Source organism: Microtus oregoni, unplaced genomic scaffold (assembly GCF_018167655.1).
Source record: "Microtus oregoni isolate MIOR12 unplaced genomic scaffold, Mior012 000017F_ref0000208, whole genome shotgun sequence".
Classification (NCBI taxonomy): Eukaryota; Metazoa; Chordata; class Mammalia; order Rodentia; family Cricetidae; genus Microtus; species Microtus oregoni.
Window position 1 is genome coordinate 27,437,439 of NW_024543076.1, and position 69,544 is coordinate 27,506,982.

The 69,544-nt window shown below is 39.0% G+C and overlaps 1 protein-coding gene across 1 annotated transcript; it reads right to left on the reverse strand.

Moving 5' to 3' along the window:
- Positions 1-16,566: 16,566 nt before the first annotated feature.
- Mybl1 (MYB proto-oncogene like 1) lies at positions 16,567-55,373 on the reverse strand. The gene is made up of 16 exons (XM_041667545.1): positions 54,935-55,373; positions 43,880-43,985; positions 43,270-43,341; positions 42,344-42,436; positions 39,316-39,536; positions 37,522-37,696; positions 35,161-35,232; positions 33,673-33,777; positions 28,486-28,719; positions 25,975-26,343; positions 23,530-23,672; positions 22,980-23,094; positions 21,790-21,906; positions 21,461-21,565; positions 20,806-20,985; positions 16,567-19,144 (listed from the first exon to the last, which is right to left on the reverse strand). The coding sequence occupies exons 1-16, from the start codon at positions 54,952-54,954 to the stop codon at positions 19,016-19,018; spliced, it is 2,256 nt and encodes a 751-aa protein (XP_041523479.1). The 5' UTR covers positions 54,955-55,373; the 3' UTR covers positions 16,567-19,015.
- Positions 55,374-69,544: the final 14,171 nt, after the last annotated feature.

The window sequence follows — 69,544 nt, forward strand, 5'->3', positions numbered from 1 at the left end:
GTTGAGAAGAGCGGGCGCGAAGCCAAAGCTTCCATTTCAGAACAGTTTGGGCTCACCTGAGCTCAGAGTCTCTCTGTGGCCCCCAGAAAACACTGGACTTGTCCGGGGCAAGGCAAAGACAGAGAAGAGTATTCATCACTGTCCTCTCACCGCCCCCCCCCCAGCTTTTTTGGGGGGGGCTGGACATTAAACAGGCAGTTTGTTTTTTTTTAATTTTTGTAGAAGGATCTATTTCACATACATAAGCTTAATTGTTCAGAAACCATATTCTTTAAAAAGAAAGAGAAAATTTGATTTAATTTATCTCAATGTATACAAAATGTGATCATCTCAATATAATATGTATGTAGGTTGTTTTACTTTTTTTCCCACCAAGTCTTGGTAATCTAAATAGTATGCTTTCTGCATGTAGAGAATATGCCAGTTAGAGCAGCCTTATTTCACCTGTGGTGAGTGGCTACTGCTGAGTCTTTCAGAGTTGGAGAAGTAAACATGAGTGGGAAAGAAAACCTGAGGATATCAGTGTAGCATGGAGGGTCTGGCCTGCTTGTTTGTTTGTTGGTGTTTTTAACATGGAGGGTCCTGTTTGTTTGTGTTTTATGTCCTCTCACCAGGTACCCCCAGCTGTTTAGTCCCAGAGAAAAATCACACAAAGATCTCTGTAAGTTATAAACTGATTGGCCCATTAGCTCTAGCCTCTCACTGGCTAACTCTCACTTCTTGATTAACCCATTTTTCTGATCTATGTTAGCCATGAAGCTCAGTGCATTTTTCAGTGAAGCAGATCACATCCTGCTGGTTCGGGTGATCTGGGAAGGAGTGGGAGGAATCCACTTCCTCCTTCCCAGAATTCTCCTGTTCTCATTATATCATTTCTACTTCCTGTTTGGTTTTCCCACCTGTATTTTCTGCCTGGCCAATCAGTGTTTATTTATAACATGATTGACAGAATACAGACAATTTTCCCGCACCATATCAGTATTCTGGGGGACTAGAAAAATGGCTGCCAATTTCAGGAAGCGAAGACAGAGGAGAGCAGCCAATCTTCTGGGAAGTCCTGAGAAGACCATGATCACCATCATCATGGTCATCTCTTTATTCCACGCTACCATGAGCTTTACAGGCCTTGTTCCAGCTTGAGTCCGACCCTGTGTTGGGGGTGACCCCTTTCTGATTGCCAATAAAGAGACAGACGTACCTCAAATGGAGGATGGGAACGAAGAGGAGGAGCAAGCGCCGACAGACTAAGGACTGACCCACGGTCAAAGCACGTAGCAATGGTGCAGCAATGAATGGGGGATCCAGTGTGCGCAGAAGACAGCTCCCCAAACTCCCAACGCACCTCTGTGACATTGTTGTGTCTCATCCCACACAGAATTTACTTGTTAGTTTGTCTGTTTTTGAAGTAGTCTTACTCTGAGGTCCAGGTGGCCTCAAGATCACAGCAACCTCCCGTACCTGAACCTTCCAAGTGCTGGAAGCCACCATGCCCAGATTTTACCATTTTAAAAGGCCAGTGATGCCGCCCAAACACCCAGAGACACCTGAGCGTGTTATCTGAGATAGTATCTCAGAAGCACAGTCAGTAGAGCAGGCAGGAGCCAGGCAGGAGCCAAGCAGGCTCACTGGGGTCTAATACACCAGAAGTGGCTTTTCAGGTCCCCTGGTAGGCAGTCTCTCTGAGCTAGCTTCAAAGTAGGAACTCACTGTTGGACACTCATCTGGTTTCCTAGTCCTCTCTCTCATAGCCACTGCAGCTCTCTCTCTGGTCTCATGCACCGGGAGTGATTTGGCACCGAGTACCAAAACCTGTATCCCTTGAACTCTCCAGGAACAATAAACACATCACCAGCATGGAGGAAGAGGAGAGGAAAGAAGCAGAGGGGGGAAGATGAGGCATGCTATAGTGACCAGATCGTCTTTGCATATGTAGTTTTCCTTCTAGAGGAAACGCCCACCTGATGAGGACAAATCAGTGGGATGGAGTTCATAAAAGAAAAGGAGTTTCTTCTGCCCCAAGGAGGTGTTCCTGTTCAAATCCAAATGGTGCATTGCTCATTCTGTCTAAACTGTGGTCAGCTCCAGGCCCAGGTATATCATATTTACCAGAGTCAGAGTACATGTCCAGAGACAGCAGCCGGAATACACGGCTACAGACAGAAGCATTCTACTGGCCCCTATCCACCTCTCCAGCCATACCAGAAGTTCCCACTGGAGATGTCCGTATCTCGCTTCCTGCCAAGTCTTGTTCTGGCCCAAAACTCTGGCCCAGATGTAGTTGGGAAAAACATGCAGATCTCAGTGTCTCTCCCTTCTCGCCAGAGTCCTAGCTACTATGCACACACCCTTTTTTTGTGGGGCAGCCCGGGACTCAGCGTGAATCCGCAATCCATCATCCCTAAAACCCTTGCTGCATTCAGCGGCTTAACAATGGCCGGTGGACCAGCCGGTGCTACTGGAGTGCAAACGTCGCCCTGGTCTCTGCCCTCAAAGGCCAGATGGAAACTCCCCCCGCATTTGTTGGCCCTGATCGCACAGGCAAATGGCCTTTATCTCAGAAGGGAAGGGACCGGTCCTGAGCCACAACTCCTCCCCGCAAGCATACACAAAGTCAAAAAGACATTAGTCCAAAGGGCCTGTCACAGAGAAAATAGTTTTTACTTCTTTATTCATTTTTAATTTTCTTTTCCCGCCAAAATGCCTGTAGCAGCAGCAGCGGGTCCGCAGGGACACCTGCCATCTGACCCGCGGGTGCCATCCTTAATTCCGCTCCATCTGGTGTCTGGCAATCACAAAGGCTGGCGGCTGCTGCTCCGGGCGGGCTGCGCATTTGTGCAACACGGGCCACAGCCGCCCCGCGCCAGGCGGACGCGACACCCTTCTGGCAGGCGTGCGCCCGCTGGAAGGCCTGGGCCAACAGACAAAGACCTTGGGTCCCGCCCTGCACCTCGGCCGTACTGAAGACAGCTGGTCAGCCTCAGGCCTGAGCAAGGGACGTCCTTTGTTCGTTTGTAGGGCGATGCAGGGGACCTAGGACCCTCTCGAGCATTGGCACTCCAATGTGTGCGCAGCACTGCGCTCTCTCTCTCTCTCTCTCTCTCTCTCTCTCTCTCTCTCTCTCTGTGTGTGTGTGTGTGTGTGTGTTAGTAGCAAAACTTTGGAAACACAATAAAAAGTTAGAGTAAAGGAGCCAAGTGTGGTAGTTGCTGCCTGAAATCCAAGCTGAAGGAAGTGTTTGAGAACATCTTGGGCTGCGTAGTGAGTTCCAGGCCAGAGGAGAATCTGCTTCAGAAACCAAAAGCTTAAACAAACAAACAAATGAATGAATCAGGAAGGGCTGGGTTGGATTAGGGCCCCATCTCAGTGATAGTGCACCCATCTGGTTCTGAGCCGTGTCCTGCATTTCATCCCTAAAACGCAAAGGGGTGGGAAGAACGAGTGTGAGACAAGGGAATGAGGGGAAAATCATTCAGGTCATATAAATCACAGAGCAATTGTCACTGTGATATAGAGTCTACATGATCAAAGATGGCGCCAGAGAAGTGTTGGTACTAAAGGAGATGCACAGGGCACATCACTACAAAATAGAAGAAAAAAAAAATATATATATATATATGTGTGTGTGTGTGTGTGTGTGTGTGTGTGTGTGTAGGTATATATGTGTGTGTGTGAATGTACAAAAAGTATAAAATCAAGATGATCACAGTGATTATTTCTAGGTAGTGAACTTGGGTCTGGTTTACTCTCTCTGACTTTGGTTATCTGTATTTTATGACATTTATATATTTCTATAATTAAGTTTGTTTTGTTTGTATAACAAAAAAGGAAAACATTTAAGAAATAAACTCTAGGGACTACTGAGTTTTCACGTAGTTGTCACATAAAGCCATTTGGCATCACCTGTGGAAACAGATGATTCGCTTGTTAACAAACATGTCACTGAGTCTCTTTTCTGTGTGGAAGAGAGAAGGGAGCCCAGGAAGCAGCCTGGGGCCTCCAGGGTTTTCAAATTAGACGTGGAAGGAGAAAGAGACAAGATGAAACCAAACAAGAGTTACCAGGGGGAGAGAAAGCAGAACACAGGGATCCCAGAGGCCAGGTGGGTAAAGGCTCTGGGAACCCCTACAGGGAGGCAGTCAAAGATGGAGGGAGAGAGGCCATTACCAAAGCCAGTGATGGTGCGCGAATCTCCTGTCTCCTGAGTGCCGGGAGCTTGGTCGTGAGGAGCAGCCTAGAAGCAGCAGTTGAGGAGTAGTGAAAGTGGCCCGGTGAAGAGACGGGGGGGGGGGGGGGGGGGGGGGGGGGGGGGGGGGGGGGGCGGATGCTGGAGAGCAGGGACACTAGGGTGAGCAGGCAAGGTGGGGAGTGGTCTGGGTCACAGGTAGTGTGAACCAGGAAGTCCACCCTTGCCAGGGAGAGAAAGCAGAGCGAAGATGGGCATGGCCCAGGGGATTTGGTGGGTAAATCAAGGATAGGAATGAGGTGTTTCTGACTGTTGCATGTCTACAATGAGGATTGGAAGAATAAATGACTTGCGAACCATCCCGAGTCCGGAGAGGGAATTCCAGGTGGATAGGATTGTACAGCCACACAAGGGACTGCTTGGTTCTGTGGGCATCATGCATTTCACAAGTCAGTGGGCGCCTTTGGGAGTTTTCCTCTTGGTACCCTATGGGACCTCCTCCAAACTAGCACGTACTGGCAGGAGCAAGGCTGCCCTCCCCCTCCAGCATGATTCTCAAGGCAGAGTTCTGGGTCCTGATGCCTGCCCTTCACCTCCTTGGGAGGAGCTTCCCCAACCCTACCTGAAACTTGTTCTGACTTCAAGACTTAGTGTGTGTGTGGGGGGGGGGGGGGGGGTGACACCACATGGAAGGCTGGGCGAGGACTGCCACTGAGGACGGGAACTGTAACCAAACAAGGACATCTGTTTCTGAAATGAGATCCAGAGTTCCTTCAGGCCCCTACAATGCTCACGGTCTATAGTGTTATCCCTTTGATTTTTTTTAAAGTTTTTTTTTTCATTTTGTTTTGTTTTTATTTGTTTTGCTTTTAGTTTTTTGAGACAAGGTTTCTTTGTGTAACAACCCTAACTGTCCTGGAACTAACTCTGTACACCAGGCTGGCCTCAAACTCACAGAGACCTGCCTGCTCCTGTCTCCTGAGTGCCGGGATTAAAGTATGCACCACCACTGCCAGGCACTCCCTTGGCTTCTTAGTATGGAGTTCAATAAATCTGTGTTGCATGAAGAAGGGCTGAAAAGGGGTGGGAGGCATCTCTTTTTGAAACTGAAGAAGTCACACAGTCTGGGGTTTTGTAGTGCCAGGATCAGAACTTGAGGCCCTCATGGGTGCCAGGCCAGTGCCCTGCCATGGAGCTGCACCTTCTGGCTCCGAATCATGCTTATAAAACAGCCAAGAGTTGTAAGCAAACATTTGCTTTATTGCTAGACACCATTTGGAATTAGAGAGATTGTGCAGATGATCTGTTTATGTTTGTTGTTCCAGCATCATTATTAATAGAGCCACCATTATTTTGAACTCCAAACTGTACCCATTTTAGATGATACATTACGTGTTCACTTCTGTTATACTTATTCTCGAGTTAACCAGGACCTTCTGAGTCATTCTCCCATGAAAGCAGGGCCCCATGGGTACCTCAGCATCTAGACGGGATTGTCAGTGCACTGAGTACTGAAAGACGCTGGGGTAGTTGTATTGCTCCAAACATTCAGAACAGTCCTTGCTGCTCTTGATTTTCGCTATCTCTCCACAACTCTGCGAAATTTACACAAGTGGGAGCTGAGCTGTGTGGTCTTGTTTTTGGTTTGAATCAGGTTCTCTGTAGCCCAGACTGACCTGGAATTCAAGATGCAACCCAGTCTGGCCTTGAATTCACAGCAGTCCTCCTGCCTCTGAGCCGCAATAGCTGGAATTGGTGACGTGAGCCACCATGGCTGGCTATGAATTGTGTATCCTTTTTTTTTTCTTTTATTTTCTTCTGCTACAATTTATATGTGTGTGTGTGTGTGTGTGTGTGTGTGTGTGTACCAAACAGCACTGAGAGGAGAAGAAAGAGGAGGAGGGAAAAAGAGAAAGAGCAAGAGGAGGAGGGGCATTTGCTGCTGAGGATTTAAGCCAGGGCATAAACCCAGGTTCTTTTCGATGTTGGGCAAGAGCACTGCTACTGGGCTATTGAGCCAGCTACACAAATAATTATTTTAATAACTTTATTGAAATATGTCTGGGACCAGCCTCGACAAAAAAATACCTCTCGCCAGGGTAGAGGCATGGGGATTTAGAAATATAGTAAAAATTATGAAGACACCAACGACATAATAAAACAGAGAAACATATAGGATAGTATCAGGAGGAAATTCCAGTGAGTACTGAAAACTCGCCCACGTTTAATTTCCAACTTTTTAAAATACCCTGACCCCAAAAGGTAGGGGAAAGACAAAAGACTGCATTAACATGATACAAGGAAATGAACAGACCAATTGAAAGTCGTAGCTAAACAGTCTGTTGCTAAAACAAAACAAGTCCTGCTCATGGCCTAAACCAAAACATTCTGTAGGCAAACTACTCCCTGGTTGGAATCCTAAGTCATCTCCAGGAAGGAACTGGAACTTAGTTGGATCCTTAGACTCTTGTTTGAGGTAGGAACAGATCTACTTCTCCATTCCTGGAGCACAAGGGCTGGCTATTAGCCACACCTGTTGACAATAACCTTGGGAAAAGCAGAACTCTCTGACCAACCTCTAGGTGGGACCTTTGTTTGAGGTAGAAGCACAAAACCTCGAAGGAACTAGAGGAAAGTTCCAACTCTCCGAATGACCTTTGGTCACCGTGGAAACAGGCTCACATGTTTGGGCCTCCACAGATGTATAATTTACATTCCATACAGTTCGTTAACTTCAAGTGTTCAACAGTTTTCAGTAAATTTACAGTTGTCGCACAATACCACAGGGTTTGTTTTAACTGTGTTCCTGTAATCAAAGTCAGGCCCGTCATTAGTTTCTTTTATGCAGCGAAGTGCCTAATACCTCTCACTCCATCCCTAAGCATGGATGTCCTAACTCCGTTTCTCTTTTTTTTCAGCACTTTATTGTTGAATAACTTACATCAGCTTCAGGAAACAATTTCAACTCTCAGGAAAATAAATGGGAATTACGCAATAGCCATGTTCTTGAGAGCGATGCCCTTGGAAAGCACTTTCCTAAACATGTTCCCCTTATGTTTTAATGAAAGGAGGGAACATAATCATAAATGAGGAGCTGGCTCTCTCCTTACAAGCAGGGGAAAGTTGATAGCTGACATCTGATGATTTAATTGACGGCCCACAGTCATGCTGCCCCAGGGCCCCTCCTACCTAACAGCACCCGTACATCCCCACCACTAGTCTTGTGGTTTTTCACTTAGACATCCCACCTTGTCATTTAAAGCCATTTTATCTGGATTATAAGAAGAAAATCTGTGCAGCTGCTGGGAATGCAATAGGTCCTGTGTTCCTTTGACCTCCACCATGGCTGTGTTCTGTAGGAAAATCCCAGGTTTTAAAACACCGGCCTCCTTTTCTTTCACCAGTGAACTTAATGCAACACCATCCTGACTGTGTTGTGTCCAAATCCACAAAGTCCCCCAAAAGCCAACAAGGAGACCTAGCCCCGTATGTAAAAGCAAAAAGCCTTTATTTTATGCATGTGTGCAAACTCATTCTCTCCTCATGTCCAACGTATTGGAATAAATGAGAGCCCCAAGCTCAGTTAGAGTTGGGTTTTTATAGTAGTAAAGGTGGGAGTGAGGGGTTTCTGAAGTTCAGGACACCTGATTGGCTGACATTTATCTAGGGGTATCCTGATGAGTGTGTGCTGGCAGGTGATCCTATCCACAGAGGTTGGAACGTTAGGCATTTCCTTTGGATGATCTGTTCTTGGGTAGTGCTAGGTAATCTCAGTCTGTGGTCCTTCCGGCAACCAGGTATTGCTTCAGGGTAAACTACTGAGACTCAGGCCTCCAGTACGCTTATCCTGGCTGAGTCCTACACTGGCAGGTGATAATGGTTGGAAGTAAAGAATTTCCTTTGGGTGATCTGTTCATATTTAGCTCATCATGGCTGGCTCCTACAGACTGCAGTGCTAGTAATTTAAACTGAAATAGAGCATTGTCGTGTCCTTATATATTTAATATTGTGAAATTGACTAAGATAAGGATATGAGTTTATTTTTTCATATCAAGTGCCAAGGAAAGAATGGAAATAAGGCTAATCTCGGCATGTTTCATGACATGCCATTCAAGAACAATATAGCAATGCAAGAATGTACCCAGAAAGAAATAAAAGAGATCGTTCTAAGACCCTATAGCAAAAAGTTATACGGATACAGTCTCTTATCGAAGCTTGAGTGGTACCCAAAGTTTTGAATTTCATTTTATACTTTGAAAAACAGGTTAGGAAGATGGCTCTGAGGGTAAAAGCATTTGCCGCACAAGAATGAAATCCTGAGTCCCTGAGCGGCAGTGGGCAGCGGGTCCCGAGACCACAGCAGGCCGTGAAGGCAGCAGTGATGCTTAGCTGGACCCTCTGGGTGACTGCTGTCGGATTCCTCTTCTGCACCCCGAGACTCCCAGCACTCACAGGGACCAGTGCAAGTGATGGCCTTGACATTTTAGCAACAGTTAATAATAAATCCACTTCCAGCAATATGGTTTTGAGCAGGTGGGATGGGTTCCAGTCTTCAGTTGGTTCATTCATCAAAAGGACTGGGAAGTTACAGTTACGCATATGCAAAGCAGAAAGCTGTGCTGGAAAGCTGGGAACTCCACGGAGACCAGTTAGCGGTCTCCTGCCCCAGAGGCCAGGTGGTGAATCCGGCCTCAGAAACACCCAGTAGTGTGTTCCGCTCCTTGGAGAGACCAGTTCCTTTCCAATATATTATTGTCAGCTTTTGGCAAACAATCTCTACCTTCCTTTCTTCTCTCTCTGAGTGGATGTTTTAGAATAGCGGGTATCGTGCATTTTCACCCATGCTTCACTAGCGATGAATGGCCAGAATTGGAATTCAATAAAGCAATGCCTTATCTGGGCCTTCCCCTTGATTATTCCTTCTGAAAACAATACCTAATAAGATCTGACTCCCCCCTAGAGCATTGTACGCATCTAGAAATGAGGTTAGAGGACTCGAGAGATTCAACGGCTCCGGCCTGTGAGCAGACGGGCCTTTCATAACTTTGCGGTCTAAATCAGAGCCCTCTCCAGTGAGTTTCCTGCCCATGCTGGTCTGCATATTGAACAAAAGCCTGGAGACAGTGTTTCACGCCCCATTGGAGGTGCACACTGCCCAGGGCTGGCCTCTCTGGTGGCCTGAAGTCATCGGAGAGGCTCTGAGCTGCTTTTACAGTCGCTCCACAGAAATCCAGTTTGGGCCGTGCACTTTCTCCCTCCCGCTGCTGGGATGCCAGCCTCTGGGCTCAACCCACAAAAGTTCCTGTTCCTCACCAGAAACATACTTCCCTCTGGTGACTGCTCTAAAAACGTAGGAAAACTATGGAAGGTGTTTTTGTTTGTTTGTTTTTATTTTCTAAGGTAAATAAAAAAACAAAACAAAACCTTGGCAGTGACCAGAGGCAGGTATTACTCTACAGTCCACTAAAAGCCACTGCGGTTACAGTTACCTCCGCCACAGCCCAGCGTTAGCGTCCTTTCCGTAATAATCACAGGAGGAATGGAAGGGAGGAACTATAAGGTGGATAGAAAATATTAACCCAAACAGCTCTGGGGTGACAGGGCAGGAAAACAGCCACATACAGCCTGGGGTAACAGAGGAAGCCAGGCTGGTGGATTTGCCTATCACCCCCATGATTCTCTGTGCTGATCTTCTCTCTCTCTCTCACTCTCCCTCTCTCCCTCTCCCTCTCTCTCATATTAAACAAAGTAGGGTTAGGAATATAGCTCAGATGGCAGAGGGCTTACTCAGCATGCACAATGCTCTGGGTTTGATCCCCAACACATCATCAACTCGCTTTGGGGGCACATGCCTATAATCTCAGTACTTGGAAGGAGGAGGGAGGTGGATTAGAAGTTCAAGGTCTTTGGAGTCCAGCCTAGGCTCCAGGAGACTTTGCCTCAAAGATAGATAGATAGATAGATAGATAGATAGATAGATAGATAGATGAAGAGGGAGAAAAAGGAGGTAAGTAATATATATGTTTTAAATTCTTGGAAATGAGACAGTTGAATATATATAAACAGGTAATATTTATAGTTTATGTCTCTCAGTTACCCACCCTATAAGGCAGAAAGACCTTGTCTTAAACTTTAAATTTAGTATTTGTGAATCTTTAAATTTAAAATTAATTTAAATTTAAGATTTGTGAAAGTAGAAAAGACATCTTCTTGACTTATACCTCTGATGTGATGGTAAACCTTAGGTTTTACCTCTTGAGATGCTTGACCCAAACTGACACCCTAGGTTCTATCAAACTGAACAGTTTCTGAAGTGCATAGTCAGTGACCAGGCACTGCTTGACATGCTCTGAGTGTCGGGCTCAATCTACACGAAGGCAAATAAATAAATAAATAAATACATACATCTGGTCAGCAAAGGTAACAATTTTCAGAGTGGAGAGACAGCCTACAAATGGGAGAACATTCTGCCTAGCTACTTCTCCAACAAAGAATTAGTACCTAGATTTTGTTAAATTTTAACATCCAACGGCCTAGTAATTCACCAATAGATTAAGAAATAGACTAAGCAGCCAATTCTCATAAGAAATACAAGAGGCTAATAAATGTATGAAAAATGTTCAAAATCTTTAGTCATCAAAGAAATGAATTTCAAACGACATTACAGTTTTGTCGTGTCCCCATTAGAATGGTCATCATCAAGAAGACAAAAATATGGTGCTACAGACCCTGAGAGAAATGTTGGGAGAAAGGGGTATGAATTAGTGTGGTCACTGTAGAAACCAGAAAAATAATCTTTAAAAAAAATCACTAAGACTTGAAATATCTTATGACTCAACTAGCTATGCTACTCCTACGACTACATCCAAAGGAATCAGGATGAGATATCCAGGTATGGAGCTGTGCCTGCTGCAGCTGTGGCCTCTGGCCTGATTGCATTCTTCCAGCAGGAGTCCTAGAAGGGAAGCAGATTCCTCTACACACACACACACACACACACACACACACACACACACACACACAGTGAAAGCGACGTTAGTACAAAGGTGGGTAGTTAAGGGCTGATGGGAACTGAGAAAAAGCAGAGTGTCCCATGGTACAGAACTATCCTGCCTCACCCCCACGGTACAGAACTATCCTGCCTCACCCCCACGGTACAGAACTATCCTGCCTCACCCCCACGGTACAGAACTATCCTGCCTCACCCACGAACCATGCCTCTTGGTAATATTCCACACTATTTGCTTCTCCGTCCTTTGTGCTGTCCTTTTAGCAAGTGAGCCTTGTGTCTGCTTCCTCTGCTGCTACCAAGATCATCCTTGTCCTATAGGATGCGGCCAAGGGCAGGGCAGGCACTGTCACTCTGCGCCACAGGCCAGAAACAAGCCCTTCGTGTTCTTGGCAGCTCATTGTGTTTCCTCAGTCATATCTCAGTTCTGCACATTGTCCTTATTCCCTTCCCCTCCCATCAATCACCTTCTTCCCAAATCTTCCTTCCTTTTGTTCTTTTTTTTTTTTTTTTGATAATGTGGCCCTGTAATGGTCTGTCCTGTACCTTTAAGAGACAAGCCCCACCCACTCCCCCTTTCCTTGGGGCAAGTGGATCTTCCACTTCCAGCCTGTGGACTCTCTCTCTTTGCCCTGTCTCTCTTTGGAAGAGGTGGGTGAGGCCTTTTCTTCCCTTCCCCCTTCTCTCTGTTTCTCTCTCTCCCTTTCTCCTTCTCTCCCTCTCTCCCCTTCCTTTCTCTTCCCTTCCCTCCCCTCCCCTCCCCTCCCCTCCCTTCCCCTCCCTTCCCTTCCCTTCCCTTCCCTTCCCCTGAATAAACTATACCCAAACCCTCTCTCTGCATGGCGTGCCTATCTGTCTCTGTCTCTCACCAACGTGGCTCCTTGTGGGACTGGCTGCCCTAACAACCCACAAGGTCTCTCATGTGCTGCTTCCTATCCACCTGGGACCCACAGAGGCCTCGGAACCCAGCCACCCCTGTGGCCCGCTGCCCACTGCCACCCCTCAGGGAACTATAGCGTTTTATCTAAATCCCCAATGAGTTTACTTAGGGTTAGTGTCAGAGGCCATGGAAATATACAGCCTATGGTAATTGATGATTCTGATGTCAACCCACTAGAGAAGTGACTCTGGTGGAGGTTAATCCTGTCCAGGCAAGGCCTGCAGGAGCATTGATATCTCCCCAATACCTGTATTCTAGTGCGTAATCTCATGTGATGTGTATATGTAACCTCATGATTATATCTCAATCTTTTTTTTTTTTTTTTGGTTTTTCGAGACAGGGTTTCTCTGTGGTTTTGGAGCCTGTCCTGGAACTCAATCTGTAGACGAGGCTGGTCTTGAACTCACAGAGATCCACCTGACTCTGCCTCCCGAGTGAGTGCTGGGATTAAAGGCGTGCGCCACCACCGCCCGGCTTTATATCTCAATCTTATGGGCACATATATCTGTAGGTGGTCAGGAAGATGACTTTTCATTAAACGACATGATTTTGACATATAGAATATATACTAGGACATGTTTCATAACTAAACCTACTTGTCCCATGAAGACTGTAGACAGTAGTCAATCTAACAGGTGAGGTGTTACCTCAAAGCAGTTTTAATTTGTGTTTCCCTGATGGCGAGGGATACTGAACACTCCTTAATATAATGATTGGACATTTGTGTTACTTTCTTTTTATTTTTTAACTGTCTACTTAGTTCACTTGCCCATTTGTTGATTGGCTGTTTCATTTCCTCAGTACTTAATTTCTAGAATTATTTATAAATTCTGGATATTGGCCCTTGCTTGAAGTGTGATAAACACTGGATTTCAAAGACTTAGGAAAAGAAAAATACTCAGCTTATAACTTTGTGAACCAGTCCCATGCAAATTTTCAGAACATATTGCTTTAAATAAAATAGATTATTAAAGTGTAAAACTTAGATATCTTCTCTCTTATTAAGGCTTAGATAAAAGCAGAAGTCTGTAACAGCTGGTGAGAGGCCTGCTTTCTACTCAACCCTAAGTGAACAGAGACCTTAGGAACAAAGACTAAGGGTTAATCATATGAACGAATCACATGGTATTGGCAGAGAATGTCAACTCCAAATCAACAAGATATTAACCCATGGTGTTATAAAGAAATGCAGCTGACAAAAGTCTAAGTATTAGTGGACATGTAGTGTTCCATGTTAGGTAGATGACTACTTGGGGTGCAGAGATTTAGCGAGTATGGACATTTCTGTGGGTTTGGGAAGGAAAGCATACACTTCAAGCTGAGGGGAAAAGCTGGGAAAAGTTAACAGATGGGCATCTGCAGGAACAGCAGAGAATTTATAAGTGATGGGAGTCTCCCAAAGGTTCATGTAGTGGAACAGAATAAGCTCTTATTCATAAAAAATATGACATGTAATTACACAGGAAAAAGTCATTTATACCATGCAGAAACTTAAAATTAGTTTAGTAGGAGAAATGAGCCTGTCACCTACCGGGGAGTAATGGCATTAAGTTCTGAGTGCTGGCTTTGTTGCATGTAAGAATAGTACCATCTTGCTGTGCTAGAACATTTTATTTTCTTCTTATCCAATTCAGGATTAATTTTCACAACTTACTGAAATATAATGTACAGTAAGTACATTAGTTTCTCTATTAATACTGCAGCTTGTATTTTTACAAGCTGTGAGCATATCCATGAAATCAGCATTTAAGCAAAAAAGAGCATTGTAGTTACCTACACACCCACTCACACAGAGTGACCACCATCCTAATTCTAACAGCATACATTAGCTTTGCCTGGCTTTAGACAGTTATATAAATGGAATCACATACCATGTAATCTTTTGCACCCTATGCTGAATTTTAAAAGAATCAGTCTAAATCATGGACAACTAAAACCCAGCTTCAGCGTCGTGTTTGGACAAGTCTCTTAGCATAAGCCTACTCCAAATCCACAGAAGTGGATTATAAGAGTATTTATCTCAAAGGAGTGCTGTAAGGATTAAAATTAAATTAAGTACATAAGGATTTAGCATAGTAACTGGCATGTGGCTGCAGCTGCTACACTAACTCCAAATTATAGTCTGCCCAAGCCTCCGAGAAACCATATAACCCTACTTCTCTCTGGTGGGCAGGGCTGGGGGTTCACTCTCTGGACTGAATCCTAACATTTCACTCACATGTAATAGCAAACTTCACTGCTGGATCCAGCTCACTTTTTTGGCAAAAGGAGAAGTACTTCTGTTACATAGTTTCCCTTTCATCTAGACAATCAGCTTCTCTGTTACTGATGACCTTAAAGAAACACCATTATGACTACCACACATGCTCTTCTCAGAGTATCCCCAGAACCTAGCAGGGGAGCATGGGAAGTACTCAGTTAAGCTGAATACTAACTGTATTAGGACTTAAGAAATTGTCAGAATATTTAAACCTTTGAGCTATGGTTGGCAAAATTATAGTAGTTAAATCTGAATAGAGTTGACAGGTTGGCTCAGTAGGTAAAAGATGCTTGCCTCAATTCTATCCCTGAAACCCATGTGATTCAAACACATTCTATACTTGGCGCTTGAATAAGCACTAGTTCTAGGAATTTCAGAAAGAAGTACAGTATACACACAATGGAACTAAGTTTCCCTCAAATCCAATTATAGTGATATTTTATTTTTTAGTAAATAAAGCTTGTCTGAAGATCAGAGGGTAAAACTAAGTCACTAGAGGCCAAGCAGTAGTGTCACACAGCTTTAATCCCAGCACTAAAGGAGAATATAAGACAGGAGGAAAGAAAGAGGCTCAGGGCTCAGGCTGCAGTTGCCCAGCCTTGGTAGAGGTAAGACATTTCTAGTGGTTTGGTTGTTTTGCTTTTCTGATCTTCAGTTTCACCCCAGTATCTGTCTCTAGGTTTTTATTATTTGTGCTACATCCAATAGCTTTATAAAAAGTACTTGCACCAAGACACTAAGTTTTCAAAGTCTTCTATCACACTGGCCACTTAATTTCTTTTCCAAGTGTACTTTCTTCTCTATCTCGTGTGTTCTCCTTGAACATATCTGTACCCATTTCAAAAACCTAACAGTAGAAAGTTAATATCCCAAAGTATCTCTCTTGATTCAACATATCCTCCACTACCTAATACGTTTTCACTTCTCAGAGAATAAGTATCTCTTCTTATATTAGATATTAAAGACCTGACCGCCTAACAGTCTATAACACTCTATAACTGATAGAGCAAGCAGCAAATTACATAGTTATAAAAAAAATGGGCTAAAAGATTCTCAAAAGTTTCTTAGATGTAAGGCAAAACTTGTCTTATGTAAATAACTAAGAAATTAAAGCTATTTATAAACCTGTTATGGGAGTATAGCTAGTATTTCCTGTTAAAAACTAATTATTAAGATTCAACATGTACCAAGATTTTCTAAGCCCCACTGATAGACTCAGAAATAAAAGAGTCGTAAACAGCAACTTCTACTCTTTAGATACATGAAGGACAGTGCTAGCATTTTATGGAGCACTCAGGAAATGCTTTCACAGCTGACAAAGAAGGTAACATTGCAAACACAGAATGAAAAAAAGTAGCGCAAAAAAAAAATGTAGACCCAAATCACAATAGGGCTGAAAATGAAGTGAGGAAACTAGCCAACTAGGAAGTGAATAAGAATAACCATTATTTAGGCAACCCCAGAGATATGATTGCATCTGCATATGGTTATCATTTCCTTCTGTTTACATCTGTGGTGAGAATGTACCTAGTCCTCTGGAGCTTTATGCTACATACAAACTAATAGAATTCTGGTTTCACATATCCATCTTAAAAAAGTTATGTAAGCCTTTTACTGAGAGGTAAACTCATTTTCAGTGAGTTAATTCCAACAGATTGCTAGGCCTAGAAAACTAAGTAATGGTGATGAACTCACTAAGATTACGCAATATTGCCAATACCTTTCCCAGGTGACACTCTAATGCCAGGCCAGTCTGTTATTATTTTTATAGAATGAGCTCAGAGCAATGTGCAATAATTCAAATAGATAAAGTGGCTTACGTACAGAGTCTTTATGGCGGACTTCAATATGAAGGCAGTGGATGAACAAAAGAAAAGCAATTCCACTTAGAAACCTGACAAAGGGTGGGCAGGTCCAGGTGGGGAAAGAGAAATCTGTTTTGAACATTCTATTTCCAGTGTCAATAAAAGTTACACAAAAGAATGTAAAAGGAACTTGAAGTGTTTCTGACTGAAGTCTGTTGGAGGGGCCACATTTGTTAAGAGGGGAAATCACCTGCAAAGGGAGCTCTAAGAGTACAAAGGGTAAGAACTCAATGATGGACTCGGGTCTTAAGGGTTCAATCAAATCCATTACACGGAAGCAAAGTGAATGAGCAACACCACGTCAGCTTGTACACAGATGCTTTATTTGGATGTTAATAGGTTTCAACATTGTCTGCAAGATTCTCTAACAATGCAAAGTTTTCTCATATATTAAAACTCAATTTAGTCAGTGTAATTGCTGTATTAATGTGAAAACCTTAATATAAAATGCAGTATGGTATGTGTGTAGTCAGTTTCCATGCATGTATGGCTACTACCTGTATGCATGGCATCTTCAGAAAACTGAAGAATCCAAACCAACAGTAAAAAAGATGACTTAAGATGCCTGGCATGTTTATGATTACAAATCTTGGAACAACAACAACAAAAAAGCAACAAAGCAGTTAACTTGAGGATTCAACCAACACCAACCCAAATATATACTACATTCCATAAGCCCAGGCTTATATACAATATATTAACATTTGTGTTAACTTAATGCTCAAGAAAAAATATGTTTTAAAATATGTAGCATATCTGAGATATTTTACTTTGGCAATTGGAGACTATTGTATCCGATGCAGCTAAAAACTACATTTTTAAAAGGAATTATGTACTATTATTACCCCAAAGTAACTGAAATGATATAGTATGATTTTTTTCCACAATCATTGGTTTTACAAAGCAACATTTCTGTGAGAAGTTCATTAATTAGAAAAAAAACATATTTAACATGCTAAGAAGATTCAAATTGTTTTACCTATTAGTTATCAAGAAGGCATAATCTTAGTACCACCACACATATTCTTTACTTCTCACTAACATATAGTATGCAAAAACTAGCAATTGGATTTAAAGCTTAAAACCTTTTTAGGTCTACTGTTGAAGAACTAGGCATTAAAATATTCAGTAGTCCCATTTCTATTAACAGATAAATAGAATTTCTTAAAATCTTAAGCTGTTTTGTTTGGTTTGGTTTTGAGGCATAGTAGTGTTTTGGTCTTTGTAAGAATCTGCTTGGTAATAGTTGAATCCATTAAGTTAACTTGAGAACTTGCCATCATTTGCTTATCTTTTCACACAGTGCAAGTGGTGGTCGCTCTTTCCATCTCTCATAGCAGCCGATTCTGCTACTTTCTATAGCAGCTTACTTCAGGAGTGGAGAGGGAGAGAGTGTGTCAATTATAAATAATTCAAACTACAGTGTACAATTCTATTTGCTTGTCAGTGTTTAGGTTGACAGCACACCATTATATGTCTCAAAAATTACATAAAATCTCTACCACATAAGCAAAGACATTCTTTCAAAAAGAAATAAAATAAGTGCAAACACCTAAACAGGCAACTGAAGCAACTGTTGTAACCTGGAAACACAAAACATTTATAAAAGGACAAAATATTTGTATAAATAAAAGATAATATTTTCTAATTCTGAAACATTGAGTAAATAGAATAAACTTTCTAAGTGCAGACTGTTTTAGGGAGCAAGGTACCATATTGTTTTTTAAACAAAATGAAAATTTCAAACACATACACGAATCACCAGATTAATTTATGACCTCCAATATAATTTAAAAAGAAAATATTAAATTATTATTTAGTACATTTTAGAACTATTTTATAACCAACATGATTTAAAGAATATAGTGCAATATTTAGGTAGATGTGACATACAGTATAGATATTGTATTCTTTGCAGCTATAACAACTAATTCATACTTGAAAGTCAAAGTTATTCTTTACTACGTTAGCTGTAATGACAAGAAACAACAATGGCTTCTAGACACCCTGTATATATATAAATATCTACATTTAAGCTTTAAAAATGAAAATAAATTATAAAAACAGACATCTTTTTAATTTACACAGTTTTCCTGCTCCTATATACTGTACAATACATTCAACAGAATTCTCAGCTCTTCTGAGACTTAAGAAATACTGACTCTTTACTAGTAAGAAAAAGCCCACTTTCAATGCTTTTTTATTACTATGCTCAAATAAATATGCTTAACACTGTAGTTAATTTCATTGTTTCTGAAAAATACCAAAAATTAGTAGTGCAACTTTCTAGCTTCCTTGCGACTCCTTCTCATTGTGTTTCTTTATAAATGGTAGTCTAAATAAATCAGCACACGTGCAAAAGTACTTCATAAAGCCCCCGGGTCCTAAATATAGACTTTCAGAGATCACACATACTTAACTTGTTTATAAACAGACTATAACCTTGAGAAAGTACTGACATATATCCTTAAAGAAATTATGTGAAAATTTGCTTTGGAATACCCATGAACATCTTTATTCTCCCATTGTGTTCTTTAAAAACAAATTTTAAAACTCTCATTTCTTAAAAAGTAAATAATGAATTTACCTACCCCTTACTTTAAGTGGCTTATTATTGTCTGTCCAATATAGAAAAAATGCGAACCATTGTAGGGATGTATTAAAACCTTTAAAAAATTAATTGAGACAAGTTCCATTTGCAACCTAATTTGGCACAAAATACAGTAGGGGTAGGGCATTGTATCAGCTTTAGTAGCAATTAGAGTATGAGAGCTCTTGAAGTGCTGCTGGCGGCTGTGTAAGTACTCAGATATCTTCTCGCTTGTTCAGTCATGATAAGTTGGTCTTCTGTCTTCCCATACACCACTGTTTCCCACTCACAATTTGACTATGAAGGAAATAGCAAAAGTGATGTAAAAATTAGTAAAATTAACTACCCAAACCACTTCATAATTAGAGTGCATGCATGTGTACAAGTGTGTGTGTGCACGTAACACGCCACATACATACGTGGAAGTCAAAGGACAAAGTTCAGGAGTCAATCCTCTCACTACCATGTGGACTGCAGAACCAAACTTAGGTCATAAGGGTTAGTAACAAGCACCTTTATTCACTGAGCCATATTGCCAGTCTTCATAACTAGACTTTTAAAAATCAATTGTTTGACTAGGAATTTTATAAGTAATTGCTATAAAATATTTTGATAACAATATTATATCTTTTAAAATGAGATGCTATATTTTTAACACATACTAAAATATTTATGACAATTTTGTGTAATTATTATGACTGTGTATATTGCTCACTGGCCTGTGGTGAATAGTATAATAGCATAGTTTTGTTCCCCACAGCTCCCCAGAAAACAAATGAATCATAACAGGAAAAAAATATAGATCTCTTTTGTCCCCAAATTTTCCAAAAGTTTTAAAAAGAGGAGCTGGAGATGTAGATCATTAGTAGAGTATTTATCTAGCCTGTAGGAGACTCACTCGGGTTTTGTCCCCAGTACCAAGAAAAAGGAAAAGACTCAGAGGGAAGATGTGATGTCAAAAAGTGAACCACAGGTGCACCCTGTTTTCTCCCTTATCAAAGAATAAAGACTTCTATATGATATGTAAGAGTTATTACATGATGAACTTCCTATATTATATACATATATATATAATATGTATATATGAAGCTCTATATTAACTGAATACTGGGAATTAAAAGCACTTTAAGTCAATTAAGGGAATGCATTATGTCACTCTCTGAAAGCCATGGCCCAAGACAGACAGGTAGTTGTCTATATCTGATTGCCAAAGATATTCTCAAGGAATGCCTCAGTGTCAGGGAAACTATTCTGCAGTCAGTGAGGCATAAAGAAGAAATCTTCCTCTCCAACAATTCATATTCTTTGGGTAAACTCCTAAGACAACAGATAAGAATTTCACCAGCCTTCATTTGCAACCATTTACTGGCCACAGAGGAATGGGGGAGTTTCTTGTTTTATAGCTTCTGATCCAGAGTTTACTGGGCACAATCATATCAACAAAAAATTATGCTGAAAATGCTTCCACCTACTTACCAATTAGGAACAACGAATGTGGCTATTCACTTTTATTTTACAGGTAAAAAATACCAGAAGTGGATTTAAATATCATTACACACACACACACACACACACACACACACACACACACACAAAGAAATCATGAAAGGGCCAGGCATGATGGCACAAATCTGTATCCCAGGATTTAAGAAGGTGAAGCTGCAGGACTATGATTTCAAGGTCAGCTACATAACGAGCTAAGATCCTGTCTCAAAACAACAGCAGCAACAACAAAACCCTAAAAATCTCTGGTTAAAATTCTAATTGTAGAGATGGTATGTGCACTGAAGAATGAGTCTCGTTTAAACCCAAATTTGCTTTCAGTGACAAAATAATAATTTTTATTGTACTTGTCAATTTAAACTTTAAAAGAAAAAGTATAATTTGTAATCAGTAAGTTAAAAGTGACCATTGACTAAACAGCAACAAAACCACTAAAGAAACTTATAAATCCATACCTGAAGATTCTTTTCCAATTTGACAACTTTAGAAGGGTTAGGGTTTGGTTTCTTTTTAGTAAGTGTATATGGTTTGTTGGCTGAATTTATATCTTGTTTTTCAGGAGTCAAGTTGCACCTATTGTCATGTATTTCCAATAATGGTATCATTAATAAAGATGTTGCAAGTATATTTTCTGACTAAGAGAAAAAAGAAAGAGGAAAATAACTAATTCAAAAGTAGAGACAAGAGACTACTGAGTAAGAGGGTAATGGAAGCCCTGTTAATTTTCCTCTTAGGAAGCATTTGGCTCTGATGAAATATCTAGTAATATCTTTGTAATTACACAAAATAATGTCTAGCATTAGAATAATATCTTGGTAATTACACAAAATAAACTTATAGTGCTATAGTAATATTTTGATAATTCAGATTTAAAGGTTTGTGAACCACTGTTTTTTTGACATCATACAAAAGATTAACTTCTCTTAAAATAAAATAAGTTTAAAAAATAATATATTTTTCATAGATAATAGGTTCTCTCTGAATTAGGCAAAACAATCCTAAATTTTCTGTGATTCTCCTTAAAATGATCTGGTCAAGCAATGAATATAAAATGAGAACCACCATGATTTAAGACAGACATTTAAAAACATGTATGAATTCTTTACAAACCTGTATATCTGAAATGTCTTCAGTTAGTAGCTGAGAGCCTGGTTCTTCTTTGTCCCAGCTTTCTAAGGCTAATGATTTTCTGACTTTCTTCACAGATGCAGAATGCTAAGAAAAATAATTTACAAGGTAACTTTATATCCAAGTCTCTTGTACATGATGAAGCCTTTCATAAGCAGTACTTCTAGAAGAGCTGCACGGAGTAACACACCCAGTCACAGCTCTCAGCAAGAGCAGGCAGGAGATTTGCAAGTTTGAGGGCAGCTGAAGTTACACAGACACCTCCTCTAACTAACTATGGAAATGAAGATATAAACAATCCTCAAGATTACCTCTTGCTTGCAGCTTTTGTAACCAGGTTCATCTTCTTCTTTGAGGAATATGTCTGTTCCAGTTTCTTCTTTTAAAACTTCTCGAATGTCTTCTTCCAAGAAGGCAAGTGGCTGGGACTAAATTATTTTTTTTAAAGGTTTTAAAAGGCAATTGCCAGAAATTTCTTTTTTTTCTCTCTCTTTGTATATAAAATTCTGCCTGTTGGCCTGGTAAGACAACAAGCCTGACAACCCAAGTTCCATCCCCGGAGTCCATGGTAGAGGAGAGAATTAATTCCCAAAAGCTGTCCTCTAACCTATTCAAGAGTATCATAGCATGTGTACACCCACAATAATAATAATAAACAGTTGGTTTTTGCTTTAACTTTTAGACTTTTACAATATTAACAAAATTATCTTCTTTCTATAGATATACAAATTAATTAATTAATCAGATCATAGTAATAGTTGCTTAAAATATTAATGAATATTAATTTTAATGAACCTACTTCCTAAAATTACTAAAAATAGAACAAAATTTAAACTATCATTGAAGAAATAAAATTTAAGTAACAGCTTTATTTCTAATAAACAAAATATCTACATATGTCTAGAATATTCTGGCCTTTTCTGAGGTATTTTAAAGATAACAATATTTATGAGAACACAAATAACTAGAACACTTCACAGATGTATTAACTCATGAACTATTGCTACCACAGCTACAAGACTAATAGCAGTGACTAAGTCCTCACTATAATGAAACTAGAGACAAGCTCTTTATTTGTATTGTCTTGTTTAGTTTCACAATAAAAAACTTGGATGTGGTTAATAACTTGTACATAGAAGAGAAACTGAAGGTTCCCTAACCTGTTAGTTTCCTCAGCAGCATTAAGTGATTAGATATATCAAAATATTAATTCTATTGCAATGAAACTACTAAATACATGCTTTAACATTAAGAAAAAAAGCATGCCACTGAAACTGTTTTCTTCTAATTAACATGAGAACACACAAACTTAAAGTGAATCAAACTAACGGTTATTTACAGGTCAAGTAATATTAACACAAAATTACATTCATAAATTAAGAGATAAAATTTTATTTCAGTTTCAATAAACACTTTTTAACACTAAAAACTTCAAGATGATATACACCACTTTTTCTTTAATTAAAACTAGGAAATGCTTGAGAATCAAGAGTATACATACCACAATTTTAAGAGGTCCATACTTTTTTTCCTGAGCAGCAAGTGCATTCTTAAATGGAGTAGGAGTTCTTGGTGTGGTACCCAATATAGATCTTCTAATAGTAGGTGTTCTAAACCTAGTCAATCATTCAGATATTTTTATTACTCTCATGATATAAGTTCATGTATGTTAAGGAAGGCAAAGCCCTGAAAAATCATAAACTACATTTTTATATACACATGTTTTTCTAAAGTATTATAGAGATATTTAATATATGGTTGCCTAAAGTTGTTCATTCTTTAATTAGTATTTTTTTAAAAGGAAGAATGTCTTAGGAAAAGTAATAAGAATATTTTGCTTGAAATAAAAATTTTATGCTATATTTATCCAGTTTTCAGTATTCTACAGGAACAGAATAAAGGTTGTGACTTTAAAAAGAATAACAACCAACTTCTAAATCTATAGACATAGAGATTATGCAATGTGCCATTTACTTGAATAAAATGCTAACATACTCTTGACTTTATGCCTCCTGCTCTCCCTAACATAATCTTATTTAATGCAGACTTACCCTACATTTTCTTTTTGGTCTTTGGGAGTTGCTTCCTTCTGAAGAGGAGTTGTAATCAGAACTTTTTGCCCACAAATTGGGGTTGATGTAAACGAAGGGTTTTCTATATTAAGTTGTTCATTTCCAGGACATGTGTTAAAAAACTTAAAGGAGAACAGAATTCACAGACAATATATTAGAACATCAAAATTCCTATACAAATATCAAACTGGTAGGGCTGGAGAGATGGCTCAGTGGTTAAGAGCATTGCCTGCTCTTCCAAAGGTCCTGAGTTTAATTCCCAGCAACCACATGGTGGCTCACAACCATCTGTAATGAGGTCTGGTGCCCTCTTCTGGCCTGCAGATATACACACAGACAGAATATTGTATACATAATCAATAAATAAATATTTTTAAAAAATATCAAACTGGTAAGACTTTTCTATTGTTTTAGGAAAAGATTTTCAGTAATACTACATATATTTTCTACTTCATGGAAATTAAGCTCCATAATGACAAGAAATTTCTATTTTGTTTACTGCTGCTTCCCAGCACCTGAAACACTCTGAACAGGCTAGTACATGAAAAACATTTGTTGTAGAAACACTTGTCTTACAAATGGTCGGGTTTATAATAGCACAGAAAATTTAGAACAATTTGTTGCAGCACATCTTCAGTCTGGTACAAGAGTGTAACTGAGAAAGTTAGCTGTGAACTGTCATTCATAAATAATGGTAAGTGTGCTTTTCTTTGAGTATCTTGAACTCAGACTGTTGTTACAACTACTCAGGAAGAACAAGTCTTGGGAAGGAACACTGCTAGCTTATTGAAAGCTGTCTGGCAAACCCGCCTGCCTAGAAGCACATATACTTCAAGCAGACAAAACAAGAGTACACCCTCTAAATTACACAATGTACTGAGACTTAACTTAAATACTATTATAAAAACCTAATTTTCTTTTGTCACTAGCAGACTAGAAGCGGCAATATGAAGAAGTGAAAACTGCTTCAAAAGTGCCGCATACAACTACAGTCTACTCTTGCTCTGTCACTCCTAATACTTGAATCATCTCACTTAGGATTAGCAATCAACTCTTTCAAAGGATAAAAGCCAAATGGCATAGGATATAAGCACCTCCCACTGGCTTCCTAGCATAGAATTCACTTCAGTAAAAATCACTAATGTGTAAAGCTCTGGAAATGGAAACCCTCATCTACCTTGGAATAATTTTGAGCTTTGAGAGCTGGAGAGAGAATACACTCTTCACATTGTAGTACACGTAAACTATATTATCTCAAGCATTTTCAGATCGCAGTAGCTGTGTTCCTAACTTAAAACATACCTCCAACAATATTTCAGACCTCCCCATATTTATTTGACCTTCAAGGTACCTACTTATCTCATAAAACTTTCTATCATTTGTGTGATAATTAGCTGTCAACCTGACAAAATCTAAAATCACCTGGGAAATGGGCCTCTGCATACCTGTGAGGGACTGACTTAATTGTGTTAAATGAGGTGGGGAACCCCAGCCTAAAAGGGAAGGGGCCATTTCCAGGTAGCAGGAATGGAACTAAGCAGCAGCAGCATGCATTCCTAGCTCTCTTCTGGCTGTGGATGTTAAGGTGACCAGCTCTCTCAAATCCCTGCCACTGTAACTTCTACTACATTGTCACTGTGAACTGCAGGCTAAAACAAACTCTATCCTTCCTTCTTTAAATGGCTTTTGTCAGGATATTTTACCAAAGCAACAGAAAAAAAAAACATTAAAATAAATAAAACACTTCCAGCAAACAGCAGCTGCTGAACTTCAAAACTGTATTCCCTCTGGCGTCCAATGTCTTTAGAAAGATAACTGATATACTGTAAGAAAAGTGACAGGCTCCTGGAATATAACAACATTTTTACATTAACAAAAATAATTATAATGTGTACATCTGCTTCTGGGAACATTATTAAAAAATTAAGTAGTTAATCTTGAATATCCAAACATGAGATTCTTAGAATAAATAGTCGTCTAGATTTCTTCCAAAGAATGTCAAAAACAAAAACTTAACATGTAAATGAAAATCTAAATTGCTGTATACAGATAAGATCTGTTTACAGCATGCCAGACATATATGATGAACAATCCAGGATCGAAGAGTCATCCTGGATCTTAGTTTTAGCTCTGCATTAGATACCCTTGCGCAAATAAATCATTTTACCCTTTGGGGCCAGTTTCCTGAAGAGTCTTATAAAAAAGCACTATATGACAAAGAAAAAGTCCCTTTTAGCTCTTGAAATTCTAGGGTGCTGTAATGCAGATACTACCCTTGGTGAGACACTGAGTTCACCATTCTCATGCATACACTTAGATATATCTTTGTGTTAACAAAGCAACCTACTGCTATTAAAGGCACTAAAGATCTAATTTAATTAATCTTGTCTACATTTGCAAACATAAGTGAAGCAACATTAGTACCTGTGAAGGAGAAAATGGTAGTGTTTTCACTGGTGTGTGTTTTAATGCTGTATTACTGCCTTCATTGAAGGAGCCATCACCGAGCTCATTGCCTAGAGACTGACCCACTCGTATTCTTTTCTTCTTTCTGAGGATGGTTGGTGGAGTGCTAAACTTGACCACATTTGGGGATGCTAGAGAAATGGCTTCACTGTCTCCACCATCACAACTGTTCTTTTTCCCTTCAAGTACAAGACTGACATTAAATTGACATTCCATGGCTCCTTCATTATGTTGGATTCGCATTAGTTTAACTGGAGTAGACTTGACAGGAGAAGCAGCAGCATCAGAAAGATCAAAACTGGTAACATCACTCCATGCTACAGGATCCTACAAAAAAATGAATTCTTAACTCATTAAGTTGTAACCTAGTTAATTAAATATGATCTGAACACAGGATAATAATTCCTTTTCATATTAATTTGTTTATGAAGCATTGCTTATAAATCCAAACCATCTAAAATAAAACTCTAAATAACCCATTTCCCTTTTCACTGTCTTCAGATTGTAAACAGAATTTTAAATAAAAATAAGAAATCTCCTTATTCGTTGGCGTTCAATTGTATTTCCATGTTGGAAAATTACATGCCCTGAATATTTGACATTACATTTTACATTAGTGCATTTTATTAATTGAAAAATATAGAAAGATTTTTTAAATGATTTCAAATGAGTGATTCAAGTGTAAAGACAAATTAAATAAACCTTTCTGTCATATCATCTCTATGACAGTCCCTACTTAAGAGATATTAATGTGGATGGTGTAGAATTGCTCCATGCTCTTAAATAAATGCTCCCATTCACCAGGCACATTGTTTATCTTCTATCTAAATCCACTGTTTAAATAGAAAATGGCCACAAACTGTTCCCTTTTATCTTGTAAGGCAGAAAAATGGACACGGAAGGCCCTACCTCAGAAATGCATCGACGTGTAAGTGACTAAGGCTCGCTGCCTTTATGGCAGTAAAGGAAGGCAGATAGAGAGTGGGGTGGGAGGTGACACTCTCCAGGACAGTGGAAATTCTTCACCTAGGCTACTCAGAAGTTCCTAACTGTTTCCTGATGGAGATTTTCAGTTTCTCCAAAAGGGTGCAAGCAAATCCATCTGACTTGAGGTGATGATGGAAAGTTAAATGCCCATTTCTTTCCATCTCTGTCTCCATGGCTTCTACCGCTATGAACAAGACTCCCTGCAACAGCAAGCCTCAACAACACAAAGATAAAAGCCTGCGGGATCTGACCTGGGAAACCACCACACTGTGTAGAGGGCGTGACCACTAATGGCCATAACTGTATAAAAAGCATTTGCTACAAACAAGGAAATCTGGAAAGCTGTGGCCTTCAGTCAGGGCATGTGGAGTGGTTCAGCATCTCACACGGGCACCACAGCATTAAGAAATGTTAGGATGATAATTTCTAACAAGTTATTTACTCATTTTTACCAGTAAAAACAAGCTTTGTCTAAACATCTTTGTTTAATTAAGCAGAACACTTTAGAAGAAAACATTACAATTTTTATAATAACAATTAAAAATACTACAAGATAATATTTCATCTAACTCAGTAGCTGAAATTTTCTGTCAGAATATATTATATAAAAAGAAAAAATTATTTTAGGCTATTATTAAAAAGAATTAATTCATCATAAAATCATTCTATTAAATAGGAAAATACTATAAAACTATATAACCATTTAATAATATGTATGGAACACATACTTTGACTTAGAAATTCAATTTAGCCAAGTATATAATTGTCATGATTTGACAATAAAGCTTTTATAAATATTACCTTTTCTTGATGATATGGAAAATCTAGATGTTCTCTAAACACACAGCAATGCATTCAGTAAATAAACTATCTTACTGTCAAACTCTCATATGCTGGAATACTATAAAGCCTCAAAATTCAAGCTTAAAAAATATATTTAAGATCCAGGCATGGTGGGTGGCACATGCCTTTAAGCCCAACACTCAGGAGGCAGAGGCAGACAGACCTCTGTAAGTTCAAAGCCAGCCTGGTTTATATATGGAGTTCCAGGTCAGCCAGGGATACACAGTGAGACCCTGTTCAAAATTATATGTATGTTAAGAAACCAAAGACAGAATCATAATATAATAGAAGATAAAAATATAACATGAATGATATGTGTGTGTTTCTATACATCAAACGATCAAGTCTGAATATATAGATTTAAAATTTCTTCTTTATAGTTCCTCTAGTTTAAAACATTCTAATGTATTTAAATAACTCATCTAATAATGAATTAAATTTTTAATTCTAAAACATCTTTAAGAGACATATTTGAGAAGGACTTAAACCTTTAATTTTTTTTTTTTTGGTCAGAAACCTCTACAAAAGAGATCAAAATTAGGCAATGCTTAGCATTTAAGTAGGTAAATGTCTATTTAAATATTAAACTAAGCTTCTAAACATGAGATTATGTTATTAATTTCATAATTTCAAACTTACAGATTCAATAAGTTCTAGAGTCTCTGCAAATTCAGGGATGGTCTGTAGAGAAGACAGCACAGCATTTGCTTCTACAGCTAGAAACTTTGTGGGTGAGTTTTGCTGAGCAGAAACAGTCTGATTTTCATCCATGCTATAAAACTCGGCAGTGTGTTCCTCAAGGTTATTCAGTGTGTTAGACATGTTATCATCCATAAGGAAACTACCAGACCAGCTAGAAAAGCTTCCAGGTTGCTAAAGGTACAAAAGAAAATTGAATATTATTAGCCATTCTCAATATAGGTATGAATTTAAATTTTAAATAAAAAATTTCAATACATGCTTCATATTATTTTAAATAAAAAGATATAGTACCCAGTATAGCCTCTCTTCAATATTAGTATATACTTTGTTTCCACTAAATTTCATTCCTTGACTAGATTTTTTTTCTAAATAAATTTTAACTATAAAGCCACTGCCAATAAAACTAGCACTTATATGTAACAAAGAACTAAACTGTAGTCTATTTTCTTTTTAAACTTCATTCCACAATTCCACTCACAACCCTCACTCTATGAGAATACCAAACGTTAGTACTTTTAACTCGCTGATGAGTGATTTTTTTTTTTTTTACTCTGGACAGCCTTTGTACATACTATTGTTCTCTTTATCTAGAACATTCCCTAACCCACCATTTACACAAAGTGTTGCCTTGACTTAAAAGACACTTTAAATATTAAGAGGTATGCCATGTGATTGATAGATAATAATACACTTTCATCTGCTAAAATATTGTCCTAATACATCTATCTTGCTAATATATATACAATATAATCATCCTGCATTTCAAGACTGAATTCAGGGCTGGAGAGATAGCTCAGAAGTTAAGAACAGTGGTTACTCTTTCAGAGGACCTGGATTCAATTCTCAGCACCTACATGGCAGCTCAAAAGCATGGTAACTCCAGTTCCAAGGGTTCCAAAACTTTCACACAGACATAAATGTGGGCAAAACACCAATGCGCAGAAAATAAAAAATACTTCTTTTCAAGACTGACCTCAAATAAGACTTCTTCCAAGAACATATTCTGACTGTGAATCTAATGTACATAATTTTCTTATGTTCTTTTAAAACTAAGTGATTTATTTCATCTTACTATATTCTATTCCTTATCTTTGTTCTCATTGCAGATTAAATACTCTGATATCAGGCTTATACAAGTTGTTTCTTTAGAAACAACCCAGGCAATTTAATATGTTTACTAACCTAAGGCTTTTCATGACAATGAGACATGTCTGCTCCTAATACTATCAGTCTACTTCAAAAAAGGATGATGGGCATCAAAGAACCTCCATATGGAGTTTACTTTATGGCAAAAAAGCTAGCCATCTGGGCAAAGAAACTCCCCTTGCCTCAATTGCTGACAGTATACTGTCAAAACTGAACCAGCAGGACACAAAAAAAGTGACTGCCAAACCTTGCCAATACACAGCACGACAGTTCTTCAAAATTCCTTGCTTCCCAAAAGTGTCTGTCAGATATACTAGGCCTGGAGGCCAAAGTTGGATGCCCCAATGCACACAAGAACTTTGGATGACTGTCCAGACAGACAGATGTCCCTGTTGTTAGACAACATGACACCTTTCTGGGGTTTTTGATGGTGCTAAGGACTAAATAATCAGACTTAAAGTTTTTCTTAGTTATGATAAAAAGGTAAATAAATTAGGTTTGAAACTTTAGACTCATAAAGATTAATAACAGACTATTTTCTCTAAATTTTCCAAATACAAAAGGACTGGATATTGTAACTAAAATTCTTACTTGATAACTGTTTTTGTTGTTTATCATTTTACTATGTTAACGTAAAAACCTTCCTTTTTCATTTAGATAAAAAGGGGAAATGCTGTGAAATAATCCTTCTGTATACTGTGAAAATGTGTTGCGTTCATTGTTAATATAAAGCTGATTGGCCAAGAGCTAGGCAGGATTTTCTGAGCAGAGAGAATGCTGGGAAGAAGGGCAGAGTCTGAGGAGTCTCGAGCCAGATGCAGAAGAAGCAATATGGGAAGTTCATAGATGAGCTAAACTAGCCTCAGGGCAGCACATGGAGTAATAGAAATGGGTTAATTTAAGTTGTAAGAGCTGGCTGGAAGAGACAAGCCTAAGTTATTGGTTGAGCATTTATATTTACTAATAAGTGTCTGAGCACTTATTTATTATTTGGGAGCAACTGCTAGAACACAGAGAAACTCTGGTTCCGTTCACAGAAGCCACATCTATATCTCCATTTCCAGAGGATCTCACACTCACTTCTGACCTCTACAATTTACTCAGCTGAGCGGAGCATAATGGAATTCAGTAAAATAGTAGTCACTATAATCACACAAATGTTAAAAAATAAAACCCAAATGTGTATGAAGTCTTATGAAGTGTATGAGGTTTTAAGAAGAAGTCAGTAATTTTCTCCCTTTTAATATAAAATGTGAATTACTTTATCTAATATATTTTTCTCATTAAATGAGACAGGTATGCTGCATCCTGAGCTAAGGTACTGTTATTAGTTTAAAAATATTTATTCTTTGATAACATCATACATGTATATAATATATCTTGATCATTTCCACCCACTGTTCCCGTCTCAATCCCCCCACACCCTCCCTCCACGCCTCCAACATACCTGCCTCAAACATTTTGGTTTAAAAAACCAAAAATTAGGCCAGGGGGTGGTGGCACATGCCTTTAATCCCAACACTCAGGAAGCAGAGGTAGGTGGATCTCTCTGAGTTTGAGGCCAGCCTGGTCTACAGAACTCATTCCAGCACAGCTAGGGCTGTTACATAGAGAAACCCTGTCTGGAGTGGGGAAGGGGGAATTGGACTGGAGTGACAGCTCAGCAGTTAAGAGCACTGGCTGCTCTTCCAAAGGACCTGGGTTTGATTCTTAGCACCCACATGGCAGGTCAAAACCATTTGTAACTCCAGTTCTAGGGGATCTGACACCTTATTCTGGCCTCCTCAGGCCTTATGTATGTAGTACATAGATATACATACATGCAAAACACCCATAAACAAAAAAATAAAATAGAAAAATTAAAATTTGTAAATCTAAAAGTACTTGAAATTTTTCATAATTGTTTTGTTTAGCTTTAGTTCTGAAGCACTGGGGGAAAAGTCCAAGGCCTCAAGCATAGGACAAGTTCCTACCACTGTGCTACATCTCATTCCAAAAATTTTTAGAATGGCTTAAACATGACATAATCATCTACAAATAAGGACTTTCTATATATAACTATTTGTCTCTTCTTTAGCAAAACTAAAATTAACATTAAAATAAGCATATGTCTAGTCTTCCTATTTACTGATAGTTTATAGTTTCAAAACAAAAACTGCCTTTCCTACAGTAAAACCTCACCTATGGTAATTAACATGTTATTTTAATTCCCCCTTTAATAATGTATTAAATAATAATGACACTAATTGAACATGTCAATTTATTCTATCAGAAAGATGCTGAGTTCCAGTAAACTCCACGTTTGCCCTCTCATTCAGTCTGAAATCATGGAGAGGAAAAGCAACTTTATTCAGTGCTGAGACTGAACCCAAGATCTGATGCATATCAGGCAAATGCTCTACCACTGAGCTGTATGCCCAGTTTAAGAAAACTCTTCTCAAAATATAAAAAATACTCCAGATATCACTTTAAATTTTCAAAATTCTCACCTAAGTATAAGTGTACATCTTTTTTCTCTAATCCATCTAGCATTGCCTGTTTAATTCTACTAGATCTTATCTTAATTTAATACTCCTGCTTATTCTGATGGACCAAATCAAAGACAACCATATCAACCTTTTTCTTTTTTTTTTACACTTTTTTTTATTGAGAAAAGGAAAAAAAACAAGTTTCCACCTCCTCCCAGCCTCCCATTTCCCTCCCCCCTCCTCCCACCCTTCTCCCCCTCCCCCCACTCCTCTCCCCCTCCCTCTCCAGTCCAAAGAGCAGTCAGGGTTCCCTGCCCTGTGGTAAGTCCTAGGTCCTCCCCCCTCCGTCCATGTCTAGGAAGGTGAACATCCAAACTGGCTAGGCTCCCACAAAGCCAGCACATTAAGTAGGATCAAAACCCTGTGCCATTGTCCTTGGCTTCTCATCATCCCTCATTGTTCGCCATGTTCAGAGAGTCCGGTTTTATCCCATGCTTTTTCAGTCACAGTCCAGCTGGCCTTGGTGAGCTCCCAATAGATCAGCTCAACTGTCTCAGTGGGTGGGTGCACCCCTCGTGGTCCTGACTTCTTTGCTCATGTTCTCCCTCCTTCTGCTCCTCATTGGGTTAGAGAATATAAAATCTAAATGTTCCCTGCTGTGTTGTTTTGTTTTGTTTTTTTTTTTTTTGAGACAGGTTTCTCTGTGTGTCTCTGGCTGTCCTCTAGAACTCACTCTGTAGACCAATCTTGCCTCAACTCACTGAGATCTGCCTGTCTCTGCCTCCTGAGTGCTGGAATTAAACTATGTGCCACTGCCGCCCACCTTGTTATTATCACTTTTTCCAATTTATTGAATTCATATCCTAAATAGACTAAAACAGATTTTTTTCAAAGAAAATAAACGTAATTTTAGAGCTTTTAAATCTCTCTACCTATTGCATTTCTCATTTTATACACTTTTCACTTTAACCCATCATTACATGGAATGTCAAGTCTTTAAAAGCATAATATAATACAGAAAAAAACATAAATCAAAGATTTTATTTTAAGTCTTTAACAACTATTATTTAAGAACCTTCTTTTTGAGTATCCTAATACAGAACACTGTAAAACAGGCTGGAAGAGATGTAAATCAAAATCAAGCAACCTCAAAATTGCAAATTAAAATGAGAAAAAAAGTGTTAATATTAAAATGTAAAGTCACCTATATTTTTGGTTGTGAGCCTAGCCTTTAACAGCTGGCTGGGCAGTGGTGGCACATGCCTTTAATCCCAGCACTTGGGATGCAGAGGCAGGTGGATCTCAGTGAGTTCAGGGCCAGCCTGGTCTACAAAAGTGAATTCCAGGTCAGCCAGGACTGTTATTCAGACTTTCCCAAAAAACAGTAAACAAACAAATAACTAAATAAATATGAAGTCACATTTAAAACACTCTACAACTAAGAAAAAGCATAAAAGAATTCATATGAAGGACTAATAATCAAATACAAGCATATAAATTCATTTCTTACAGATGGAAGCCTCTTTCTTCTAACTTCATTCTCAGCTGACATAAGAAGCAACTCAAGTTCCTTTATTTTTTTTTCCTTATCAGGATCTTCATCAACAAAGGGTTGCTAAAATAAGTTAAATAAAAGAGAAAAACAGGCACCATCACATTGCTTTAAAATAATGTTTTCCTTCTTATTTTCTTCAATGTAACCTATAATAAAGCTTAATGCTACTAAACCCAAATGCTACTAATGTTTTCATGTTACTAAATCAATGTATCACAATATCTCTGGAATCTAAAAAGGTACTTGGCAAATATTTTCAACCTTGTAAAAAAAAATGGGAAAACTTAAATGTACAAAAAAAAAAAGACATTATTTCAGACATGGTAGTACACACCTGTGATTCCCCCAACTCTAGAAACAGAAAGAAAGGAGGGTTTCAGGTTTAAAGCTAACATGGGCTACATGGTAACACCCTATGTCTTCAGCAACACCTAAAACCGTGCATGGTGGCCAACACTAGAAAGGAGCAGATGTGAGGACTTCAAATTCAAGGGCATTCTTGAGTACTTGTCAAGTTCAAGGCCAGTCTGGGCTATGTGACCAACAGCAAAAAACTAAACAAACTAAAAAGCATATTACATTAATTACATATCAAAAATGTATATTTGGAACATTTTAGATAATTACCTTGTAACATATTTATACCTTTAGCAGCTGTTTGAAAGATTTAAGCTACAAGACTGAACAAATTACCACACTGGTGCTGCTAATCACCTCATAGTTTATGATTTTATATTTTTCAAGTCCATTTATACATTTTCCTTTAGTTTTATAATACTCAAAGTAAAAAAAAAAATCCAACAATGTTCTTTATCCTAGTTTAATAGATAAGGAAATGAGGACTAAACTTCTATAACTATGTCAAAGCTTTCTTTTCTTTCTATTTCTCTCCCTCTCTCTCTCTCTCTCTCTCTCTCTCTCTCTCTCTCTCTTTTTAGTGAGGGATGGGCACAGAATCTTGTCTCAAACTCACATCTTCCTGCCCCTAACTTCCCAAGTGCTGGGATCACAGATCTGCACATATCACTAGGTTATTTTTGTTTTCATTTGTTTGATCTTTGTTATTTTCACTTTTTGAGACAGGTTTTATTCTGTAGCCCTGACTGACCTGACACTTGCTACGTAGCTCTGCTTGTCTTGAGCTGTGGCACTCTTCCTGCCTCATCTTAAAAACTGGGATTACAGGGGCTGGAGAGATGGCTCAGCGGTTAAGAGCACTGCCTGCTCTTCCAAAGGTCCTGAGTTCAATTCCCAGCAACCACATGGTGGCTCACAACCAACTGTAATGAGATCTGGTGCCCTCTTCTGGCATGCAGACAGAATACTGACAATACTGTACACATAATAAATAAACAGATCTTTAAAAAAAAAACAACTGGGATTACAGGTAAGCAATGGATGATAACTGTCTTCCTCTGTATTTTTGCTATAAATAAAACTTACCTGAATAAAGGCAGATGTCTGGACATGTTCAACACAATTGCCATCAGGTGATACATACTGATAACCAGGGATCTAAAGAGTAAGCAAAGCACTGCTGTTATAGGTTATACATTTTTTTTAAAAATCTTATGCCAAGACAGCCTGTGATAAAATGTCAACATTAAGAAATACAACACTAAGCAGGGCAGCACATGTCTTTAATGCCAGCACTCAGGAGGCAGAGGCAGACAAACTTATGTAAAATCTCAGGGCTTGATGGTGAGATTCTGTCTCGAAACAAAAAACCCAAAAAAATAAACTAATAAAAATTTAGAAATTGGATCTTGTCTAATAACTTTGAAAACTCAAAATAATAGTTTTTACTTACTTAATAATTATTTTGCCTATCCCTAGAATATACTGATAAATAAGTGTAGGGAAAAAATCTGTATTTTAGATTGTGTTTTTGTCTTTTGGTTTTGTAAGACAGGATTTTGTTATGCAGCCCAAACAGCTTGGAGTTAACTATGTACCTGAGGCTAGTCTCAAACTTCTGATCCTCCTGCCTCAGCCTCCCCAGAACTGAAATTACAGGTGTCTATCACCACACCTAGCTTCTAAGCCTAGTTGTATCAGTCAATCAATTCATTACCAACATTACCTCCCTACCACATATTTTTGAAAGTCAGCTTTTGAGGGTTGACTACAGGAGATAATAAATCATGTTCGTACTCCTATCACCACCTAATGTCAATCTCTAAATTAAAAAAAAACAAAACAAAATTGTATAATTGTATTAGAATTCGGTGAGCACCAGTAAAATATACGAGATGTTTGTAAAAAAAAAAAATCTGGCAATCAAATACAAATAAATATAATCGGTATATATTCTGTAAGGATCTACCTAAATCATTATCTAATGCAAAAATCTTTGTTCTAACCTAGAACTTAACTTTGACAATACTCAATTAGAATCATGTATCACTCAACTTGGTAACTCCAATAAATAAATTTATTTTTCTCAAACTTTCCATGAAAATATGCCACAGTATTTCAAACCAATGTATTTTTCTTCATGTCACACTTCTCAAGAAAAATTAGAATTATCTTAATAGTTTAAATTTTAAATGTATAATGCTTTCTAAATTACTAAATAGGAAACAATTCTTTTTTTTTTTTTTTTTTGGTTTTTTGAGACAGGGTTTCTCTGTGGCTTTGGAGCCTGTCCTGGAACTAGCTCTGTAGACCAGGCTGGTCTCGAACTCACAGAGATCCGCCTGCCTCTGCCTTCCGAGTACTGGGATTAAAGGCGTGCGCCACCACCGCCCGGCGGAAACAATTCTTAAAATACTAAAAAACTCCTTATCATTCCAACATATTTTGGTTGAGATTGTCAAACATTTCCTTAGCAACAACTAATTTATAAAATTATCTTTCTACAAGTCAAAAAACTTTGGTAATTTTTCTAAGACAGAAGCAAAACCTTATAATTTATGCTATTGAAATCTAGGACTCTGAAGAAAATATGTTAAAAAAAAAACAAAACATTAAAATCCTTAAGGTCAGGTTTCAGTATAATTTCCTATTTGTAAATGAAGATATCACTACGTTAAGTGGTTCTTTTAAAAGTATGTCTAACAAAACTTAGTGATGCTCATAAAAAGTAAAATGAAATAAAACCCGAGGCTCAGGAAGCAGACTTTTTAACACTATGCCCCATTTTATCTTTCATTAGGTGCTACTTAGTCCTGACAGTCTTAATATTTTATGTGAACAGAACTAAGAATTGCTCATCATACACACATAAGACACAGACAGCCAGAAAAAGATAAAGCCAGTCTTAGGAAGACTCCTAAACAAATTTCTTACAGGTGGGTAAATGCGCGCTATAAGGGACAAGACAGAGCTCATCAGTTTGAACTTGAGTAACCTCTAGAGAACCTGAAAGGCTGAAATCACCCAAGTAAAGAGCAAAGTAGAACAAGATTAAAGATCAACTATTCACTGTTCCCCAAAGGAATGTTTAAATGATATCTTACTCCTCCTCTTTTAAACTGTGAGTCAGGCAATACCACAATTACACAGAAACTACAGACGATGTGAAAGCATATTTTTATGTCCACTGGACCATAACTACAAAGAATTAAAGAGTACTGCTATATGCTACATTTCTTAATGTGAAAATCACATGTAAAAGGAAATTTTAAATGAAATTTATACTGAAATATTTGTCAAACTTATGGCTTACTTTTTCAGTTGGAAATTTAAAAGTCTGTGTCACTGCCCAATACAAATTTTACTTGTCCTAAAATACCAAGAACCTTTCCCATATAGCAACTAAAGAAACTGTTTTTAAATAATAAAGATATTAAAAGTATGTGCCTGAACAGGTATGTAAAACTGATTCTGGGTTTGCAAATGGTCCATAGTCGCACAAGGTTTGTGTTGAAGTTTTGATGACGATCGCTCTGATTTTATTCCATCCTGTAAGTAGCCCTCCTGCTCCACTTTTCTTCGCATAGTAGAATTCCAATGATTTTTGATAGAATTATCAGTCCTAAGAAATGAAAGTATATCATTTTTAAAGAGAATCCAAATATTTTAGCACTGTCTAGCATACACAAAATCCATAAAACACACTTTTACAACTGTTGAAATAAGTATTTAGGAGGTCCCTGCTGTCACAGAGCTTAAATTCTTACTGAAAGCATGGCAACAGGGAAGACAAAGAAATAAATAGGAAAATTATCATTGCAGTGTGGATAACTAAAATAGGGTGATAAGTGAGTAATGGGGTAATTTTGGTTAGGGGCACAGGAAAGATCTCTGTTGAGATGATAGTGAAGCTGAGATCTTTAAGTTGAGACTGAACTGGCAGTACAAGAACATAAAAACATCTGGCACGAGGCCATCAGCCTGCAGCTTCAGCACTTGGGAGGCTGAGGTAGCAGGATGGGACCTCAAGACTAGCCTGGACAACACAGTAAAAACCTGCTCAAATAAAAACAGAAAAAAGAGCCTTCTGGGTAAAAGGCATACTAAGTACAAAAGCCTCACACCAGGAAAATGAAAAGAAAAAAACAAAACTAAACTAAGGGGTAAAGTGCTTGTCTAGCAGCCTATCATAAATGAGGTCCTGGGTACAATCCTCAACTCCATTAATAAAAATAAAAAAAGGAAAGAAAAATACAAATTACAGATTGCAAGTATTCTTTACCATATCTTAGAATATTGTATTTATAGAACTTATGAATTTATGGCTCATCAGCTCTCTTTTTATCCAAGGTTCTTTTTATAAAGGTGAGCCTAGTACTGCTTGTAGCGTGAATCCCACCCTGCATAAGACAGACACTGGAACCTATGCTGCTAAAGCCCCAAGGCAGGGCCTAAACAGAGAAAATGGTGCATAAAACACTGATTGTATTAGAAGTTCACAGACCAGGGTTAGGAATGATGAATGAAACAAAGACATTAATGTTCCTGTTCATATAATTCCAAAGTATACAAAGATTATAAAGGAATACCTATGAAAGCATATTAGTTACTATGAAGTACTACACAGTGATTACAGCTATACAGCATGAGAACGTATAGGCTGAGTAAGATATGAGGCTGCCTAGGGTAGCTGGTCTGCTGTACTTGCTGGCGACTTCCAGAAAGTATCTGAGCAGTAGAATGGAGAGTATATTAGCACTGCCTTTGAGGAAAATGCTCTACTTCAGTTACATGGGCTGAAGTACTATTTTCACAGCTCAAAGTATACCATAATTAAGAAGTGAATTTCCTTAACATACTTTCACAATAAGTTTCTTCAATCAGTGTGTTTGCAATCCCCAGTCCGGTGCACAGTACCTAATGTGAAATAGACCTCTAAGTTAGATTTCACTTCACCAACTCGTACAAAGGCTCTGCCTGACTGGCAATAATACAAAAATAGGACTTGTGGAGTAGATGTTGTTTACATAACTTAAAGGTCTGAACATTTTATTGCACAAACCAATCATATTCCTTACCACAGAATTTATTACAAAGAGTCCCAAATGAATGCTTATATTATACAGTCTAAATTTGAATTATAAATAAAGGAAAGGGGTACTTGCAAATATACTCGACAGTAAGGTAGTAAAGAACACACTGAGGCACAGAAAAACAATGTACATTCGTCTATATAAGCACCTTCCAGGAAGTAATTTAGCAATTTCTGCCCAACGGTTTCCCAGCCGCTTATGTGCTTCATATATGATCCTGTCTTCTTCCTCTGTCCAAGATGATTTCTTCACTTCAGGATTCAAGTGATTATGCCATCTTTCTCTGCACTGCTTGCCTATTCTTCCTTTTAAATGTTTTGCAATTAAAGACCACCTTTTTGGTCCATATTTCTGGACTAACTCAATAACCTAAGATGCAAAAACAAAGGTTGAAAAACCATTACCACGAGAGAATTTCAAACTGTAACTCAAGCATGTCAAGGCTGGGACAGTCACAGAACATTTGCTGAGTGTGCACAAAGGCCTGGGTCTGATCTAAGCACCTCAGCAACAACAACAAAAAGGAAAAAACTCCAAATTAAGAATTCTATTTAACATAAATACATTAAATTTCAGCTATAAATAAAGTTCACAAAAAGTAAATTTATTACCAGCTAATCCTTCAGCATACAGCAAGATCAAAAATCAATTCCCAAAGAATCAAAAATTTCATAAGTTAAACCATTTTCTTACAAAATTAATTCAAAATAACTACAAAATTTTGAGATGTGTCTTTTCTATTCTTACATCTTAAAAAAAAAACAAGAGAAAATTAGCTTCAACTAAAAGTCATATAATTCCACTAGGAAGCAGAAAAGATCTATAATTACTGGTTTTTCATTTCCTCCTTATCAAACTGAAAAAATAGAGTTTGCACATTTTCTCCTACATTTCAAATCTGTTTTTAATTTACCTAAAATTAAAATAACAGTTTATCTCCTCAGCCTGACCTTCTTCACTGCTATTTTGATCCATTGTCAAATATCACATCATAATCATTCTATATTGATGGATAATTTAACACATATCTATATCTTCATGATATGTTTCTACTTGTCATATTTTGAAAATAAGGTTTAAAGATTAAACGTGCAGCTTTGGTTATTGTTTTTGTGGTTGTTTTCACGATATTAGGTATATTTAACAAGTGCTCTATCACTGAACTATATTCCCAGCCCTTTTCTTACTTTCTATTTTGAGACTGGGTCTCATTAAGTTGCCCAGGCAGGCCTTAAACTTGCAATGCCCTATCTAGACCTACTGAGTAACTAGAATTATAGCCAATGCCACTAAGTCCAGCTATTAAATGTCTTTGAAGATCCCACATTGTATTCTAGTTACTCATCTTTATTTATTATTATTTGCATGTGTATGAGTGTAGGCATACACAAACCATGGTGACTGTGTAGAAGTCAGAGGACAACTTTCAGGAGGCAGTTTTCTCCTCCCACTTTGAATTCAGGGATTGAACAGAGGTTGTCAAGCTTGCACAGAAAACCACAGGTTTTTACCAGTTGAGCCATCTCACCAGCCCCAGATCACACATTTCAAAACTGATCCTTGGTCATTAAGAAAAATCAGCCAGTCCTGAGATTAATGAAGTAACTTTCTTTTTGTTTGCCCTCACGGGTAATAATTCTCTAAGTACACTAGTAATAGGCAAGCTTTAAGGGGCTTGAATTAAAGAGCAATTCCTAGTGGAAGGCAGATGTTTCTGTTCTAATCCTGGGTTCATTTATGGTCAAGAGAAAAAATTAAGAATGATTTCCTTACATATTAAGTTACTAAATGTGAAAAGAAAATTAAAATCCATTTTTAATGCTAATTAAATTTTGACAGGAAACTATGCCTTAAATCTTGCTAAATCAAACTTTTTTTGAAAATGAAAATCCTTAAGATTTGTACATTTTATTAATGTCTGAGGAATATTTTTGGGCACATACTATTTATTTCTAGACCTATTCATAGTGACAGTATTTCTTTTTTGCTTCAGTTCGTTTTTTTTTTTTTAGGTCACTTTTTTTTTAATTAATTTTACTGAGCTATACATTTTTCTCCATTCCCCTCCCTTCCTCCCCCTCCCCTTCTACCCTCTCTTATGACCTCCATGCTCCCAGTTTACTCAGGACATGTTGTCTTTTTCTCCTTCCGATGCAGATTCATGTATTTCTCTCTTAAGGGACCCTCTTTGTTGTATAGGTCGTCTGGGGTTGTGGACTGTAGGTTGGGCTAAACCAAACTTTAAATAAAGCATTATTCCTTTAGTAAATAAAGCCCTCAAAAAAGACTGTATTTATTACATGTGGTTTCACTCATTTTTGCCTGGGGGGGAGTAGGAGTTATATTTCAAGACATTCAACATTCAATTCTTAGATACAGCACAGCCTCCAAAGAACAGTACCAAGTAACTTAAAGTATGAACTGGAAAGATAGTTCAGTTATTAAAATGCTTTCCTTGCAACCATGAAGACCTGAGTTCCATCCCCAGAAATACATTAAAAAAAAAAGTGGCATGCATTTGCAATCTCAGTAACAGGGTGGCAGAAAGGCAGATCCATGATGCTCACAGGTCCACCAACCTATTCCTACTTGTCAAGTTTAAGGCCAACGAGAGACCCTAATTCATAAAAAACGCTGGATGACACTGTCTTGAGGAACACCACCACCCAAGGTAGTCCTTGGGCCTCTATATGTATGTACATACATAATCATACTTCATGTGTTATAATAAGTTAATAAGAAAATAAATCTAGCTGGGCAGTGGTAGTGCAGATTTTTAATGCCAGCACTCAGGGGGCAAAGCCTGGTCTACAGAGTGAGTTCCAGAACAGCCAGCTACACAGAGAAACCCTGTCTTAAAAAATAAACAAACAATAAGTAAAAATAAATCTAATAAATAATAAATAATCTACTTATATATTCTACATACACAGTGAACACCAAGAATATGAACATGGGCAAGTGAATGGCTCAACGGCACTTGTCATTAAGCCCAATGACCTGAGTTTGACCCCTGAGACCCAAATGCTGGGTAGGAGAGAACTAGCTCCCACAAATTATTCTTTTACCTTCACATATGAACTGTGGCATGAGCATGCATGCACATACATGTGCCCAAACATACACAAAAATAAACACTTAAATTTTTTTTCAGAACATGAACATGAACATGTTACCCTCTGATCTTCTTCTTTAGTCCAAGGACCCTTTATCAATTCTGGATTTAAAACCTTCTGCCATCGATGTTGGCATTGAAAATCAGAACGATTCTGAAAGAATTTGGACATTTTATTATTGAATAAATGTCTCCCAGGAAGCAAATTAGCCCAAATTTAAGTATACCCATATAAACAAAATATGAATCAATACTATATTCAATAACAAACTTTTACATATATTTATTTTATTTTATTATTTTATGTAATATTTATTTTACATGCCTAAAATCCCAATTCTGTATCTTTAATCACAGGTTTAGATTGCAAATTAAAAATAATACATTTGAAATTAAAGTATGTACCTCTATACTATCCTTTATAACATAGTAAGACATACTCCATAAAAAGCTAATTCAGCTGTGCAGTGGTCTTTTTAGGCCCCTGGATAAATGCTGTACAGATTGAGTATCTTTATCCAAAATTCTTGAGACTTGAACTATTTCAGATTTCAGGTTTTTTTAAATGTGAAACATTTACATATATAATGATATATCTTGGAGATAGGACAGAATTCTATAGATAAAACTTATTTATGCTTCATATCTACCTTATACACATAATCTAATAATTTTATACATGTTAGTACACCTGGCATTTTTACTGTGACATATGACATTAAGTCAAGTGTAAAACCTACTCTGGCTCTATGTCAGTACCCAAGAAAGCTGTGAATTTTGAAGCACTTCAGATTTCAGATATTTGGATTGAGGTATTCAACCTGTTCTAGAAAATTACTTTCTAAGCCGTTAGCAAACAACTACAAACACACCAGAAAAAAATTAACCAGATGTTTGAATACAAATACATTTCTGAAAAGAAGAATATGAAACTAATATCTTGCGTAAGACCTGATATTACAGAAATACACCTCACATCTCACTTACTTGAAGGTGACTGGCGATTAGAGTCCAGTCATCAGTTCCATGTTGTTCAACCAGCTTCTTTAACTTGTCATCCTATTAAGAGAGGCATAAAAATTAAAAATTTTCCCCACCCCTGGCATGTAGAGGTATTCTTACTCTCTCAAGTCATGTCTGGTACTCATTTTGAGAAGAATTAAAGTCATTATCACACAAATTCCTCCATTTACTATACTGTTTCAGTAAATCCGAAAGAACCAGATGTTTTTGTCATTGGTTTGTTTTTTGGTTTGGGTTTTTTTGTTTTTTTTGTTTTTTTTTTTTTTGCTTTTGTTGTTGTTGTTGTTTTGTTATTTGAGACAGGCTTTCTCTCTGTGTTAACAGCTCTGGCTGTCCTGGAACTCGCTCTGTAGACCAGGCTGGCTTTAAACTCAGAGATCTCCTGCATCTTCCTCCCCTGGGATTAAAAGCTGTACCACCACTGCCTCACAATGTCATAAATTTATTTTTTAAAAAGAGAATGTATAAGTGAGTTAATAATTTGTTTTCACATTGTTTTTATTATAATGTTGTTCATAACTATAATAGTATTACTTGATAAATATGAGACTAGTAAATTTTGCCAGGTAACTACCTCATCTCTTGTCCATTTGACTCTGTTCCAGAGCTTTTTCAGTCCTTTTTGTTGAGGTACTTCATAATCATGATCAGCATACTGAAGGTCGTCATCCTCATCCTCACTACAAAAGAATATAATATGTAAGCTCAAAATTTTTATTTAAATTATTTCACTCAAGCTCTAAGTCTATATATGCAGGTGTGACTAAAGAAGCTACTCAGAATAAACAATATAGTCTCAAGATTAAACAAAGTTTAGAAAATGAAGCCCTAAAGGAAAAGATGGGAACAAAGAGGGTACTGGAATAAATGGTGCACGAAAGCAAGAGAATAACCATTTGAGGAAAAGAAGGAGAGCTTTGAGGACGGGTGAGCAAAGGCAAATCAGCAAGCTACAGGTTCAGGGAGAGACACTATCACAAAAAATACATTGGAGTATATTGAGGAAAACACCCAAGATTGTGTTCTGGCCTCTATAGCACATGAACATGTGTGCATGTATACACACAGAGACATAAACACACATACAGAGAGAGAATAAAATTAAAAATAATAATTGAGGACATGAGATGACCCATGAAAACTGATATAGTGAAAAAATCAGAGCTTGGGTTGATATGGAGTGAAATAAGGAAAAGGGAATTTTCAAGAATGAACCCCTAAAGGAGGCAAGGCTCTATGATAATCTGAGTAGATAGATGGTACTGAGTAGTTAGAGGGCTGAGAAGTAATGAGCATCTGAAAATGACACTCACTAGCATTTATTTAAAACTTTTCAAGTACCAAAGATTATAGCAGTCTATTAAATTTCCCTCTAAAAATTTCACAACAGGGACTGCAGAGATCCTTTAGGGGTTAAGCATACTTGCAGATCCTACAAAGGGCCTGGATTTGGTTCCTGGAACCCACAACCACCTATTCTAGGGGACCCAACACCCTTTTCTGGTCTCCCCAGGCACCAAGAATACACAAAGTGCTTATGTGCACATACACACACACACACAAACACACACACACAGAGAGAAAAGCACTCATATACACACACACAAAATATTTTTTTAAGAAACCTTGCTAAGCATGATGGTACATGTCTTTAATCCCAGCACTCTGGAGGCAGAAGCAGATGGAAGCCTCTGTTTGAGGCTGGCCTAGTCTAAATAGGGAGTTCCAGAGCAAGTATAGCTTCATAATGAGATCCTGTCTAAAGAGAATTTAAATAAATCATCAAAAGAAAGCAAACTTCACAACTATAAGAGAGGAATATTACCAGTATTGCCATGTTCAGAGGTTTAAAAAGAACAAATAAACAAAACAAAAAAACTTGGACTTAGAAAAGTAACGTTTTCCCAAAGTCTCACCAAATAAGGCATGGTTGAGTTCTACAGTTTACTATCCAACCACTTTAGTTATATAACACGTTGGGAAAATGGGAAAAGTATAGTAAGAAACTGGAAGTTAAAAAGGCCCTTAGAAATGAGAACAAGGTTCAAGTTATAAGTTCACAACCCTAAACATACTAACTTCTCAGGACTGTAAGATGACTATCATATCACTTACCTTTAAGAAAAGATGGTTCAGTATTATGTAAATTGATCATCTAAGGGTATTTAAAATTATTTTTTCTTACTAAATTTAACTCCTAAAAATTCATTCTGATTTCAAATATCAAGTCTGAAGATTTCAGTATATTTAATGCAATATATAAATGACTTTTAATATCTAAATATGGTATACAAATTCGATCTTACAAAAATTAAAAGTCAAGCTCTAGATTTATGCACGTATAACACACCCTTTGTAGGAACCCTCAATTTCCTCTCATTTGTCAAATCCATTTGACCAGAAATTTTCATACTGGGGCAGACAAAACACCAAACTCTTCTAGTCTGTTAGCTGTGATGCCTCTATTGTAACAATAATCTACTAATCCTTAATATTGTTGTGGAACTATGCCTCAAACCAATATACAGGTTTAGTTAAAAAAAAATACCTACTACTAGTAGCCAAGATCTACTATCAGAAACATCATGGGATTAACCAGGAGCACACAATAACATGGAAATGCTTCAAGGTCCAAGGATTTCAAGTTTCTAAGTAAGCTCCTTGGCTGGACAATGCTCCACACCATAGTTTACAGAGTATCTGCTCTTTCTTAACTTAATGCTAAATCACATTTGCCAATCTTCCCAACCAAACAGTAAGCTCAACAGTGTAAAGACCAAGGTTAGTTACCATGTTCACCTCCCAAACCAAGCTCAACACCGCCACTCAAATATTTGTAAGATCAATTGTAGTAATAGGGGCGGCGGGGCTGCGTTCCCGGCACCCCGGCTGCCCGCTCGGCTAGCTTATGCCCGAAATAACAATACACAAACTGTATTCATTTAATTACTGCTTGGCCCTTTAGCCCTAGCCCTTACTGGCTAATTCTGTTATTCCGATCAACCCATCTCTAATAATCGGTGAGCACCGGTCTTACCAGGAAAGGTTCAGCATGTCTAACCTGGCGGCTTGCTTCATGGCGTGTGTCTGCCCAGGAGCGCAGCATGGCGTCTCTCTCTGGCGTCTGCTGCTGAGAGCAGAGCTTTCGAGTCTCTGACCTCACTTCCTCTTCCTCCCAGCGTCCTGTTCTGTTTACTCCTCCCACCTATCCTCTAACCAATAAAATGGGCCAGGGCAGTGCCTTTATTAGCCAATGACCTTCCTCCATCATTTCCCCTTTTTCGGTTTAAACAAAAAAAAAAAGGCTTTAACATAGCAAAATTACATATAACAAAACAGTTATCAAGTAAAAGTTACAATAATCTTTATCATAACTAAGGAAAACTATAACTAACTATTCTTAACTCCATCAAAGACTCCAGAAAGATATATTACCTAAGTAAACAAGAACTAAGAAACTTCAAACTCTAGAAATGACAAAGACATCTCGCTGCCTGGACAGTCACCCAAAGTTCTTTTGTACCGTTGGGGCATCCATCTTCAGCCTTCAGGCCCATGGTATCCAGCAGACATTTCCATAAAGCAGGAAAATTCAAAGTCAGTTCAGTCACTATCTGTTGTGTCCTGCAGAATGTCTCGCAGACTCTTTCAAAATGAATCAGGAACCCCGAAAGATCATCTCACCTTAGGCAAGTTCAGTAGTCCTCTCTCTGCGGGTTCTCTGTGTCCAGTTTATGCAATAGTCCAGGCAAGAGCAGTTTCTTGCCCAAATGGCTATCAAAACTCCATAACGAGCCTCTTCGATGCCCATCTTCCTCTTGAAGTAGATTGGTGCTGCCAGGAGCAGAGTGTCTCATTGTCATGAAAAGTCCTCAGTTATTAAAACATTAAATGTCCTATTCTGTAATCTTTGAAAGACATGAAGAATGTCTATCTAAAATATATCTCTATATATCTAGAAAATCTAACTAACATGACTACAAGCTTTACTATTATCGATGATTATCCATTAACAACCTATATTTCTTAATTATACAGTACATATTTAAATGAACTACACAATCACAATACCTTAATCAAAATCAGAAACACTTATACATATAACAAAATTGACCATAAATCTCTATCAATAAAGCAAAATCTATACTAATGCAAATTATTCATACCTATATCATATCCCCCTTTAAATGTAAAAGAACATTTATAAACATTATTTGGGAATATGGGCGCAGTTATTTCTCTCCAAACTGCTTCCTGCTGAATGGGGGCGTCGTTAATTAGGTCTTTCATGGTATAACCTGTGTGTTAGCTTCATCTCAGTTGGCAGTTGAGCGAAGCAATTTTTTGAAGGCGTTCACACCAACCCTTCAGGAGGGCGTGGTCCATCATACCAAATCGGAATAGAAGAAATGAACAGCGTCTCATCCTCTGTGAAAACAAAATAAGAAACTCTTTTCCAAAGTATCATATCCTTAGATACAAATTCAAAATATCTATGTTGGATTAGTTCAGCATCATTTATAAACAAATATCTTTTAGCAGCTGTTGCTCCTTCCTCAGCATTCAAATAATTCAAAGAGAGCATAATAGCATACAGTGTCAAAATTCTCTGTGTATTTTCCATCTTTGTGCAGCTTTGTTTTAACCTCTATTTTGTTTATTTTTACTTTTAACTCTTTGCTTTTTGAGGCAGGTTCTCTGTATCTTTGACCTGAAGTAACTCTGTAGACCAGGCTGTCTTTGAACTCTCAGAGATCCGCCTGTCTCTGCCTCCCAGGCATTCGGGATTAAAGGTGTACACTATTACACCTTGAACTCACAGAGATCTGTTTGTCTCTGCCTTCTAGGCACTGGGATTAAAGGCGTGTGCTACCACATACAACAACTCTCTTCCTTTTTTTTTTGTTACTTTAAGAACTTTAAATTTTAGTCTGCATATATTTTTAACACACTTCAAACCATTCAGAAATTTTCTGTCTTTGAATCTCTCTTTACTGTATATCTCTCTTTTTCTGACCACATGAATCTTTAAATTACTGAGCAATATGGGTAGGATTAAAGGCATGGCTTTGCCAGCTAGATCCAGTCCATTCCTTAGCTTTCCAGCCTCATGGCTGAGGTACTGGCTGTAGCCAGCAAGCGAGCTACAACAGACAACACTCAAGTCCTCTCTCGGTAGCCGGCCCTCCTGCCTCAAATAGTCAGAGTTTGCCCTGGCAGGACGGCCCAGAAAGCCGGCATTTTTAAATGGCGCAGCTTTTTTCCTGTTATGGCTGAAAACCGAAAAGCATGTGTTCAGCTTTTCGTCAACACCGTTTAAGTGTTTCGTGGCAGGACCTCTTAATGAGCTGCAGGCTTTGCAGCTAAAGCTGAGTCAGGAAGCCTCTCTTAGATGAGGCGCTTGCTTGCCTCTAGCAAGCAGAGTAGAACCGAGAAATTGCTGCTACCAAGAAACCAGGCACAATGCTTTCATTTTGTTCTAGAATTACTTCCCAAGCTGTCTCAGGCTTTATGTGGAAGCAGTTGTCCACGTGGGCGCCATATGTAGTAATAGGGGCGGCGGGGCTGCGTTCCCGGCACCCCGGCTGCCCGCTCGGCTAGCTTATGCCCGAAATAACAATACACAAACTGTATTCATTTAATTACTGCTTGGCCCTTTAGCCCTAGCCCTTACTGGCTAATTCTGTTATTCCGATCAACCCATCTCTAATAATCGGTGAGCACCGGTCTTACCAGGAAAGGTTCAGCATGTCTAACCTGGCGGCTTGCTTCATGGCGTGTGTCTGCCCAGGAGCGCAGCATGGCGTCTCTCTCTGGCGTCTGCTGCTGAGAGCAGAGCTTTCGAGTCTCTGACCTCACTTCCTCTTCCTCCCAGCGTCCTGTTCTGTTTACTCCTCCCACCTATCCTCTAACCAATAAAATGGGCCAGGGCAGTGCCTTTATTAGCCAATGACCTTCCTCCATCAATCAATGAATGATTTCCTTAGTCTTCCTCCTCCTCTGTTTTATACTACAAAATTTGCAGTATTCCATTTCAGTCCATCTAAAACGTCTGCCTTACTTAATACCAATATAATCTCAAAGTATATAAAAGAAGGGAGAGAGCTCTACATCAGTGGTTCTCAACATGAGGGTCATGACCCCTTTGGGGTAACATCAGATATTTACAACAGTAGCAATATTACAGTATGAAGTAGCACCAAATAATTTTGCAGCATTAGGAAAGTTGAGAACCACTGCTCTAGAAAGAGGGGTAAGACATTCTTTTTTGTTCAGATCCAAATGTACCCCTGAGTAGTAGAATTTTAAGAAGTAGAACCTGCTAAAACAAACTTTTAAAGGAAATTCAGTACACAAGGGGTTGACTGAGATTATCTAAATCTAGCCTAACCTTTCTTGGAAATGCCTTAACAACATTACCACTTCCTGACACCCCAAAAAACTGTCAGGCATGCTTCTCATAAGTTCTCTTCGTCCTCATTCCTCTCTGGTCCATCACAACATATTCAAAACTATTTTTAACTAGGTTATCTCTATGCCAAAACAAAATTTAATTTAGAAATGTGCCTGTATAGATCTTTAATGGTCACAAAAATACCTGTATCACATCTTATCTGTACAAATCCACCTGAAGATTCTTATCAAAATATTTCAGGGATATGAGTTACAAAAGTATTACTTTGGTCAAAAACACTAATCACCACAGAGTAATTTTTCTAAAACCTTGTTCACTTTAAAGCTCTGTTATTTATTTTTACCTGCACACTCTGTGAGAAATTCTATTTTTTCACAAGGTTGTATTCTGTTTTACACTTAACATGGTCATCAGTTTCAGACAGTGAGTTATATATCTACTCAGCATTTAGGAAGCTGGGCTGAGTGGGTGAGGGTAAAGACAAGGGAACATTAAAGTAGGATTCTTAGAATCATCTCTACCACTGGGACTTTCCTAGCATTTGACTAATCCATCTCCTAATTTTAGCATAAACTTTTTGTACATGGGCTTCTTTTGTTGATTTTGTTTTCAGAGATAAGTGTTAAACCCAGAACCTTCATCTATGCCAAACAAGCATCATACCATGAAGCAACATCCCTAGCCCCAAGTTATTTCTATGTACATTTGATTGTTGAAAGCATAATACAATTTCTAGTAATGTAGCAAAGAAGCCTACAAATGTATCAATTTCACTAACTGTAACAAAAAAATGCCTAATTCTGCTTATAATTTAATAAGAGAAAGGGGGAGTGATGGAGCCAGCAAGATGATTCAGGGACAGTTGTGTAGGTCTGACAACCTAGGCTTGATCTCCAAGACCCACACAGTGGAAGAAGAGACTTCCATATACTGGAAACATTTTACAGTATTTGGGGGCATTTTTATACTGCAGAAACCAGTGTTAGTGATATGTAATGATTCAGTAAAATTGAGCTTTCTACTATGTAGTTAAATAAATGAATTATTTCTACTATAGCATGATTAACCTAGAAGACAAAAGAAGTAGATAAAATATTATACTAGTTATAAACCAAAAGGTTCACCAATCTAAGATTTGTTTTCCACAATCACTGTTACTGTTCTTATTTAAGTCAAGAAAAATTCTTTTTATAAAGTGTTTAATACTTAGCTGTCATTTTCTTTTTGGTTTTGACACATCTGACTACCTCAAGGTAGCCTTGAATTCACTTTGTAATCTAGGCTGGCCTTGAACTAATAACTCTCCTTCCTGTTTCCCAAGAGCTAATATTATAGATATGCACTGCCACAACTGACTAGAAACTGTTTTATGGTTAAATAAAATGAAAAAGATGATTATGAAACAGAAAAAAGAAGAATAAAAATATCTGTAACATGTTAGGCTAGGAAAATGGTTAAAGGTAATTTTATACTGGGGTATAAGCTAATAGGATACAACAGTCATGACTTTACTTATGAATCAACACAAAAAAATTACACTTGGTTTTTAAGATAAAATGTTTGGGAGAAGTAAAGAATAACAATCTAATAGATATGAGTTAAACAAAGGAAAAATATAATTTATTTTTACTGAAAAAATAATTAGAGAAATTAAAGAATTTGTTCTAGTAAAACTGCTTCAACTTGATCACATTTTTAATTCAAATTTCCTCAAATCTCAAATAGTTGTCACAGTAAAAAATACAAGGCTGGTCATAATGGCTCATATCCTGTAATGGCTCATATCTCTATTTTCAATACTTGGGATGCTGAGTCTGGATGATTTTAATGAATTCAAATCTAGCTCAGGTTACATAGTGAGATGGTGAATTTGAGGCTACCTAGTACTACATAGAGAGACCCTGTCTCAAAAAAACATCTTTATTATACTTTTTGAGGTTGTTTAATTATTTTCAGTTCAGCTGCACTCAAATTATGAGACTTTACCAAGCTGATATAATAAAGTGAAATCAGGCCACCCAGTGGTAAATATGATGTACTGCATGCATGAAGACGGGCTTCCATCTCTAGACTGCAAACTAGTATTAGAATAAGACAAAGTTTGACTTCAGATAATCTGGACATTAATATTACAAACACTGAAATACATACTGAAAAGAGTTCTATATAACTATCAATAAACAAAGACAATGGACAATATTTATAAATCATTTAGAGAAGTATATTTTTAAACAAAAAAGAATGGTAACAAAAGTTCTCAAAATAACATACACATTAAAGCTATATAAGCTACCTTACAGACTAAAAAGTCCAAATACCTTATATTAACAAATAAAAACTGAAATGGACTATATCTGCTTTCCCAAAATAATACTGCTAATTAAAGACAAAGCTAACTAAAAAGAATCCTTTCTCATAGTTTTACATTCACTTCCACTCGTTTCTGGAAACAACAGTGAAGTTGCTACATACATACACATACACACACACACACACAAATGCATGCATACTACTAAGGAAAAAAACTTTCTGTGTAGAATCTAGTTTTCATCTTATCATTTTAATTTAATCATTGGTCATCTTAAGTATAAATATCTTAACCTGTACCTAGTAAGTAGGCTTTGTAGCATCAGAATTACTTTAAGTATAATTGGTTTTGAGTGTTTAATTAGCCTTTAAAAACTAAACTGGGACAGTAAAGATGGCGCAACAAGTGTTTGCTGTCAAGCCTGTCAACCTGAGTGTGATCCCCAGGACACACATAGCACAAGCAGAGAACTAATTCCAGATAACTGCCCTTTCACCTTGCGCACCTTAGCAGGTATGCATGCATGCATGTGCGTATACACATGAAAAGAAAAGATAAAAATTTTAAGTACTAAAATAAAACTACACTTATTTTACATAAATGCTTAAAAATCAAATGCATGTTGTTAACAGATATCCCAATAAAAGAATTATCTCTAAATTACATCATTAAAACTGCCACCGGGTTCCAAAACTATTTTAAGCCACAATACTACATGACCTTTTCCTATATGCAAATCTCAGTGACAGACTCTGCAGCTATTAAAAAATAAAAAGAACCAGTATCTTTCAGTTATTTTATATTTAGGGTAACACTTTCTGCTCTTAGCTGTCCTTATTTTTCAGATCACATAGAGTCTACTATAAGAATTTACAAAGAATTATAAAGTTTTCCATTCACATTAATAAAAGTTTGTATTTGGAGATCCCAAAGTACTGAATGACTGAATGACCCTGTTTCTGTGCTAAATTGAACTCATCTACACTAAGATTCTTAGTCAAAAGAAGAGGACCCAATGAATAATATTCACCCTCAAATATTTCACATTCTATTATCCTCTAGTACAAGAAATTTAACAGCCCACGGGACTCTCTGAAGAGAACCCAAAGAAGCACACCAGCGATGGTGATTTCTCACCACATCCTCTATCCATATCCCCGGAGAAGTGCAGTTCTACTGCAGCACAAGTACTCCAGACACAACTCTTTACACCATTCTATAGCGTTTCAATTAAACTTCAATTAACTGGCAAGAAATAAAAGTCAACAGTACAATTAATGTTTAGAGGCCAAACTCCCAGTACTGGTAATAAAATAATTTACAAGAAATAATTGCTAAATCATTTCTCCTTAGCCTACTATTAGGAAGCAAGATCAACTGTGACATGAAAACACAAAAAAATCTGAGAAGGATGTGACATTCATATATCAGTATTTAACAGTAACTTTTAATGACAGAATTAGCCAAGATACTGTTTCATGTAAGATTAACAATGATTCTAAGTAGATAAAGGCACACAGCAGGTATATACAAGGTTCTCTTATTGACTTGATACATTCACTTTTCCCTTTAAATCATTTAAAAACAGACTTCAAAATTCAAAAAGCCTAAAGCATTACCCCAGCAATCTTAACTATTTTTAAATCCGCATGTTTTCTGAAGATGGGAATGCTCTGTCCTTGAAGTTGTAGACCAGCAGTTCTTACCTGCATGCTTCTGCTTCTAGCTCCCAAAAGATAAGCGGCACCATCCGTAGACATTGTTGGTTGCTCACACTAGGGGGAAAAGGCTACCGTCTTCTATTGAGTAAAGATGCTGCTAAAATCTTAAACTATCTAACCCAGGATGATAACAGTGGCAAGGCCTGGGGGTGTATGCACATCTGTTCCACTGCAATGACCAATCTATTCTGCAGCTAATACATAGAAGGCAATTATGTCTTACTTAAATTTATGTTTGATATCTGCAGAATCTTACACACGGCAGACGCTTAAATGAATAAAGCAAAGTATTTTGTGTGTAGCCATTTTAAATCTAACTCTGTAGTAACTCCCAGTACTAAATCTCAACTCAGGAAATACAGCCCTAAGATTCTGAGGCTATGGATCTAGATAAATGGAGATATTTGGAAATTCTGCCAAATCCTTTTCAGGTTTCCTTAATACTGAAAATCGAGACACTATAGATTTTTGTCATCTGATTATTCCACACAATTTAGGAGTAGCTATTACAATGGTATAAAATAAAAGGCTCATGAAGATATTCTAGCACATCTTTCATCAACAACAAGAAAATTGTGTCCTACTTGTTACAACCCAGATATAGTGAGAAACAAACATGAACATTCGGAATACAAAGTAACTTCAACACATTGTTTTACGGTCAAGTTTAGCTGATGGTAACAACGTAAAAATCTTCTCAGAGGCTACTGAGAGAAAGCTCAGAACCCCAGTGTGCGGATGACAGAAGATTTAGCAGGTCCCCTTCTCAAGAGGATGTCCCAGAACGTTGCCCACCCAGGTTTGTCACGGAGATGCTGTTGTGATTGGCTCGGTAAGCCAGATTCTACTCCACCAGGCAAGCACGACCACTTCTGGGGTGGCGTAACCCCTGAACGTGCACAAACTTACCTGGCAAGAAACCTCTCGTGTAAGTGGTTGGGAGGTGTGGGAGAACCCGGACAAAGGAACAACCTGAGCACTTGTTAGGGTCCCCACACACAGTGACCCTGACTCCCCTGTGGTGATGGATGCGCTCCGGCCAGTGCGGCCGAAGTGGGTGTGGGGCAGCGGAAAGGAACATGTCCAGGCCTGAGAGGGCCTGCGTGGGGACCAGCGGGAAAGGACAGGGAGAGAGCCGGAGCCCAGACAGGGCCGCTAGGCCCGGGCCGAGGGCATGTCACCCACCTGCGCGACCTCTTCGCCATCCTTCAAGTACCGCATAGACGCGGGCTGGGCGGGGACGCGGGTCAGCCTCCTCCAGCCTCGGGCGAATGCTCCCTCTCCGAGACCCTCCCGCCGCTTCCCCCGCTCCTTCCCTCAGGTGGCCGGCAGAGGAAGGCAGGCCCGGTCAGGTCGGGGACCGAGGGGCGGACCAAAGACCCGCTGCTCCTAGCCGCGGCCCGGCCCGGCCAGGGATGCCCTCACCATGTCAGGAGGCGTGCTCCCGCCCTCCGCCCGCCCCTCCCGCCGCCTCCGCCTCCGCCTCGGCGCTGCAGGCCCGGCGCGGCTCCGTCACGGGCGCCGACCCCCGCCCTCTCCCCGCAGCGAGCAGCTCTGCAGCACTCGCAGCCTCCTGCAGGGTTTTGTCCGCACCGCCGAATCTCGCGCCTAGCCTCCCTCAAGAGCCGCCGTTTGAATCTGCGCACGCGGCCCCGAACCTCATTGGCTGGGGCGGCTGCGCGAGGGGGGGGCGGGGAGCGGGGGCGGGGCGGGGAGCGCGCGCGCGGTGGAGGGCGGGGCCGGCGGCGCTGGAAGCTGGGACTGGAACTCGCGGGAGTCGGGGGAGCGAGCGCCGCGGAGCCCGAGGGAGGCGTGAGGCCCGGTTCGCGGCCCGGGCGGCTGACAGGGCCCGGAACGCTGTCTGGGCCGCACGGTGGTGGGGGCGCCCCACGCGGAGGTTGCCGGGAAGGCGAGTTTCTGCACTGCGGGGCGTGGGCCGGAAGCCGCCCCGGGACCGATCCCGCCACCGCCACCTCCCCGAGCGGTGCGGAGTGTACCCCTGGGGCGGGGACACCCGGGGTCCTGGGCGGCGGAGGACCTCGCGGGCCCTCGTTCGCGCGCCGTGAGCCTCGCCACTTAGGGGGCGCGGTCTTCCACTTAACCTTCTAGCCAGAAATTTGGCGCGGCCGTTGTTTTTTAAGCATGTGTGAACTAGTTTTGCTCAGAAATGACGAGGACAGTGCCCAAGACCCTGTGATAGCATCACTTGTTTCCCCCAAAAATGAATAAAAGTGAGACAAGGGGAAGGGATTGTTATCTGGAGATTGGAGTGGAACGGGAAATGATCGGGGCTCAAGAAGCTTAACCACCTATTCCATCTGCAAAGGGGACGGGATGCTATGCGCGGTGGAGGGGTGGAGGAGCCCCGAGCCGGGAACTGCCCTGGAAAGCTGCAGTAACCTGGCAATCCTGCATAAGGAAAGGAGCTTCTTGCGGTTTTAGCTTCTCTAGCAATTAGGAATAACACGGCTAAAGAGGCATACAAGGAGATTATTAACTACAGTAACGACTGGACACGGTGAAGAGCCCAAATTTGCAAGGCGCCATGCTCTGCTGCATAGAGTGCTGACCCACAGGTTAATATTGTAACAAACTAACATTTTTGCTATTTTGAAACTGTACGCATCGTCTTTTGCAAATCAGAGGTACAGGTGCAAATACAAATCAAGATGAGCTTCCAGTTCGATGCCATCAGGTAGATACACTGGCTTTAAAAAAAAAAACTTCCTTTTTCTCAAGGTATAGATTCTGGGAAGGAAACGCACTTTTAAAATATTATTTTTATCTTCTGGGTAACTTAGTAAGGTCTAATGAGAAAGATTTATTTAGAAATTAATATTTTTTAGGTAAGCGGTGTTATGTAAATACCCCAGGCTGACCTCAAACTCACCGAGGAGCCCAGGCTCCTTCATGATTTTCCTATCTCGGCTTCTTCCGGGCTAAATTGTGGAGTTCTTTAGTCTTCCAATGTTGTTGGGAATCAGTGCCTTCTTATTTACTCTTGGGTCTTACATTATTCTATTTATATTCTAACAGGAAGCAAAACTGCTGTGTTTAGTTTTGTACAGACTACCTTTGTAGAACTTGGAGGCAAGTGTTTTCAGATTTTGAAGTTAAATTCTTTCCCTTCGTTTTATATAGAGGAAAGTTCTCCAAAAGATAGTATTACCTTTGCATGTTATTATAAAGTTTATTTTTAAGAAACCTAAAAAGATGCGAAATGATTTAAATCTTATAAAACTAGATGAAGTATGAAATTAAAATAGTTCACAGCCATTTGTATAAACTAGCTCAAATGTATCAAACTAATTTGAGGGTTTTCTTTAAAAGTAAACGTTTAGAGTTGGGGAGATGGCTCAGTGGGTAAAGCACTTGCCTTACTCGTGTGAGGACCCGAGTTCAAATCTCCAGAACTTATGTAAGTCAGAATCAGGGAGCACGTGTATAGAAGATTGGAAGTATGACCCTGCCCAGCGCCTTCCCTTGAGGCGCCAGGCAGTTGACTTTGTCAAGGTGAGCAAATAAAAGGTCCCGGGGTATAGGGGAGAAGGAGGGAGGGGAGAGAGGGAGGGAGGTTGGTTGATTGAGATGCACGTCCTGTGGGAAAAGGCAAATCTGCCCAGGTGGGTGTCCTATTTGCCACCTGGGGCCATGGTGATGCTTGGGCCTGAGCTACTACCAAGGGCCATGTCTGGGTCCGTGATCCAGCGGCAGCTATGATCTGCATTGATGTCCATGGCTCCTTTACCACTGAAGATTGTGAGGGAGATGGCCCCACCACTCACTGGCCTCAGCTCTCGTGAGACCGGGTCCCGCCCCTCATCGGCTGCTGCACTGGGAAAAAGGGCCTTGCACCTTGCCTGGGCAGCACAGTAGAGCTGACCCTGTCAACAGAAGGGGTGGGGACAGGCAAAGGCGAGCTGGTCCGGTCATGGGAGAACTAGCCCAGACCCTTGCTCTTTGCTGCTTTGGGTGAGCTAGCTGGAGCATTGCTAGAGAGCTCACCCTGGTGGTGAGGATGGCAGATAGCTGGCAGGTTGTCCACCCAGGCCCAGAATCAGGGCTGAGTTGGCTCACCTGCAAACCCACTCCATCTAGTATCTGCTGGAGCACATGAAGGGGCTGGTCCTGCAGACCCAAAGCTGCAGGACCTCCACAACACAGGGCAACAGCAAGATATCAGAGAGGAGTCGCAGTGAAGGCCCAGTATCAATAGTGTAACAGAAGCCAGAGGCCTCGAACCAGACTCTGCAATGAACACTTGCAAGTAAAGATATATGAACTCACTGCGTCACATGACAGCTTCCACAACAAGGTTTTTCCTTCTTTTTTTTTCCTCTTAAATTTTATTTTATTATTTTTGGGGGGTTGCAGAGGGAAGATATAAAGGGATAGGGAGATAAATAGGATCAAGATGCATGATGTGAAAGACACAAAGAATAAAAAAGTAATAAAAATTCAGAGATTTTATTTTATTAAAGAACTCTCAAAATTCAATGAGAGGAATAAAAGCAATTAAAATCTACAAAATAAAAAGGACTAGATTAAGTTGCCAAAAAAGGTAGAAAAGTGAACTGAGTGTGGTAGTTCACACTTGTAATTCAGCAGCTGGAAAAGCAGAGGCAGATGAACCGGGAGTTCAAGGCCAGGCCAGCCCAAGCTAAAAGAAACCCTGTCCCAGAAAGAGAAAAAAAGAAAGGAAGAAGGGGAAAGAAAGAGAAAAAAGTAACAAGCACATGACAATATGTCTCACTTCGTTAAATCATTAGAAAACTGCAAATTTCAACCACAAAGAAACCAGAAATACAACCCCCAAACTAAAAAAGCCCAGGCAAAAGAATTATGAGTTCTACACCAACCTAAGTTACACAATGCAACCGTGTCTAACAATGTGTAATAAAAATACAACCACAATGAGATGCCATCGAAAGAAAGAAAGGAAGAAAGAAAGAAAGAAAGAAAGGGGGAGACAGAGAGAGAGAAGACAAAATTGTCAAAACAGAACCGCCTGCTTTGCTTGTAGGAACGCAGGTGGGTTAAGTGCTTTGGAAAGCATTTATAATTTTTACAAACTGGGGCTGGAAAGATGGCCCAGTGGTTAAGATCACTTGCTCCTCTTCCAGGGAACCTGGTTTCAATTCCTAGTCCACTTAGTAGCTCACAGTGAATGGTAACTCCTGTTCCAGGAGATCTGATGCCCTCTTCTGGCCCCCACTGACACTGCAGTACAGGCAAGAAAAAAAAGTATGTGTGTGTGTGTCTGTGGTGTGTATAAAAAAATGGAAAATCCAAAGACAAACACATAGGCATCCTCATGAATATTAACCTTCATCAGGCGATGAAAGGAGATAGAGACAGAGACCCACATTGGAGCACCGGACAGAAATCTCAAGGTCCAAATCAGGAGCAGAAGGAGAGAGAGCACGAGCAAGAACTCGGGACCACGAGGGGAGCACCCACACACTGAGACAATGGGGATGTTCTATCGGGAACTCACCAAGGCCAGCTGGCCTAGGTCTGAAAAAGCATGGGATAAATCCGGACTCGCTGAACATAGCGGACAATGAGGAATACTGAGAACTCAAGAACAATCGCAGTGGGTTTTTGATCCTACTGCACGTACAGGCTTTGGGGGAGCCTAGGCAGTTTGGATGCTCACCTTAGGAGACCTGGATAGAGGTGGGCGGTCCTTGGACTTCCCACAGGTCAGGGAACCCTGATTGCTCTTCGAGCAGATGAGGGAGGGGGACTTGATCGGGGGAGGGGGAGGGAAATGGGAAGCGGTTGCGGGGAGGAGGCAGAAATCCTTAATAAATAAATAAATTTTAAAAAATGGAAAATAAGCCAAGTATGGTGGCACATGCTTATGATCCCAGCTGAGCCAGAGGATTGCTATGAGTTCAAGGCCAGTTTAAACTACATAATGAATTACAAACCAGCCTGAGCTACAGAGTGAGACTATCTCAAAACAAAACAAACATAAACAAGAAGGGATAGCTTTCTTACTTTCTCCTCAGCTGAGAACGGTTTAGACAGACAGCTAACACTTATGTCAAACTTCTTTAAGCTATCTTTAATCTCACATTCCATGATAAATTTATTTTGTTGGTCATGTACTCTGGGATTTGTTGTTCTTACTGTTGTTGTGCTGGCTTTTCAAACAGAGTCTTCATAATTTGGGCTAGCCTCCTATTGTCTCAGCCTTCCAAGTGCTGGGATTGCAGTCATGTGTTCCCATGCCTGGCTGTTGACAGAGATTTCTGTCCCACCCAGTACCATAGCTGTTCAATCCCAAAGAAACACACAGAGGTCTATGTTAATTAACTTACATTAGCCCATAATTCTTGTCTGTGTTACTGTGTTAGCCACGTGGCTTGGTACCTTTTATCAGTGATTCATTTTCATCTTGCTTCCTCTGACTGTTTCCTCTTCCCAGAATTCCCCTGTTTTGGTTGCCCCACCTATACTTCCTGCCTGCTACTGGCCCATTAGCATTTATTAAAGCAGTACAAGCAACAAATCTTTACAGGGTACAAGGCCATTGTCCCACAGCACTTCCTCCCCCTTTTTATTCAAAACAAAATCTCTGAATCTAACCTCCTTTGTTTAGCTTTTTGTCCTGACCATTATTCATAGCAACTTGTAACCAACACTATACACAAAGACAAACATCCATAATCCATTTTTTTGGGAATATGGGCGTAGTTTTCTAGGCTACTTTCTGCTGATTGGGGGCACTGATAATATTATGGGGACCTAAAGAAAATTTAGAATTATGATCAAGTCCTGACTGGAGTATTCTGTGAGACTTGATCATCTCAGCCAGCAGTCTTGAAACTGTTCTTGATATAAAACTCAGACATCTGGGCCATCTGCTCTTATGGGAGATTTCTCAGGGGGTCTTCCTTGATCAAACCTTATTTTTTTTTCTTAACCCAGAATAAATCCACAGCCTCTCATTTCCTGTGGAAACAAAAGCAAAACCTCTTCACCAAAGTAACATATCATATGATTTAAATTTTGACATTTGTTGACAGAGATTTCTGTCCTGCCCAGTCCCACAGCCATTCAATCCCAAAGAAACACACAGAGGTCAACATTAATCACAAACTGATTGGCTAATTAGCTCCGACTTCTTATTAACTCTTATAACTTATATTAGCCCATAATTATTGTTTGTGTTACCACACAGCTTGGTACCTTTTATCAGTGAGGCCTTCTCATCTTGCTTCTTCTTTGTCTGGGTGACAACTACAGACTCAGCCTTTCCTCTTCCCAGAATTCTCCTGTTCCGGTAACCCCACCTATACTTCCTGCCTAGTTACTGGCCAATTGGTATTTTATTAAAGCAATACAAGTGACAAATCTTTACAGAGTAGAAGATCATTATCCCACAGCACCTGGCAGACATTTTTATAATGAAAATTTTTTTCTATTGATTTTATTAAGCTCTACATTTTTCTCTGCTCTCCTCCCTTCCTCTCCCCTCCCCTTCAACCCTCTCCCATGGTCCCTATGCTCCCAATTTACTCAGGAAATCTTGTCTTTTTCAACTTCCCATGGAGATTAGATCCATGTATGTCACTCTTATGGTCCTCATTGTTGTCTAGGTTCTCTGGGATTGTGAATTATAGGCTGGTTTGCTTTGCTTTATGTTAAAAGTCACTTATGAGTGAGTACATATGATATTTGTCTTTCTGGGTCTGGGTTACCTCACTCAATATAATGTTTTCTAGATCCATCCATTTGCCTGCAAATTTCAAGATGTCGTTATTTTTTTCAACTGTGTAGTACTCCATTGTGCAAATGTACCACATTTTCCTTATCAATTCTTCAGCCAAGGGTCACTGAGGTTATTTCCAGGTTCTGGCTATGATAAACAATGTTGTTATGAACATGGTTGAACACATTTCCTTGTAGTATGGTTGAGCATCCTTTGGGTATATACCCAAAAGTGGTATTACTGGGTCTTGAGGAAGGTTGTTTCCTAAATTTCTGAGAAATAACCATACTGATATCCAAAAAGGCTGTACCAATTTGCACTCCCACCAGCAATGCAGAAGTGTTCCCTTTACCCCACAACCTCTCCAGCATAAGTTGTCATCAGTATTTTTGATCTTGGCCATTCTTACAGGTGTAAGATGGAATCTCAGAGTTGTTTTGACTTGCAATTCTCTGATGGCTAAGGATGTTGAACATTTTCTTAGGTATCTTTCAGCCATTTTATATCCCTCTGTTGAGAGATCTCTGTTTAGGTCTCTACTCCATTTTTTATTGGATTGTTTGTTCTTTTGATGACAAACTTCTTGAGTTATTTGTATATTTTGGAAATCAAACCTCTGTCTGAGGTAGGGTTAGTGAAGATCTTTTCCCATTCTGTAGCTACCATTTTGTTTTGATGACCATGTGTGTCCTTTGCTTTACAGAAGTTTTTCAGTTTCAGGAGGTCCCTTTATTAATTGTTTCTCTCAGTGTCTGTGCTACTTGGGTTATATTTAGGAAGTGGTCTCCTGTGACAATGCATTCAAGTGTACTTCCCACTTTCTTTTCTATGAGGTTCAGTGTGATTGGCTTTATGTTGAGGTCTTTGACCCATTTGGAGTTTGGTGCATGATGATAGATATGATCTATTTTCATTCTTCTACATGTTGATATCCAGTTATGCCAGCACCATTTGTTAAATATGCTTTCTTTTCCCCATTTGATATTTTTGCTTTATTGTCAAAAAAATCAGGTGTTCATACGTATGTAAATTAATATCTGGGTCTTCAATTTGATTCCATTGGTCCTCCTCTCTGTTTTTATGCCAATACTAGGCTGTTTTTATTACTGTAGCTCTGTAGTAGAGTTTGAAATCAGGAATTGTGGCACCTCCAGAAGTTCCTTTATTGTACAGGATTGTTTTGGCTATCCTGGGATTTTTGCTTATGAAAATAATTTTTAAATGCCTTACCAGAGCCAGGATGTAGTTCACCTACAAAGTAACTGCTTTGAATATATAAGCAACTTTGTTCTATGACTACTAACACACACATACACACAGTACAAACTTTACTAATCCTCTATCTTGCAATTGTTTAGTAAATTCCTCTCCCAGGGAGATGTACCAGTGACTTAGGTGCACCTTCTTCCCATCTTCTATGATGAAAGACTGAGAACTCCCCAGATTTGCTGATTTGAAAAGCTTTAAAACAGGAACATATACAGATATCAATAAATGAAATCTCTGTAGAATAAATAAATGAAGGCATGCAAATGATAGCCAAGCACTGGAATATGCATGCACACAAGAATGTGATAAAATATAAATTAAAGTATATTTGAAATGCTAGGTTACAGCTCCTGCAGTCCAAATTTTTTCTAGGTTCTGAGAACAGCATTTAAGTAATTCCCTGATACTGGTATTAAAAACTGATGTAATTCTTTTATAAAGCAATAATGCACAAAATCCATAAATCATGCACAGCCTTTGATAGATATTTAACTTAGGGCATAATTGAGTAGAGGAAGAAGAAAAAATATGTCTGAATACTTATGGTTGTGTATTTCATTATAACCCCAAATGAGGAGCATTTGCACTTAGAGGCTGACTTCAATGGTTCCTCAGCCGGTAAGAGTCATATACAATTGAGATCCTATTGAATGGCTATTCTCCATCTAAGGTCTTTCCCATGATCCACATGCATTTATCTTGGATAATATTCACAGTTTCTTTAATCCTAACTACCCTGAGAAGCGTAGGTATTATTATTTTCAGTGGCAGACCAGAATGAGAGCCACGCTCCACTCTAATGCTTTAGTATCTAGGAGTGCTCAGCTATGAATATAGTGCACATGAGGTATAGCGATAGGAAGGAGCAAGGCAAAGAGATAGAAATGGGGCTTACAATAAGGGTGATATCACTTATATAAATAAACACTTGCAGTGAGCATGTGCCTATCATGCTAGAAAATAGCCTGTGGACTACATAAATTATTAACAATATTTAACTACAGAGAAAAAAATCAAAACAAGAGAGGTTTCAAAGTTTTTACTGTATGTTTTTATATTATTTGAGTCTTAAAATGTCAATTTTTTATTTTTTAAGTTAATAAATGCTAAAAATAACTCAAAGCCCTAAAAAGAAGCAGCACAGGTGTGGTGCCTGCTCTGTGGATCTCTAATGTCCCCAAGAGCCCATGTGTGAAAGGTTTGGCCCTCGGAGCAACACTGTTGACAGGTGGTAGAACCATTGAGAGGTTATTGGGAGTGTGTGCTCTAGGAGATTGTAAGACTCCGGACCCTTCCTTTTCTTCTCCTCTGTCCTAGTTCCTGGTGCTCTCCTGCTGTGATGTCCTTTCTCACCATGCCCCAAACAAGGCCAACAACCACAGACTGTAAGTTCTTTTGGGTATCTCATTACTGCAGCAAAAAGCTAATAACAAGAGATATATGCTCACTCCTGCTTTAATAATGCTAAAAAAAGATATTCTCCAGCAAAAATGATGAGACTTTGCATTATGTATTGGAAAACAAAACTCTAGCTGAGAACTAGAACTTGGATACAGAAATGCTTGCTCCAACCTGATTCCCCTCCCCCATATTTTTTACTAATCTCTACATTTAGAGTACTATTTAAAATTCGATGGAGATTATTAATAGAAGTCACACTATCTAACATAAGCAGCTATAGAATTCTTAGTTCAACTTTTAAGTTTAAAAATAAAAGCAATTGAACTGCAAGAAAAAGTTGCCAGAGAGAAATGTTTCAGCCCATGTCTCCTTACTCTATTTTGGGGAGTAGATATGACGCCCACCCCAAATCTATCCATGTCCTGATCCCTAGAACCTGTCAATGCAAACGTTATGTGGAGAGAAGGATCTTGCAGAAATGATTCCACTGAAGATCTTGATGTGCAGAATAATCTGGATTAGCCCTGCGGGCACCAATGACGAGGAATTTAAGAGAACAAGAGGGACGCAGAAGAAAGAGGTTACACTGCTGGCTGTAGGAGCACAGGAAAGGGTCATGAAGCAAGGGATTCCGGCAACTTCTAGGGACCAGAAAAACAAGAAAACAGATTCTCTCCCAGAACTTAGGAAAAGAATGCAGCCCTACTATTATCTTGCTTTTAGCTCAATGAGATGCTTTTCTCACTCCTGACCTTCAGAGCCTTAGGATAAGAAATTTGTTTTGAGTCACACATTTGTAGTAACTGGCTATTGCACCAATAGGAAATGAATTCACATCCTCTGAAATTTTCAACATTCTGGCCTGGGGTAATAAAAATCATGCTTTCTCTTCAAAAAGTGTTCTTTCACAGTGTTCATATGCCGGCCCTTATTGCAACGAGTAATTCTACTACCCAGTATTTGAAGGTGGAGGCCAGAAACTCCAGACCAGGAGAGAGAATCTCAACATCCAAAATCTGAAATAACTTGCCAACCTATACCACACCCTCTCTTCAAAGCAAGGTTTCTATCATTTCCCTCACAGGAAAAATTTCACCCACCAACACGTGAGCGTACGTGCTGCTCCTCTTCAGTGCTGAACTCTACTCCTATCCTGATGCTTGTCACCTTCTACTTTATAGACAATAATAGTTCTTGTCTTCTCAGTCTTTGTCTTCTCTACGGATGGCATATCTAGGCACTTCCACGGGGAATATTAATTTTAGAAATTTTAGGAGAAATCATGACTAATGAAGGTAATTACTGGCCTTTAGTTGTACTGGGAGTAGGAATATGTGACTCTTGTATAGTTTAAGGCGATACTACACAAGGAAGAAGCATTCTATGCTCCATGTAATTTTCAACCATTAGCATAAGTGAAAACCCTATTTTAATTCTTCAGGCCAAGACCCTAACCTCTTTTCACACATGAACTGGTTTTTACATGTCTAGAAACATATTGGAACTGACAAGCTAGATAACTCACCAGCTAAGGTGCTTCCCAGCTTGATGACCTAAGTTTGATCCTGGTACCCACGTGGTAGAGAAAAAAACCAACTCCCACAAGTTGTTCTCTGACATCCACACATGCATGGGTCATGGTGTAGCCACACACATACACAGAGTCAGACAGAGTCAGAAAATAAGTAGGTGTGTGTGTGTGTGTGTGCGTGTGTAGGTAATGCATTGGAAGGGGTTGGGAACTGACTCAGTGAACCGTTTCCTGTGTAAGCCTCAGGACCTGAGTTTGGATTCCAGCACTCAAGTGAAATGCCAAGCATGGCAGTGCAAACCTGTAATCCCCATGCTGGAGAAGTGGACACAGGATCTTCCCTGCTTGTTATCCAGCCAGTGAAGACCAATTGATGAGTTCTATGGTCAGCAAGAGACCCTCTGTTTCTTCTCTACATTGTCAATAAAACATTGCATTAGCCCCATCTTCTGTTACTGTGATGAAATAGATTTATTTAGCTCAAAGTTCTGGAAGTTCAGAATCCAAGATCAAGCTGGAGGAGCGCAGCTTCAGTTTGGCCCGCGGTGTCAGCCTAACTGTGGAGGGTCAAAATGCCAAGCATAAGTATAGGAGAATATCACATCAAAAACAGAAATCCAGAAGACAAGAGTTCTGGAAGTTTCTGAAGAGATGGCACAACGATCAAAAGACTTCTATGAAGCTTCTTCTTCCAGTGCAGCTGCTCTAAGGACCAAGCCTCAATGAATGAATCCTTGAGGGACATTCCAAGCACCTCCAAAACAAGGCAAGAAATAAAGTGCTTTACGAAGTTCTAAGTGGCCTATGAACTGCATCTTAGCCAACCTTGTCTTTGTTGCCCTCTCCCTTTCTCCTTTTCAGTCAAATTCCTGCAGAGTATGTTGACCTCCATCCCCATCAACCTCCCACCTCTAGCACACTGACCTTGGCAACACTACCATACTGTTGCAACTATGGCCCAGATCCTATGTCTTTGGACATTTGGAGAAAATGAATTACTCTTTGTTTTACTTAGAGTTTGTATAGCATTCAATTTCATTTATACTTTATTAGAAATTTATACTCTATATATACTTGTCTTTGATTTCTGTGATATCCTGTCTATAGTTTGCATTCCTCAGGCTCCTTTGTAAAGTCTGTCCTTTTATTTTAGCTCTACTTAATCTACACTTTAGACAGTCCCACCCACACTCATGATTTCACTTATATCCTGTGGTTAACAGTCATTTTCTTTTAGTTCCAAACCCATAACTCTGTATTTCTCCTTCTGGAAGCACTAACATACAGAGTTGCCAAGCCCACAGCAGAATTCACTTGTGTCCAGTTCTAAATTAGCAGCACTGCCAGCCAGCCTCTCAGACAAGGGCCTACTCTCACCTCTCCACCCCAACTATTTGTACATCTGTTCAAGCTGCCCTTTCTCACCCAGGCTTTTAACTGATCTCCCAGTCAGGTCCAATCCAATATACCTTCCACAAGCTGAGGTACCAGGGGATCTTTCAAAACATAAATCTGCTTATCTTCTGCCCTACCTACTTTAAAAAGCTAATGGAGGAACAAAAAGCAAATTAACTGCCTAAGGAGAAGGTCCTCAGAAGAAACGGGGCACTAATGAGTACAGATCTCTTTGGAGTTGATGAGAATTCTCTAAAATTGACTGGAAAAGTAACTGTACATCTGCCTAAACATGTTAATTTTAAAAATTTACCCGAATGCTTTAAATATGTGGGTCATACAGTAACACTGTGGGTTGTGTATGCTTTATCAGAAATAGTTGGGGAAAAAAAAGAAATACTTGGGAAGAAATGTTTCAGATTTAGGAATATTTACATACACTTAATATCTCAGGGATAAAACTCAAGCTAAAAATGAGATTTGTTTCTTACATATGTGACCTGAATTTAACTTTGCGTGGTTTACTGTGGCAATCACATAAAGTCAGATGTGTAGTTTTCAGCCTACAGAGCTCACATTTGGGAGCACTGTAAACCAGACTCTCAGATATACGAGTGACTAACCTATACTGTCCTATGACAGAGTGACAGGAGACAAGATTGCTAATAAAGATAATTTAAGATGACTGACAGGAGAGAGCAATGCATTTATATAGGCTAGGAAAAGCTTATTTGTTAATACAATCAATTCCCACTTGCAGTTAATCTAAAACATACTTTACAAGTAGTATTAAAATAATCATGTGAGCATGTCATTTATGTATTGTTTTGTGTGTATGTTATTGCCAGGGTACAGGTAGACATAGCCATACTCAGCTTTTTACATGGTGGTGGGAACTCAAGCCTAGATCCTATTGCTAGCAGAACAAGCTCTTACCACTAAGCCATCTCCTGAGGCCCCCTTTCTTTATTTACTTATATTTTAAATATAGAGTCTTATTATATAGTCCAGGCTGACTTTGAACTCCCAATCTTCCTACATAGCTTCCCTTTTGCTAGATGAGAGGCATGTACCACCATGCTCAGTTTACAATTTGGTTTTTATATCATCTCACTGAACTAAAATATATAATACAAATGTAACATCTACCAAAGAGCCCAATAACATTCCATAAGAAATATCATATGATAATCTTAAATTGAAAAGTAATTTCCTAAATGAAACTTAAGTCAGACATTTGGTTACTAGTCACTTTAAGAGAAACAAGAAAAGCGAGAGCCATTGGTACAGGGCTATAAGGAATCTCTATGATCCTTCTCTCTAATGATGAAAGAAGTCAGGAGGCAGGTTTCTGGACTAGGGATGTAGCTTGGCTGGCAGAACAATCACCTAACATGCCTGGAGCCCTAGTTCAATTCTTCAGCACGACATTATAGGCACGTGCCTGTAACCCCACTACACAGGTGGTGGAGGTAGGAGGATCAGAAGTTCATGGTCATCTTTGAGTATTCAGCCTGAGCTACATGAAACTCCATCTTTAAAAGACAACAAAACTGAGGATTGGGTTCCAAGCCCTAATTTGACCTTTGCTTTATGTCATTTACATTCTCTCTGTGTATGCCTGCATGTGTATAAATACATTGAAATATTTAGTAACAGAGTTACCTTTTGATTCCAAAGCTCATATATCTGAGTTTTCATACACTCAGTACAACTTCTCATTATGTTAGTTTTCTCTTTCCCTAGCAACCATCTCAATACTCATTTACTTACTTACTCGTGTGTAGAGACTGTATTCTGACAAGCCTTACAAAATTCTCCTCTTTCCCCATGATCACCACATCCATATAGAAAATACTAGGGTCTACGGTGTGGTGAACATAAGCATCTCACTTAATTTTTTAAAAAGATTTTAATTATGGGGGAGGCTATACAAGTTTAGTGCCTGAGGAAGGCAGAAGACAGTAGTGAGCCACCCACTCACTACTGTGGGGGCTGGGAGGCAAACTCAGTTATTCTTCAAGAATAGTACCCAGGGGCTGGAGAGATGGCTCAGAGGTTAAGAGCACTGACTGCTCTTCCAGAGGTCCTGAGTTCAATTCCCAGCAGCTACACGGTGGCTTACAGCCATCTATAATGAGACCTGGCGTCCCCTTCTGGCTTGCAGGCACACGTGGACGGAATGCTATACACATAATATAATAAATAAATATTTTAAAAAAAGAATAGTACCCATCTTAACTCCACCCAGTTCCACTTCATTTTGCTTGTCAGACTGACCTTGCAAATATTTTTTTCGACGTGTTCAAAATTGATAGTTGATTTTTAAGGACCCAATAATTCTGTCTCAGCTAAGAGATCAGGAAGCATTCTCTAATCATTAGCACGTCAGCTTAGTTCTTCCAATAGGATACCACAGCTCCCAGCTGTCCTCTATGTCTACTTACTTGTTTTAAAGTTTTTCTCTTCACTAAAA

Coding starts and splice junctions, on each gene's coding strand:
- Mybl1 (XM_041667545.1), bottom strand. CDS start 54,954: ATGGCGAAGAGGTCGCGCAG. Junction 42,437..43,269: donor TAATCGCCAGTCACCTTCAA/GTAAGTGAGATG, acceptor AAATTCTTTCAG/AATCGTTCTGATTTTCAATG. Junction 20,986..21,460: donor AAGACATTTCAGATATACAG/GTTTGTAAAGAA, acceptor TTTTTCTCTTAG/TCAGAAAATATACTTGCAAC.